This window comes from Silene latifolia, chromosome 9 (genome assembly GCF_048544455.1).
Source record: "Silene latifolia isolate original U9 population chromosome 9, ASM4854445v1, whole genome shotgun sequence".
Lineage (NCBI taxonomy): Eukaryota > Viridiplantae > Streptophyta > Magnoliopsida > Caryophyllales > Caryophyllaceae > Silene > Silene latifolia.
The window spans coordinates 66,127,706-66,199,794 of NC_133534.1; the positions used below are offsets into that span (position 1 = coordinate 66,127,706).

At 41.3% G+C, this 72,089-nt stretch overlaps 1 protein-coding gene across 1 annotated transcript; it reads left to right on the top strand.

Moving 5' to 3' along the window:
• Positions 1-29,600: 29,600 nt before the first annotated feature.
• Positions 29,601-36,961, top strand: LOC141599884 (26S proteasome regulatory subunit 6A homolog). The gene is made up of 10 exons (XM_074420015.1): positions 29,601-29,870; positions 30,002-30,118; positions 31,959-32,066; positions 33,238-33,429; positions 33,510-33,701; positions 34,479-34,597; positions 35,528-35,615; positions 35,858-35,977; positions 36,083-36,223; positions 36,675-36,961. Exons 1-10 carry the CDS (start codon positions 29,766-29,768, stop codon positions 36,750-36,752), a joined length of 1,260 nt encoding a protein of 419 aa, XP_074276116.1. The 5' UTR covers positions 29,601-29,765; the 3' UTR covers positions 36,753-36,961.
• Positions 36,962-72,089: the final 35,128 nt, after the last annotated feature.

The following is a 72,089-nucleotide window of genomic DNA, read 5'->3' on the forward strand; positions in this document are numbered from 1 at the left end:
TCCATTTCTAAATCAATCAAAAAATTCCAGTCTAATCTTTCTGCGAAATAAAATTTTGCAATTTTCCAGCCCTTTTCGTGAAATAAATTTTGTGATCTAGCTTTTTCAAAAATAAATTTTTCAAATCAATTGGTCGGCAGGCCCTGACATGCATTTGAGTTCATAAAATAAAATTTTATGAACTTGACTTTTTGCGAAATAAAATTTTGCAATTTCAAATCCTTTGGTCGCCAGGCCTGACATGCATCTGAGTTCTTAAAATAAAATTTTTTGAACTTGCCTTTTTGCGAAATAAAATTTTGCAATTTTCAAATCAATTGGTCGGCAGGCCCTGACATGCATTTGAGTTCTTAAAATAAAATTTTCTGAACTTACCTTTTTGCGAAATAAAATTTTGCAATTTTCAAATCAATTGGTCGGCAAGCCCTGACATGCATTTAAGTTCTTAAAATAAATTTTTCTGAACTTACCCTTTTTGGGAAATAAAATTTTGCAATTTTCAAATCAATTGGTCGGCAGGCCCTGACATGCATTTGAGTTCTTAAAATAAAATTTTCCGAACTTCCTTTTTGCGAAATAAAATTTTGAAAATCCTAGTTTGTAAAATTAGATTTTACATTCTAATCCCTTTTCAAAATAAAATTTTGAATCCTCGGTCGGCGGGCCCTGACACGCATTCGAGCTTGTGAAATCAGATTTTGCAGGTTCACTCTTAAGCGAAACAAAGTTTTGCTTTACCAGATTCCAGATCAACTAAACAAAGTTTGGCTACACAAGATTCCAGATCAGTTAAACAAAGTTTGGCTATACCAGTTTCCAGACCAGCAGCAAAACAAAGTTTTGCTTTACCAGATTCCAGAATAGCTAAGCTAAGCTTGGCTATACCAGATTCCAGACCGGCGAAACAAAGTTTTGCCATGCCAGTTTCCAGATTGGTGAAACAAAGTTTTACCAGCTTCATTCCAGATTAGTGTTTAGGTGATTTTTACCAAATTGGTTGTTTTGGGTCAATGCGGTCTTACTCGTTGGTTATTTGATTGATCGTTTGTATGATGATACTTAAATAAGGAAATAATTCTCGTAATGTAAATTGACACGTAAGATTTGGTGATGCGTAAAACCCAATGTGGGAACAACCGCGGGAGGGACGGTACCCTGCCAAATATTGCACTAGCTTTGAATAGGAGGATGATTACAATCGAGACGAAATGTAAATCTTTCTAGTACGAGGTGTTTGGACGTGTTGGATCTTGAGTGAATGTATGTATGAATGTCCTTCTTTGATTGCTTCCTTGGCTATTTATAGGGTAAGAACCCTAGACTTATCCTACCTTGATTATGGAAAGGAATATAACTTCCATAATAACTCTTGCCATAACGCGCGATCTCCCTTTATTCTTCCTGATCTCCCTGACTTCTCCATGACTCCTCTTTCCTAAGTTTAGATGCTTCCTTTAATGGGCTTCAGCCTTCTTCTCGCGTGCGTGCCGGCCCATTCTCCCTTTCTTGTGCTTTCTCCAACCACGGGCTCCCCTTCTTTCATGATCCACTATTTATTAAGTGGGCCTTCCTTATTATGTGATTTTTAGCTCAAACAGTTTACCCCAAATTTCTTGTTAAGTACGCTTCGAGGTGTCGAACAAGGAATTTACGTAACAAACTGCTAAAATCCTAAGCCGTCATTTGCACTCCTTTTCATGCAAATTCATCATCACTGCCGCCCTCCTTCTCATTTATCGCGCCCCTCTCTCTCTCTCTCTTCCTTTATAATCTCAACTTCCTTTCTTTACTTCATTAACCACAAAATCATTTCCCATAAAAACTCTCTCTCTCTCTCTCTCTCTCTCTCTCTCTCTCTCTCTCTCTCTCTCTCTCTCTTTCTCAAATCCTTAACCTTCCTCTGTCGGCTTCACTGCTCCACTCCCGTCGCCCCCAGGTATTTTCTTTTCCCTTTCCTTCTTTATTCCCATTTCTCCTTTTTCCATTATGGGAAAAACTCGACACTCATCCTCAACCTCCACACTCCCTGACCGAAACCCAGACCCGGTTTTTCCCTCCCGGGGCCTTTTTACCCATCCCCATGACTGTGACTCTGCCCTGACCCATGATGACATCCCTTTGATCAAGTATTTACTTGGTCTTGGTGACGGGGTCGATGTCGCCATTCCTGAGCCTGGTCAAAAAGCTGATGCCATCCGTCCAGGGTGGGTTTGCTTTTATTTATACCCATTTAGATATGGTCTTCGTTTTCCTTTTCCTAAACTCGTTCAAGACTTCATCTTTACAAATAACTTTGCCATGGCACAAATTTTTGCCACTGTCTGGAGGGTTCTTCTCTACTCCTTAGCCACTTGTCAAAATATTGGCAACTCCATTTCTCTGGGCGATCTGGCCTATATGTATGATATCAGTTCCCTGGGTAGGGGCCAATTCTCTCTTCGGGGCTCTGGAGAGGCTCCTTTCAGGCATGTGTCAAAATCTCGGGATGAGAAATGGTTCGAGGACTTCTTCTTTGTGAGGAAGGCTTCTATCCAACCGCCTGCCGATTACATCTTCGAGAAATGAGTCATAACTTCGAGTAAGTAGCCCCCTATCACCTGATTTGTTTATCTTGATGCTTACTAGCTTACTTCATCGTCCTCGTGCAGGTCCCTGCTACCTGGCCCGTATTGGTGCCCAGATCCCTGCCCGCAACAAGTTATTCTGCATTCCTCAGTTAGAGAGGAAGTTTCCTGACCTGCTTCCTGGATTTTCTCCTGCTTCTTCCTCCAACCCCCTTCAATCGTCTCACAGCATGTCTTTCGGTAAGCTTTCTATAGTCATTTCAGTTTGCATGCAACCTTACTGACAGCTCAATTTTTCTGACGCCTGAAATGATGTTTGTTTGCAGGTTCAAAAGTTGACCCTTTGGAAGCTATCCTCCAGAGCGCAAAAAGAAAGAGATCCGCTGCCAGCCCTTATGGGGCATCTGCCTCCAAGAGGAGTACTCCTGATGCCTCTTTTCAGACTCCTCCTACTCACTCCAGCTCTGCTAGGCCTGAACCCTTGGAGGTCGACCCGCTATCTCGTCATCCCCCTACTCCTTCTACCAGTTCTCGTACTTCAGCTAGCGGAGGCATCATTGCTCACTTCTCAGAGGGTTTTGGGAACGTTGATAAGGTGCCATACTGACCAGAGATCGACCAGCTGCTTTTTCCTCCTCTAAGAGAGGCCTTCTCAGAATTTTCTCCAGAGGAAATGGCTGAGAATGATGTGCACAACGCTTTCATGGTGAGTGATCTTCATCTTCCACCTGTTCTAAATTTTCACCTTTAATTCTCTGCTAACTTTTAATTTTTCTTGCCCCAGACCCTCCAGTCTGCTCTTTATAACAGGAAGATGATCAACATAGTGCAGACCACCAGCCGTGCCACCAGCGCCAAAAACAGGGAGCTGACTGCGTCTAATGCTGATTTAGAGAAGCAGCGCGCTGATTTGAGGGGGAGGGTAGCTGAGCTAAAGGCGGATCTGGCTTGCGCAAAGAGGAAGCTGAAGGAGGGAGCTGATCAGCTGGCTCGTACTCAAGAGGTTTGCGCCACGTTCTCTGACTCCTTGAAGCGTTCTGAGAAAAGGATCAGTGAGTTGATAACCCTGGCCACAAATATTGTTGCTTATGCCACCTGGCGGGGAAAGATTAGCGGGATGTGTGCCGCCCTTGAGGAGGCTCCAACCCAGCAAGCCATAGAAGAGGAGGAGAGGAAGCTGGAGATGCTCTATCCCGCTCAACCTGATCTGAGTGCGCTGATGCCTGAGGTTGGTGAGGTGAATTCTAATGCGCTGGCTGAGCAGGCTGCTGCTGGAGATGCTGGGTTGCCCCAGGATGCTGCTGATGGAGCTCGGGAAGCTATGGCAGCTGAGGGTGTGCAAGCTGGTCCGGTACCTGAAACAGATGGTCAGCAGGCAGAGGAGATGCCAGATGTGGAGGTCATTAATGTGACCGATATTTAAGAAGTTTTTTTTTTTTAATCAATGAACTTTTTGGCAGTCTGACCCTGTGGTGGCAGACTTGTAATATTTTAAACTTTTTCTGGTAGCTCGCCATGGTGGCGATTAAACTCTGGGGCCGTACTTTTGGCCACGTTTTGGAATGCCCCTTGCCGTAGATAGGCAAGTTTTAATTACAACTTGTGTGCTAGATTTCGTTTTTCTTAGTTTAGGAGGTTGTCGTGTCAGTGTGTTGGCTGATTTAGGCGATTCATGTCATCCTGAGGAGGCTGACTCAGACTCAGCTAGCTGCCGTGTCAGTCTGTTGACTGATTTAGGCATGTACCGCATTGTAAGGAGGGGTGGCCGTGTCAACCTTGGAGGCTGATTTAGACCAGTCGAGTCAGCCTGAAGAGGCTGAACTAGACTCAGCTAGCTGCCGTGTCAGTCTGATGACTGATTTAGGCGTATGCCGCAGTTTTTGGACGACTTAATCTTGTTCATGACGCAAGGTGCGTTCATCACGTTTAAAGCAAACAAGGGCGTACTTTAGGCAAGTTTATCGTCGTTCTAGGACCGATGGGACGCTGCAGGATTCTGGTAGCTAAGAGATCCCTACGCTCCATATTTGTGTGCATGCATGCTAGGGCCCTGATTAATTGCGATTAGTGCGAGCTACGTCCAGGGGGTGGTATCAGGGGTAGCTGGGTAAGCGTGTTTAGCTGTCAACCAGGCTCCCTTTCGTATGTTCCACAGTCCGCCTGGTGAGGGCGCTCCTGATGGAGAAAGTAGGTTGGGCATGTTGGAGTGCCATGTGCCTTGTCACCCCGCGTTGGTAGTTGACAGTCCTGCTAGATACACTTTCAACGTACCATATACATTAGGATTCAGGGTGATGTACTTAGAGAAGCCTGAAAATAGAAAAGCCTATTAGAATGATGTGAAGTACCTGACGCCATCTCATGGGGTACCAGAGCAATTGTGGTCCCAGGACGTTGTCAGACCACACCATTCGATAGTAGTTTAAAATTTGAAAGAGTCAGAGACGTCAGAAATGGGAATGAAATTGGTAGTATGCCTACTACCGGACTTTCTTTTATTTTAAAATAATTTGGCTTTTCATAGTACATTACCCTATAAGCTAAAATCTACTTATTATTAAAAGTAAATCTCTTCAGGTGAAGTATGTTCCATGGGCGTTGTATGATTTGACCGTCCATAGTCATCAGTGTGTATGCGCCATGGCCAACAACTCTTTCTACCTGGTATGGTCCTTCCCATTTGTAGGCGAATTTGCCTGCCTTTCGATTTTTAGTGTTCTGAAATACTTCACGAAGAACCAGGTCCCCTACCTCCAAGAGCCTGACTTTCACATTCTTGTTGTAAGTTTTGGCCACTAACTGTTTGCAAGCAGCTTGACGTATTTTGGCACTTGCTCGTGGCTCATCTACTGTGTCCAAGCTTTTGACCATTTCTGCATTGTTCAGTTCCCCTGTCATGCATTCATATATGTGGGTGGGAACTAGAACTTCTGATGGGATGACTGCTTCCGCACCAAACACCAGGCTGAAGGGTGTTTGCCCTGTTTCTATCTTTGGCGTCGTTCTGTCTGACCATAACACCAGTGGCAATTCATCTGCCCACTTTCCTCCTAACTCCTGCAACCTTCTTCTCAAATTATCCATGATAATTTTGTTGCTGGACTCAGTTTGCCCGTTAGACTTTGGAGTCCTGGGTGCTGATTTTTTCAGGGTGATGTTCCACCTGGCACAGTATCTCTCAGCATCGTTGGAGATGAATTGTGAGCCATTGTCACATATGATCTCTGACGGGATACCAAACCTGCAGATGATATTTCGTTTTATGAAAGAAATGACTTATTTGTCCTTCACTTTTGTGAATGCTTCTGCCTCTATCCACTTGGAGAAGTAATCTGTCATTGTCAGCATCCATATTCTGTTCCCTGTGGCTCTTGGTAAGGGGCCTACTATGTCCATACCCCATGTCATGAACGGCCAGGGAGAAATGATAGAGTGCAAGGGCTCTGCTGGCTGATGGATCATTGGTGCTGAACGCTGGCAGGCGTCACACTTACGTGCGTATTCTGCTGCATCTGGCCAAAAGTATCCTTGTCTGAGAGCTTTATTCGACAGACTTCTGCCCCCTGCCTGGTTTCCACATTCACCACTGTAGAGAGTATGTAACACGGTCTGTGATTCTTCCTTGTCCAGGCATCGTAAGTAGGGTCCTGCCAGTGACTTCCTGAAGAGTGTATTATCGATTAGTATAAATCTGGAGGCCTTCACTCTGAAAGCTCTTACTTCCTTTTTGTCCTCTGGTAGCTTGCCATGTCGCAGCTATTCTAGGTAGGGTGTGCGCCAATCCCAGTTATCCGCATGTGTAGATGGTTGATCAGACGGCTGGTCGACTGGCTGAGAGCCTTCCCCGGCCTCCGTAGCTGTCTGAACTCCCACTTCGTCCTGATGATCCTCCAGTTCTTCTTTGTCTATTTCATCTGTCTTCTGGATAGAAGGTTCTAGCATATGTGCGATAGGAATGCTGGATAGTTCTGTTGGCTTGAACGTTGCCCCCAGAGTTACTAAGGTATCTGCTTCCACATTCTGATCTATCCCTGGGAATTTGCTTGAGCTTGCAAGTTTTGAATTTCTGTTTTAGCTCTTTTGCTACTTTTAAGTATGCAATCATCTTTGAATCTCTGGCTATAAACTCATCATTCACGTGGTTGAATATTAGTTGAGAGTCACTGCATATGTGTAGGTGCCTGACTCCTAATTCCAGAGCTAGCTGCATTTATAATATCAAGGCCTCGTATTCTGTTTCATTATTTGTTGCCTTGAATTCACATCTTACTACTTGTGCTATCAGATCTCCCTTTGGTGACCGCAGGATCAACCCTACACCTGCCCCCCTTTGGTTGGAGGCTCCGTCGATATGCATCTTCCAGACCTCTACCTCCCTGTTCCCCTCTAGAGTGAGGATTTCCTCATCTGCCAGATTTTGGATGGCTGGGCTGAAGTCTGAGACAAAGTCTGCTAATGCTTACGATTTGATTGCTGTTCTGGGGTCATACTGGATATCATATCCACTAAGGTGTACAGACCACTTCGACATTCTGCCTGACAGTTCAGGTTTCCTCCTGATAGACTTCAGTGGGTAGTTGGTCACAACGTGTATGGTGTGGGACTCAAAATAGGGGTGCAGCTTATAAGATGCTACTACCAGAGCTAGTACTAGTTTTTCGAGAGATATGTACCTGGTCTCTACTGGCAGCAGAGACTTGCTTACATAGTATACTGGCCTCTGTTCCTTCTCCTGCTCTCTGACTAGAACAGCGCTCATTACCACCTCTGTGACGGCCAGGTAGAGGAACAATGGTTCTCCCCGGTTTTTGACAAAGGTGGTGGGTCACGAGGTAGTGTTTCAGCTCTCTGAATGCTTGCTCGTGATCTGCGGTCCACTCAAACTTTTGGCTTTTCCTCAGTATGTCGTAGAACAACCTGCACTTATATGAGGATCTTGAGATGAACCTGCTCAGGGTTGCTACCTTGCCAGCTAGTCTGTGAACGTCGTTAAGCTTTTCAGGTGACTCCAATTGCAAGACAGCCTTGATCTGCTCGATGCTGGCTTCTATCCCTCTTTGAGTTACAATGTAACCTAAGAATTTCCCAGAGGATACCCCGAAGGTACACTTAGATGGATTTAGCTTCATTTTCTATTCCCTCAAGGTGCTGAATGTTTCTGCCAGGTGCTGCATATGATCTTTGGCTTTCTCTGATTTCACCACCATATCATCGATATATACCTCCATAGTTCTTCCTATCTGCTCTTTAAACATGCGGTTGACCAGCCTTTGATACGTGGAACCTGCATTCTTTAGGCCGAATGGCATGACGTTGTAACAATATATTCCTCTTTCAGACATGAATGTAGTCTTTTCTTGATCTGCAGGGTCCATCTTAATTTTATTGTATCCACTCCATGCGTCCAGGAATGTCAGCATCTCATGTCCAGCTGTCGCATCCACCATTGCATCGATGTGAGGTAGTGGGAAGGGATCTTTAGGGCATGCTTTGTTGAGGTCGGTGAAGTCCACACATACTCTCCACTTTCCATTCTTCTTAGGTACCACCACCACGTTGGACAACCACTCTGAATATTTTACCTCTCTTATCTTCTTTGCTGCTAGAAGGCTATCTACCTCTTGATTAATTACCTTATTTCTTTCTACTGCGAACTTCCTTGTTCTCTGATGGATGGGTTTACACTTTGGGTCAACACTGAGCTTATGCGTTATGATGGACGGATCTATTCCTATCTTGTCGTCGTGTGACCATGCGAAACAGTCCATGTTATCTTGCAGAAATTTGATTAGTTGCTGCCTTAGGTTCCCTGTGCATCCGGCTCCAATTAGCACGGTCCTTTTTGGGTGCAGCTTATCCAGGTTGATCTGATCTAGCTCCTCGGCTGGGGGCTCAATGTATTCATCCTGGACAGGCTGCTTCTGTAATTTATACGCTGGAGGACTGGTGGTGCACTTTAGTGCTTTCTTGTAGCAGCCTCTAGCTTCCTCCTGATCTCCTCGTATTGTTTCTACCCCCCATTGAGTGGGGAATTTTATGCATTGATGATATGTTGAGGGGACTGCTTTCATTTGGTGCAGCCAGGGTCTTCCCAAAATGATGTTGTAGGTGGAGGGTCCGTCTATGACCAGATACCTGATTTCCTTGTTGACCCCTCCTACATAGGTTGGGATGTCTATCTCACCTAGTGAGTTGGATGTCTCCCCGCTAGAGCCTACCAGCGGGATGGTTTTCTTCTGCGAGTCCTTCTCGCTGAATCCCATATTTTCTATAGTTTTCAGCATGATCAGATTCACCGAGCTGCCTGTATCTACCAGGACCTTTCGATCGTGCGAGTTAGCCATTGTGGGTGATAATGAGTGCGTCGTGATGTTCCGTTTGTCATATGTGTCTCCTTCATCAAAGGTGACAGCTGGTAAATCACTGTGAGAAATTCTGCAAAAATTTGCTGGTCTATCTCCTTTAGTACCGGTGGCATGCCTCTTAGCTGCCGAGTACGTTAGCCCACTTATGTCTGAGCCGCCTGTTATCACGTTTATGATCTTGGTACATGTGGGTGGATTTGCAGGCTTCGCGGAGCCTACCTTATCCTGCATCTTGCCCCCACGTGGTAATAGGTGGCTCAGTTCACCTTGTTCGTACAGGCGCTTGATCTCTCTTCGTAGTGTGTAACAGTCTTCAGTGTTATGCCCAATATCACGATGGAACTCACACTTCTTTTTGCTATCTTTTCGCCATGCCTGTTCTTCTACTGGTGGCTTGGGCCACCTTACCCCGTCTCCCATCTCCCTGAGTGCCTCCAAGATTCCTCCGGTGCCCGTAGTGAATCCATACTCTGCCAGAGTAGGGAGTTACTGATTTTCTTCGATTCTGTTGACTCCCCTTCCATATGGCCTATATCTTTCATCCCTCTTACTGGTAGGTTGCTTTCTACCTGATTTCTCTACGACTGAGGTACTGAAAACGCTTGGTGTACTAGGTAGGCTAGCTCTGGCTAGGATGTCTTCCTCTAGTCTGATTGCGGCAGCTGCCTTTTCTTGTACTGCTTCGAAGCTGTGGCAAGGATGCATAGTTAGCTGCTTATACAGGTCAGAATCATGGTCGAGGCCCCTTCTGAAGGCTTCTACTGCTGTCGAAACGTCACATTCCCGTACTGCCACCTTCTCATTGATGAATCTGGTGTTGTATTCTCCGATGGTTTCTCCTGTCCCCCGGATGATTCTGTATATATCCTCTGCATGTTTTTGTGGCTTCCTGCTGTTTGCAAACTGCTGGGTGAACGCGTTTACCAATTCAACAAATGTGGATATCGACCTCTTGGGTAGACTTACAAACCATCGAAGTGCCGGCCCCGTTAAGATGGATCCAAATCCTTTGCACATGCATGCCTCTTTTACCTGCCATACCGCTGTTACTGTCATCATCTTCTGCTTGTACTGGCTTATATGGTCAAAGGGATCTGCTGTGCCATCAAAAAAAGGCATATTTGGACTTGTGAATCCCTTTGGCATTGCTGTGATGGATATGGCGTCCACGAATGGCGAGTCGGCATAACTGTCAGGTGCTGCTTTCTCGAGTGGGGGTGGCAGTCCTAGGACCCTGCTTAGCATCTCTCTTAGCTCCAAGTACTGCTGATTTGTTATGCTACTTGAGTCCGGTGTCCGCTGTCACCGCTTGCGATTCAATATCGCCTCCTGACCCAAACTCTTGAAGGTTCTGATGTGTCCTAGCAGCTAGGGTGTTGAAGTAACGATCGTTCCCTGCTGCCAGTTTACTTGCTGGTTCCACTCGGATCCTGCTCCAGGTGTGTAATACTCCGTATTTATATGTCTTGGGGGTACTCTATCGAGTAGCCCTTACTCTGTCGAGTATGGGCAAGTTGCGGAATAAAATAGTTTCTGACCTGTTGGGTACTCGATCGAGTAGTGGGGCACTCGATCGAGTAGGGGGTACTCGATCGAGTACCTTGGGTACTCGATCAAGTGTCCGGTTTTACGGGGAGTTTTCTCGGGTTTTGTTAATTACGCGATTAAGGTATTTAAACATATTCGTAATTGTTTTAAATCACTTTTTACAAAACCTAAAACTTGTTTAAGAGAGAAAGCAACTAGTTCTTCTTCCTAATCGCGTTCTTGACAATTCCGGAGTTCGAGACGGTCGGTTCGTATCGTAGTTCGTGTCGTTGGATTCCTTGCGTCGAGGGTAAGCTTTTAATATAATTTCTATAATGTTTTGTTAAGATTGATGAAACCCTAATTTTGGGATTGGGGGTTTTTATGATTTGTTAAGATTAGATTGTGATTATGTGATTATGTGATTATGTGATAGGAGAAGGATTTGTAAAGGAGAGGTTTTGAGACAATTTGCTAGATCGTCGATGATTGTGTGGCTTTCGGGTAGGATTTCTACTCGTATTAGTCCCATAATGGGATATTGGTGATGTGCTGTAGTTAGTGGTTTAATATGATGATTGTGATTGTGATTGTGATTGTGATTGTGATTGTGATTGGTTTCTATGGCTCTCGAGATGCGTTCTCGGCTGAGTGGGGTCACTTGCGGGAGTGATCTCACGCCCTAGTTTCGCCCTTCGTGGAACCCGCCACGAAAGGGGATGTGCACATTAATGGGACGGGGTTATCGCTCGTATGATGAGCGGGGCTTAGGTGGGAACGGCTGCGGTCCCCCATCGGTGTGGTCGGGTCCAAAGGTGGACGGTCAAGTATTGAGATGATGGGAATTGGTTGGTGTGTGTGTGTGTGTGTGTGTGACGATTCAATTGTCTGTTTATCTTATTGTTGATGTATATTGAGTTGTGTGATTAGTATTGACCCCGTTTAAATGTTTTAAAAACTGTGGTGATCCATTCGGGGTGGTGAGCAGTTGCTTAGCGGTATATCTTGGATACGCGTGGGATCTAGTCGGGGATGGAGTCATCACATATCGTAGTCTTTAGTCTTCCATTTGTGTTTGTTAGGACAGTTTCTTTCAGTTGGTTTATAGTTTGAGAATAGTTGTATTTTGCTTCAGTTGGTTTTGTAATGTAATTACTTAAACTTATTTAATTAAGTATGTTTCTTCATTGTCTTATGATTATCATGCCTCGGGTAACCGAGATGGTGGCATCCTTATACCTGAGTGGTCCTGGTAAGGCACTTGGAGTATGGGGGTGTTACAAATGGTATCAGAGCGACGATCCTGAAACCTGTAACCAATGAACTTAATGAACATAGGGAGTCAATTAAAATGAACCTGGGGTAAAGGTTGTAGGAGCTAATGCAAAGACTTGGGAGACGTCCTAAAGTCGCGAACTCGCCCTACAATTTTGAACCGGTCACCATGGGATAAGTGTCGGGATCGTTATGTGCATATTGTGTCTTTGTGTGTATCTATGTAGTAGTATGTTGCATGAATTGATGATGATGACGTGAATTATATGTTGGTGGATTGTAAAGCATGAAAGTATAATGATTGATACATGTAATTTGGCATGTTATAGTTATGTAAGGGAAAAGTGTTTTGTCTATATATATATATATAAAGCGATGTGTAAGTCTACATGTTGTTGTTGTCGTGTTGAGTAAAAGTACAGAAGGTTGGGAGTGTGAATTGAACATGTGCTGAGTGAATATGTTGAACGAATATGGTGGATAAATATGTGGTATGATGGATGAACTAGTGGAAAAGATGAATCATCGTGGTAGTAACATGTGAATAGGGGACTTGATGTCATGTATTTGTGATTTTGTTTACGAAAAGTGATAGAATAAAAACATGTGGGTAAGTCATAATTGGCAAGTTAGATAAGTTATGTGCATGATGAATGTTGTTGTTTGGCTTTTGAAAATAGTAACATATGATTATGAATACTGGTTTTATGAGTTTTGACTGGTTTTGTTTGCTTGGTTGTTGTTTAAGTTGTTTGGAAGTAAAATCAAGTAGTTGTGTTTTTCGATTATAAAGAGGTTGTCTTTAAACTGTTATAACTTGAGATTCATAAATGATTTTGATGTGATTCCAATTGGAGGTGATAGCTTGTCCTTTTACGATTCTAACGATAGGTCACACGCCCAAAACGACCAAGAAATGAGTGAGTTATGACTGTTTTACGAAAACTGGACAGTGCTGAGAATTGGGGTACTCGATCGAGTATCCTCGGTACTCGATCGAGTAAGGGGGCACTCGATCGAGTACGTTAGTTACTCGATCGAGTAGCCCTGGTGATTTGTTTTCGTGCTTTCGATCTTGACCTACTCGATCGAGTAAGTCCCTTACTCGATCGAGTGGCCTCTACTCGATCTAGTGACCCCTGTTTTGGGTCATATGCTTATCTTTTGACTTCGTTGCATATTATGTTTAATTCAAAGTTATTATTTTGCTTTTTTATGCATTGTTTTACATGTATGTTGGTCTTGACGCGTAAGTTACCCAATCTTGTGGTGTAGTGAGTGACACCTGTGGTGAGTATGAGTTCGGTGGGAGGACATGAGTTATACGTGGTTGTAATAGATAGTGGAAAAAGAAAAGGAAGATTGTTATGGCTTAATTGAGACGTAGAGCATGTTTTCTGAGATGAAATGAGATGAGTAATATGAGTGTGTGTTGAGTAACGTAAAAGTAAGTTAATGTGGGCAATGGATGATGTGAGTCTGAGGAACGTGAGAACGAAAGGATTGAGAGTAAGGATATGGATAGTGACAACTTGAGATGTGTAAAGAATTATGGAGGGAGGTAGTTAAGAGCCGTGTGGGTTAAGAATATACATAATGAAAGTTCGTTTTAAAGGGGTTGAGAAGAGTGGTATATAGTGAACTTTGTGGTGACATGTCGCGGGGTGGAGATTTGGCTTTTTAAGAGATGAAACTATTGTGGGTTTTTCTTGGGCAATTAGCGGTATGAAAGGAATTTTGATTTCTAGAGATGTAAGAAGGGAGATGTAATTGTTGAACAGTAAACGTTGATTCTATGGATGGATTAGTGGCAAGGGTGATTGATGACATAATAAGAGAATATTTGTGGTAAGAAAGAGGGAGATGATATCGATATAAAATAATGGGATTTGAGTTTTGGAGCGATGAGAAGGTAATTGGTGCACTAAAGGGTTAGATAGAAGTAATAAGGAGTTGAGCTATTAAATTGGTATTATTGAGTGTAAAGAGAAAAGAAGGATAAAAGTAAGCTGAGGAAAATGTTCACCGGAGTTATGTGATATAAAGGTAAGGAATCATCGAAATGTGTGATAGTATCACGAGGATGTTAGCTGAAGGTTATATAGGAGCTTCAGGACAACATGATTGATAATGAGTTTCGAGGGATTAAGGGAGTAGGAAGTTGGTGGAGTATTGGCACGATACGAGATATTTGGTGGAGAGTTGGATGACAATACAAATAAGATAGTATTGGGAATAATGTTGAGGTAATTTTGTGGATGGGTTTGCTGTTCGTTATTTGGAATGTTAACCAAAAATAGGAGAACAAAAAAACCATGTTATTTTGATATGAGTGTAAGAGGTTTGATATACGAGCAGTGGTGGCATTGTGGTGTTATCACTAGTGGTTAAGAGTGATGGTATATTAGAAAGGTAGCAATCCTAAAGAGGCTGATTTGGTAGGGACCTGATTGTTGTGTATGATTGTGAGAGGGTATAAGATGTGGTTAGATGAGGCGGATGCTAATAGTTGAATAGTAAAGGTATGGTTATATTTGGCAGGAAGTGATGGTTGTGCGAATGGGGGAATATGTTATGAGGGGCATATGAGTTAAACTCGGGCGACAGGTAACCTTTATCGAGTGGTAACTTACGTGGTCAGGATTGACTAGTTGGTTGTGATTACGGGTCTATGATATGTGTAAATGTTTGTGTGAGGTTCTGACCTCACAAGAAGTGGTATGGTGTGATAATTATAAAGTTGTTTTATGAATGTTCTGTAATATATGTTGGACACGGTAATTTAATTGAATGATATCCAAAAGGGTAATAATGTGATTAATTGACATGGCTAGTTATAATTTTATGTGTATTAATAACACATGTGTATTCCATGAAATGGTAGAGATGATGTTCATGAGATGCTTATCTGTGTATCCATATAATATGTTGCGTGGTGACGTAATAAAGTGGATTTGAGTAAGTTTTTCTTGTATGCGAGAAGTTATCTTTGAGTCGGTGTTTATGGGAATTGTATGCGGTTTGTGATGTCTATCGGTGTGGTTGTGGTGCTTCGGGTGGTGATCCGGACACGGTACATATCTTTGTGATACGGGTATTTTCGCACTACGGTGTGGCTGTTGGTGGCGGTGTTGTGATGCCGTCACCGGTTGTGGTGGAGTAGGCGGGATGATTATGATTCGAGTTTCGTAAATACATACCAGTCATACATAGATTGTTGTTTTATTTGTTGTTGTTTCTGTGAGTTTCAGTTTGGACAAATAGACTATTGTTTTGTTTGCTAATGTTTCTTACAAGTTTTAGTTTGAGAAGGAGGGTAGAGTTTAATATAAAGAGAGTTGTATATGTTTTCGTTGTTGTCATGGTATAGTGACATTCTGTTAATGGGACACGGTTGTGAGAGGTTGTTACAATAATTATGATCTTGTTCTAGTTAAGGTTTCAGTAGACATGGTAATGGCAAGTGAGTCGTAGGACATGTGTGGTAATGACCCGAAAGATGCAGGTGGTTCATAATCTTTTGTTGAGACAGTGAGTGTAGGGTATTGGGAATTAGTGTCATGTTAAGTTGTGTATGAGTTTTGCGGTAATGAAGGAAAGAACTTGAGGATCTAGTGTGAGTATACGTAACGAGTGTGGATCGGGAGTTATGCTTCTGGAAGATAAGTGCTTTACATAGCGAGGTATGTTGGTTTGGCAGTAATAATGAAGAGTGGGTATGGCGACTTGCTACGAGTTTATGGTATAGGTTAGGTGCTATGCCGAATGAGTTGAGGAATGAGAAATGTTTATGTACGGGAGCCTTGGATATAAGAATAGTGAGTGTTTGGTTTATAAACGGTTACCTTTGACATATAGTGGTAAAGAGGGTAATGAAATATAGCTAAGGATTTAGTATTAGTGAGTTACGAGGACGTAACATTTTTTTTTCATGGTGGTGCATGCGGTAATATAATTGGAAGTAGAGTGTTAGCGTAGCGTAAAGGAGGGATTTGTTTTGTGGATAATACTTATAAAAGGCCATGGCCGTGCTTGTAGTAGGGTGATGCTTCGGAGTATGAGAATATTTTATATAGTGTTGACAGTTGGAGGATGATGTTATGAGTCTGAGTAAACTTCGAGGACGAAGTTCCTTTTAAGGGTGGTAGAATGTAACATTCCGTTTGATGTCTATGAGTGTCTTAGTATTGGGTTTGATAGTTGATGATATTATGGAGCTAGCAGCATTAGAGGATGGTAGTTGATTATGTATGGAGTTGGTGTCGTGAGAGATATATATGTGGTAGATACGATATAGTGAGTCATGTTGTGGAAGTAAACATAGTTGGTAGAATGGGGGTTAAGAGTTCATGTTCTATGTTCGGTCGAGTTCTTGAGTCCTTAGCTAAGTTGTTGTGTCTTGGTCGAGTCAGTATGGTTGTTTTTATGTATGGGTTGAACTTCGGGGACGAAGTTCTTTTAAGGAGGGAAGACTGTAATACTCCGTATTTATATGTCTTGGGGGTACTCTATCGAGTAGCCCTTACTCTGTCGAGTATGGGCAAGTTGCGGAATAAAATAGTTTCTGACCTGTTGGGTACTCGATCGAGTAGCTGGGGCACTCGATCGAGTAGGGGGGTACTCGATCGAGTACCTTGGGTACTCGATCAAGTGTCCGGTTTTACGGGGGAGTTTTCTCGGGTTTTGTTAATTACGCGATTAAGGTATTTAAACATATTCGTAATTGTTTTAAATCACTTTTTACAAAACCTAAAACCTGTTTAAGAGAGAAAGCAACTAGTTCTTCTCCCTAATCGCGTTCTTGACAATTCCCGGAGTTCAGACGGTCGGTTCGTATCGTAGTTCGTGTCGTTGGATTCCTTGCGTCGAGGGTAAGCTTTTAATATAATTTCTATAATGTTTTGTTAAGATTGATGAAACCCTAATTTTGGGATTGGGGGTTTTTATGATTTGTTAAGATTAGATTGTGATTATGTGATTATGTGATTATGTGATAGGAGAAGGATTTGTAAAGGAGAGGTTTTGAGACAGCTGCTAGATCGTCTGATGATTGTGTGGCTTTCCAGGTAGGATTTCCTACTCAGTATTAGTCCCATAATGGGATATTGGTGATGTGCTGTAGTTAGTGGTTTAATATGATGATTGTGATTGTGATTGTGATTGTGATTGTGATTGTGATTGTGATTGGTTTCTATGGCTCTCGAGATGCGTTCTCGACTGAGTGGGGTCACTTGCGGGAGTGATCTCACGCCCTAGTTTCGCCCTTCGTGGAACCCGCCACGAAAGGGGATGTGCACATTAATGGGACAGGGTTATCGCTCGTACGATGAGCGGGGCTTAGGTGGGAACGGCTGCGGTCCCCCATCGGGCTGGTCCAGTGGACGTCGTATTGAGATGATGGGAATTGGTTGGTGTGTGTGTGTGTGTGTGTGTGGTTCAAATTTGTCTGTTTATCTTATTGTTGATGTATATTGAGTTGTGTGATTAGTAATGCGACCCCGTTTAAATGTTTTAAAACTGTGGTGATCCATTCGGGGTGGTGAGCGGTTGCTTAGCGGTATATCTTGGATACGCGTGGGATCTAGCTGGGGATGGAGTCATCACATATCGGAGTCTTTAGTCTTCCATTTGTGTTTGTTAGGACAGTTTCTTTCAGTTGGTTTATAGTTTGAGAACAGTTGTATTTTGCTTCAGTTGGTTTTGTAATGTAATCACTTAAACTTATTTAATTAAGTATGTTTCTTCATTGTCTTATGATTATCATGCCTCGGGTAACCGAGATGGTGGCATCCTTATACCTGAGTGGTCCTGGTAAGGCACTTGGAGTATGGGGGTGTTACAAGGTGTCTGGTCAATTGTTGCGGAATTGCTGACAGGGGTGCCACCTGTTCGTGTTTCCACACGGCAGGCTGACGGTCAGTTATCCGATGTGAGGTATCCCAGCCCTTGTGGGGTTATTCTTCCATCTGATGGTACTGTAGCTAGATCAAACCTTGTTACCAGTTCAGCTGGTATCTGCCGAAGTGAATTCCTGATGCCTGATGCCCCCTGTGTCAGATCTACTAGCGGAGATCTTCCTTCACCTGCCCTGCTTGCTGGGGTGACAGACTCCTGTTTTAGGATATCTATCTGCGCCCAGAGCTCTCTGTCTCTCTTCCTTGCTCCAGCTTCAGCTTTCTTCTGGTCTTCTCTCATGTTTTCCATGGCCTTCTGAAGGTTCTCTACGCCAGCGAGCAAGATTTGTGTTGCACTGGGTGGCGGGGTGAGGCCTGAGCTTGCTGTTCCCTTATATGATCTGGCTTGGGTTGTGACAGCATGGGTTTTAGGAGGCAAAGAGGTTTTTGCTGTTGGTGTGATTCTTGAGGTATGTCCGGGAGCCTGCGTTGCCACTGCTGATGCTGGGTTTTGAGTAGAGTTTGGTGGTAGCAATGGTTGACTGCTCCCTGACATAGCTTCCGATACTTGCTTATTCATTGTGTACTTAGATTATCAATGATTGACGACCACAATGCCCCACGGTGGGCGCCAAACTGTTTAGGTGATTTTTACCAAATTGGTTGTTTTGGGTCAATGCGGTCTTACTCGTTGGTTATTTGATTGATCGTTTGTATGATGATACTTAAATAAGGAAATAATGCTCGTAATGTAAATTGACACGTAAGATTTGGTGACGCGGAAAACCCAATGTGGGAACAATCGCGGGAGGGACGGTACCCTGCCAAATATTGCACTAGCTTTGAATAGGAGGATGATTACAATCGAGACGGAATGTAAATCTTGCTAGTACGAGGTGTTTGGACGTGTTGGATCTTGAGTGAATGTATGTATGAATGTCCTTCTTTGATTGCTTCCTTGGCTATTTATAGGGTAAGAACCCTAGACTTATCCTACCTTGATTATGGAAAGGAATATAACTTCCATATAACTCTTGCCATAACGCGCGATCTCCCTTTATTCTTCCTGATCTCCCTGACTTCTCCCTGACTCCTCTTTCCTAAGTTCAGATGCTTCCTTTAATGGGCTTCAGCCTTCTACTCGCGTGCGTGCCGGCCCATTCTCCCTTTCTTGTGCTTTCTCCAACCACGGGCTCCCCTTCTTTCATGATCCACTATTATTAAGTGGGCCTTTCTTATTATGTGATTTTTAGCCCAAACAATTAGTGAAACAAAGTTTTGTTAAGCCAACTCCTGTTTCCAGCTGCTCCAGACAGGAAATATAAGAGGCACAGGTACGATTCTTAACCTTTATCTGTCCCGAGCGGACTATTTTGATATTCGTCTTACTCAAACTCGGTCAAAGTGGGGGCTTCTGTAGAAACCTCAAAATGTCTACCTAGCCTTACGGGTACCTGATGATGAGGCTAAAGTTTAAATGACTAAATCAAAATTGACAATGTTATAATTACGGCTCTTTACGCTTATTTCCCGAAATTCCTTAAAATGGCATAAAGCCGCCAAAAGGCCCTTTGTACCTACTTAGCCCACTTTATATCATTAATCATTCGGTAAAATCCGAGAGTGTTATTCGTGAAATTTAATCTAGTGGCGTATTAGCTGTCAATGGCAATTGAGTATTAGTGGGTCGTTTGGCAAGTATAAGTTATGGCCCATTTGATAAAAGAAATTGGACAAAGATCATCTCACTCTTAAGTGTACCATTGGTTTATGAGCCCATGACAATATGGGAAGTATAACAAGTGATTAAGAAGGCTTTGGGTTTCCGTATTGGGTAAGTGATAGGATTCATGTAGAGCCAAAATGCATTGAAGATAAGGAAACCAAATACAACATGTAAATCCATGACATCAGGCGGTGGAGATAAAAAAGAATAGGAAATTGACATAAGGTGTAAACAGATAAAATTTTATATGGGAGGATGTGTTTCTACTTGTTGATGACAACGTAGGAGCAAAGTTAAATTCTACCAGTGTTCAAATCTACGAGAAGTCTTAACCAGTCACTATAAATACCCGCCTACAACTACACGAAAAGGGGAGAGGACGAAAGATGATAATATTTCGCACACAAATAAACCACGAAACCAGACTCGGAAATTATACTCTCATAAGTCATACACCGTCACAAATATGTCATCCCAGTTTCAAATCAAACCCCACACATTCACATTAAATCATCTCAGTTCCATATAAGCGCATAAGAACCGTTAATTTACGACAAACGTGAAATTCATTAATAGTCAACATTCATTTAGGCCTGAGGGTACCAAAATTGAATAAGTTTTCTTTACTCTCTCTCTTTATTTCATTCTTTTATTTATTTTCTTTATTTATCGTATAATTTGTATATAATCTAACTAGTTTAACTTGCCTTGTATATAATTTATATCGTCTTGTATAAAATTGTATAACTAACCTTTTTTATCGTCAATTTTCGTCAAATATATAATATTACAAATAAATAGTAGAGCCCGTCAGTTTGATGGACGGTCCGGGTGCCTAACATCATCCTTGACCGTGCCTTTACCCCCGAATCCGCAATCTTTGGATCAGACCGGAGTGACGGATCAGTCCCCATACCAGAGATAAAAAGGGGCCTTTTCCGTTAAACTTGTTTTTGTATGGTTTTTTTATAAAACCTACTGGCGACTCCTCCATATTTATTTAATTTCAAAAAAGGCAATTTTTTCAGGGATCTCACACCAACGTATACACATACCCACTCGATCGAGCCTAGCATACTTGATCGAGTCCACCCTACTCGATCGAGTTCCCCCCCACTCGGCCGAGTCATGCTCACGATTACACTACCCGCATGCCTTTATTGTATAACTTTACGCAAACAAAATCATGTATAATCATATCACATCCCCTAATTACATGTTACTAACATAGCCACATCATAAATTCCACCTTTCATCACATAACATGCTCCTAATCATAAATCATATTCTTATGCAACAATTACTTCATCTTTTCCACCACATCATCCATTCAACCACATACTCATCCAACATATGCATATGAACAACATTAAACAAGTAACAATCCCATGACACCCCATAGTGATCGGTTCAAAGTTATAGGGCGAGTTCGAGACTTTAGGACGTCTCCCAAGCCTTTTCATTAGCTCCTAACAACTCCTACCCGGGTTCATTTTAATTTGACTCTCTACATTCATTGGTTTCATTAGTTACAGGTTCCAAAATCGTCGCTCTGATACCACTTTGTAACACCCCCATACACCAAAATGCCTTATCAAGACCACCTAGCGTATGAGAATGCTACCATCTCGGTTACCTGAGGCATAGTAATCAAAGTAGACCATCCAGAAATTTACTTTAAGTAAATAAGTTTAATGTGATTACATCAAAACCAAAACTGAAAAGTAAAATACAATTGTTCCAAAACCAAAATCCAACTAAAGTAAAAGTGTTATGACAAAACAGCGGAAGACTACGACTCTGACACGTGGTGACTCCATACCCAGCTAGATCCCGCACGTATCCAAGATATACCTACTAAACAACTACTCACCATCCCCGAATGGATCACCACAGTTTTCAAAACATTTAAACGGGGTCAGTCACTGCATAAACAATATAAGACAATACAACAGACAGTTACACAATCACAATCCTCCAACTCCATCATATCACCAAACATCTGACTACACAGTGTGTAGCCCTGCCAGAATATCCATCGCAACAGATATTTCACACCGCCAATGGGGGACGGCAGCCTTTCCCACCTAAGCTCCGCTCATGTTAATGTAGGAGGGATACGGGTATATATTCAAAACGCAAGTTCAAGTCATTCTTCACATTTCAGATTCGTTCACTTGATTAAGAAGCTAAATATCTCCAAAAAAAAAGTTACTAATTATGGTGTTATTCTTGATCTAAATAAAAGTACATGATGTTAGATTTCCAACAAATGGTCAAACGCTTTATTTGGTTAACTAACGAAGGAGATATGACTGTTTTAAGTAGAGTTGCCCAGATTTTACGCGGGTGACGCTATTTTGGCGAACTAAGATGGAAGCTTGGTTGGAATTGTTCTCAAGTTTACTTCTGATGTGACTATTATTTGTGCACATTTAGTCCCCTAATTGAGCCTATTTTGCATACTATTATAGCATTTCATGCCATTTTATCCGTCAAAACCTTCCTATTTGCTTTTCTATCGCATTTCATATGTTTTGTAGAAAAGAAGATAATAAGGCGCAAATTCCCGTCTTTCGTGCATATTTGAAAGCTTATTGATGATATTAGATGGACTAGTATGAAGAGAAGGCAAGAATGATGACCAAAGATGTAGGAATAAAGTGTATATAGAAGGATTAAAGGTACGTTAAAAGTAAGAATGACGAGAGGGAAGGCATTACAAGAATAAATCACTCGAAAACCAAACCAAGGGTTGCTCCTTTGGCTCTGAAAATATTCTAGATGGAACGGCGTCGAAAAATCAAGTGATCTAGGCTTTTGAATCACTCCAATAGGAGTCCGGATGAGGAAATGACGTCCGTTTTACAATCCGAGCTCAAGATACAGCTCAACCCGCTCGGGTCAAATTCAACCCGCTCGGGTTGAAGCCCAGGACGCCCATATTTCGCTCGGGACGGGCGTATTCCTGGACAGGAAACTTTTCCTTTCTACGTGAACTACAATCCGTGCGTCTTCTCCCAAATCCGCCCGGATTGCATCTTCAGAATCCGCTCGTCTTCTCCCAAATCCGCCCGGATTGCATTTTTGAAATCCGCCGGATTCAATCGAATCCGCCCGTTTTCCCGGCCGAGAATCCGCCCGTCCGACTCAATACGCACGGATTCCAAAGACATAAATTTCGTCTTCTCCAAGCTACAAAGAAAGAAGCCCTTCCTTCAAGAAATACCGGCTCCTCCTTGCTCAATATAAAAAGTGTAATTACTAGTTTAGCCCTTAGTTAACCCTAATGCATCCACCTAATTTCCACTCTAAATACCCCATTTGTAATAAATCCTTTTACACAAATCTTTTTAGCTAGAAAATTTATCCTTAGATTAGATTAGGAGTAGATTAGAATAAATTACTCTTTAATCTTTCTACAAATTACAAATTAATCTCTCCTTAATTATTGTTCAAGTTTATTATTAAGTAATTCAAGTTTATTATTGGGTAATTAGAAGATTATTGGGTTTATTGGGAGATTGACAACCTTCCATCAATCATCAAGTTCTTCTATTATTCTTTGCATTATTATTATGGAATCCCCATAGGTATAATCCTCTTAATCCTTGTTTTAATTATTGTTAATCTTTCTTACTTGTTCATCATGTTTTACCTTGTTAATATGATTGACAACCTTGTTAGCATGTTAAACTTGATAATGAATGAGTAGTCTCTTAGCTAGGATTAGTGGGTAATTAAGGGAAACCAACATGGGATTGATTCATGCTTAATCTAATATGTTCACATGATTAAATTGCTTGCTTGTTGTGATGTCAACTTTATGCACATGTTATGTTTGATGAAATGCTAAGCCTATGAATCCTTGCATTTTTACCATCTCTTATCTACTCAACTTGACTTGTAAGATATAAACCAACTCGAGTCTTGTTAGACCATGCATAGAAGTTGAATAGGAGGAAAGTAAGTCGACTTGTAGGTGTTGTACAATCTAATCGATTCGGCTCCGGGACCCAACCTTTCCTATGAACCGTAAGACATAAACCAACTCGGTTCCTCCACAAAATTAATTGCTTGCAACTTTGTAAACATGTTTGTATGATCAACACCATGAATCCCCTATGACCCCATGATATCCTAGCACTTTTAGCCATTTGTTTACATCTTTCCTTTTATTGCTTGATTTATCTTATTGTTTGCATTAGTCTAGACACAACTACAAACCCAAATCAATCGTGACACTAGCATAAATTGAGATAGATAGACTTAGAACCCAAAGCACACCGTCCCATGGATCGACCTTGACTTACCGCTAACTAGTAGTTTGTTGAGTATTATAAATGTGTTTGATTGGATGAGTGACGACCTCGACCGGATCAACTTCCCTAAATCGAGTCTTATAATTAGCTTCCTAATTTCCGTCAGTTTGTTATTATTTTCCTAATAAGTATAGGAGAGTTTCCTAATAAATTTAGGAAAGTCTGTTACTTTACTAATCCTAGTTAAGGTAGTTGTTATATTATTTCCTAGTTAGTTTAAGGTAATATTAGTAGTATAAATAGAGAACTTGTATGTCAATTTTAAATTGAAGTTTGAGAGTTAATTCAAGTTTTATACTTGTATGTTCTAATTGCTTGCAAGTTATTAGATTTATTATTTCGTTCTTGCGAGGGTGAGATAATACACATTCATCCTTGCGAGGTTGAGTGTCATTCGTGTTCAGTTTCGAGTTCCTTGCGAGGGAGGAGAGTTGTTCACGTCATATCCTAGTTTTAGTTGAGGGGTCTTGCGAGATTGTCACAACTAATTCATATCCCTTTTATTTTTCGTGCATCTATCATACAAAAAACACCAAAAACACGTTAATTCCGCTATAATTTTATTAATCAAAAACTATCATAAAAATTGCGTGGTTATTTTATATCACATCTCCATCGAGTGAATATCCCATGTCCATTAATGTGCACATCCCCCTTGTGACGGGAACCACAAGGGGCGAATCAAGGGCATGTGAAGCCATTCCCGCAAGTGAATCCACTCAGCAGAGGGCGCACCTCACGAACCACAGACAAACAACAACCAACCACAATATCAATGTAAACAATGCCAATACCAATTAATGATACAATCAACATGCAAATCAATCAAACAAACCGTCTTATAACATTTACACAATAACTGAGTAGGGAAACCTTACCTAAAATGAAATCACCAACAATCAACCACAAGCAGCGGATCAAAAACCTTCTTCTACGAAATCACCTCCTATAAACAATTAATCACATAATTACAATCTATAACATCAACAATCCTAATAATCCCCAAATCACCCAATTAGGGTTTTAAACAACATTAACCAAATGACATAAAAACAGTACAAAGATCTTACCCACAATACGATGATCACAAAGGTATAAAGAACTCCGAAATCCGACAACCCTAACCCTTGGTTTGATAGCAATGAGTGAAGAGAAGAACATTGTCGTTTTGTTTTCTTTTGTAAAAAGTTTAGAATTAAGGTAAAAGTGGAAAGGAACTGACGAAAACTCTTTATATACTCTTCACGCGTTACTATCAAAGCCCGGCCGAAAACTCGTAAAACCCATCATACTCGATCGAGTAACTAAGGTACTCGATCGAGTTGCCCTCACTCGATCGAGTACCTATCAGGTAGAACGTACTCCAGAATGCAAAACTAACTTACTCGATAGATTAAACTCTCCTCGATAGAGTACCCAACAGCTCATAAATCTGAGGTATTACAACAATAAACCCAGTAAAACGACAACAGAACGAACAGAAGAAATCCGACAAAAAACATCTTGATCCAACAAAAGACCTAGCAACAACAAAGACACATACAAAAGCCGCCATTAGGACACCCCATTACGATCCGCGACGGATCGAAAACCACCGGGAACACACATGCAAGCACCAAGCCGGAAAGACGGATCAACACCAAAACCTTAGTGAACAAAGAGACAACAATCCAATAGGCAGGGCAAGGGGCGAGGGAGAGGAGAACGCCTTATCAGACTGTCTGACCCATAAACTTAAGCAGCAACAACGGACTACAACAAGTCCGACTGCGAAGCCTAGGGAAGTGGGGGGAAGAGGGGAGGGGTGGGGGAAACACCTCCATAGTTGAATGCACGGAGAAAAGTTGTAATACTACGGTTTTATGAGCCGTTGGGTACTCTATCGAGTAAGTTATTTTTGCGTACTGGACAGTGTTTTGCCTGATGGTACTCGATCGAGTAGGAGCAATTCGATCGAGTAGGGGCAACTCGATCGAGTACGTTGGTTTTTGGTCGGGTTTTGATGGCAACGCGAGAATGATATATAAAGTATTTTTCATCAGTTTCTTTTAATTTTTACTTTATTCTAAACATTTTATAAAAGAGAACAAGACTATGTTGCATCCTTCTCTCACATTGCTATCAAATTCAAAGGCTTGAGTCGTCGGATTTCAGAGTTCTTTACACCGTTAAAACCGTAATAATGTGGGTAAGATCCTAGTACAGTTTTTACGTTAATTCGTTAGTTTTGGTTAAACCCTAATTGTGTAATTTGGGGGTATTTAGAAGTATTGTTGGTGATGGTTGGTAATTGTATGATTATATGTTGATACAAGGTGATTTCGTAGAGGAGCACTTTTGATCGGCTACTTGTGTCGATTTGTGGTGATTGTATTCCAGGTAGGGTTTCCCTACTCAGTTATTGTATACATGATATTAAGATTGTTGTTAGTTGTGGCATATGATTATATCGTAATTGATCTTGATATTATTGATAATGTAATTGGTTGTTGTTGATGGTCTGTGGTTCGCGAGGTGCGCCCTCGGCTGAGTGGAGTCACTTTTGGGAGTGGCTTCACGCCCTTGATTCGCCTCTTGTGGTTCCCGTCACAAGGGGGATGTGCACATTAAGGAACGCTCAATGGAGATGAGCGGGGCTTAAGTAGGAACGGCTACGGTCCCCCACTGGCGGAGTGGATTACTGGTTGCGACTGGTAATCTGGCAGGGCTAGACCTTCAGGCTAGCCAGATGATTGGTGATGTGACGGTGTCGGAGGATTATGATTGTGTACTTGTTGTTGTATTATCTTATATTGTGAATGCAGTAACTGACCCCGTTTAATTGTTTTAAAAACTGTGGTGATCCATTCGGGGATGGTGAGCAGTTATTGAGCAGATATGACTTGGATGCGCGAGGGTTAGCTGAGGATGAGTCACCACGAGTCAGCTAGTACTCTTCCGCTGTTGTGTCGAGATACTTTTATTTATTCAGTTGGTTTTTAGTTTGGAACACTTGTACTGTATTTTATCAGTTTGGTTTTGCATGTAATCACTTTAAACTTATTTATTTAAAGTACGTTCTTTGATGGTCTAGTTGATATATTTTGCCTCGGGCAACCGAGATGGTAGCATTCTCATACATTAGGTGGTCTAGATAAGGCACCTTGGTGTATGAGGGTGTTACAAAAGTGATCCTGGAGACGATCCCCCTTCCAAGCCGACGCATGCACGGAGAATGGCGATCTAGTAAGACGGGGACAAAGGGGACTGATAGGAAGGCAAGCTCGCAACTCAAACAAACCTTAAAAGAGAATCGATCATTAAAAACAAGATGAATGTCGGAAATTCCCAAATTTAGAGTATAATTAAAAACACAAAACTGGGTAGAATTGATTAAATTGAGATTTGAGAGAGTGGTCACCGGAGATAGGCCAAAAGACGGCCCAATCTTCGACGGCCGAGTAGGTATAATCAGAGAGTAGTGGGAGGAAGGGGGAAGGTGGTGGTGACAAGTTTATTATTTGGGGGTTTTTTAACAGAGAAGTGAGAGAGATTATTTTTAGGGAGAGGTATTTTCATATCATATTTTATTAATAATTAATCATGTGATAAACCTATGTTTTTAAAAATATACTCCCTCCTATTCTATATTTTCTTTCCTATTTCCTAAAACGGATTATTCAGGTTTTCTTCCCCTTTCTTATTTTGGAATCTTTTACTCTTATTTTATTCATTTCTCTCTCCTATCACCAAACTCTACCCAACTCTTTTACTCATATTTTATTATTTTCCTTAATGTTTTGGTCCCACCATTCCTTATTTAACTCATAATTATTCATCCCTCTCTCCAACCACTAAACCCCACCCAACTTTTTACTCTTATTTTATTCATCTCCTTAATTCCCGTGCCCACAAACAAGGGGAAGAAAATATAGAATTGGAGGGAGTAAGTAATTTGCCCATTTACGGGTCATGTTACGGGCTGGACGGGTCTTGACCTTAAATCTACCGGTCATTACGCGGTCGGATCGTTGCGGGTTTAAGTTGTTTTCGTGTGAGTTTTTCCAGGTTATTTCTAGGCAAGTTTCAGCCGATTTTTCAAAATGGGTCATCTTTTAACGGGTCTAAGGCCCTTTTTTTCGCTTATTTTCACCTACTTGATTCGATTCGGCTCGATTCGGCTCGATTCGATTGATTCGACTCCATTGATTCGATTCGATTCGATTCGGCTCCATTCGATTCGATTCGGCTCATTCAGCTCAGCTCCATTCGATTGATTGATTGATTCAGCTCCATTAAGTTCAGCTCATTTCAGCCTTACTCATCTTAAATTTAATAGTTATTATTAATTTTGTTATCAATAATACTATTTTTTAATATTATTCTTTATTATTATTATTATTATTATTATTATTATTATTATTATTATTATTATTATTATATTTAATAATAATGTTATTAATAATTTATTTATTATTATTATGAATATTATGAATATTATTATTAAAATGAATAATAATGTTGTTGTTGTTGTTGTTGTTGTTGTTGTTGTTGTTGTTGTTGTTGTTGTTGTTGTTGTTAAAATGAATAATAATGTTATTAATGTTAATAATAATATTATTTATTATTATTATTGTTATTATTATTATTATTAGTATTGTTGTTGTTGTGGTTGTTATAATTATTGGTATTATTATTAACTAACATTTATTATTAATATTATTGATGGGGCACGCCCAACCGACTTGACCCAATAGCCAATACGGGGTCATACAAGTCAACACGCTTGCCAACATGGTTACGGATTCGCTTGATACTCTACGAATCACGGATTGTTAAAAGCGAATTCTATTAACTGATTACTGAAAATACATATAACACATTTTCTATAAGCGAATCGCGAATCGATAAGGCGTATTCATAGCGAATATGGTAACCATGCTTGCCAGCCATCATTTGAGGTACACATAGAAATCTATAAATACCTCATTATTCACCCATCAATGGTAAAATACTTCTCACCAACAACTTCCTCTCTCTAGAAGTAAAACTACTCGAGCTACTATGAGAAGGCACAGAAACCTTAGCTTCAAGCAAGGTCCCAACTATCCACCAAGTCTGTAAGGCATCGGAGAAGGACCTGTGCGAACCCTCCGAGGCCCTATTTGTTACGCGTGAAAGATCCATCCGGAGAGAGCAAGCATAGGTTCGAGGTGCCATCGTCTCGAAAGGAGCGCGTTGACCCGACCCGGATTCGAGCAACGCTTACTTGAGTGTTTTTATTCGAAACAATTATTTTTACTAATATCATTATTAATATTGACATTATTATTTATTATTGTTATTAAGAATATTATTAGTAAAAAATTACTATTTTTTCATTATTATAATTTATGATTATTCATATACTCCTCCCTCTATCCCGGTCAATTGTTGTCCTTTGGTTTTTGGCACAAAAACCAAGGAAAGAAGGAGAGGACCAATTATAAATGACAAGCGGACCAAATTGAGTGTGAATGATCAAATTGCTCATCAAGTTCATTCTTAAAATAAAAAGGACAATAATTGAATGAGACACCCCAAAATGAAATAGGACAACAAATTAGGATGAGAGAGAGTATAATATTATAATTTTTTTCTTAAAAATATTAATTTTAGTATAAATAGTATTATACTATGAATATTATTATTAGTATGATTGATAATAACAATAATATTAAATATTATTATTATTATTAATATTAATATGATTATTCGATTGATCACTCAATTGACTTTTTATTTGATTCGATTGATTCAAATTTATTCATTCTATTCGATTGATTGATCCATTCAGCTCCATCGATTGATTGATTGATTTCAGCTCCATTGATTGATTCAGCTCGATTGATTCGATTATTCTATTGATTGATTGATTAAGTTAATTTCTAAAAAGCGAGAAAAAAAAGGCTAACCCCAACTCTAGATTGAATAATACGGGTAAATTGACAGCTTTGCCCTTCTCGTCAAGTAAATCTATTTATGCTAAACTCCCGAATACTCTTTCTTAAAACACGAGTTTAAAATAAATAAACTCTTTGCTCTCTCCTCTACAATATCCCTCCCGATTAACAATGGCGACGCCGATGGTTGAAGACGAAGATCAGTTAGCTCACTTGTCTACTGAAGATATTGTTCGCGCTTCTCGGATCCTCGATAACGAGATTCGTATACTTAAGGTCTTATCCTTTTCATGATTTCTCCCCCAATTTCAGGAATTTGCTTTTCTAGGGTTTCCAATTTCTCGATTTGATTTTGTGCCTTATTTGTTTTGCGAAGTTTTTTTTATTGATTTTGGTTTGAAATATAGGAGGAAGTCCATAGGTCGACTTTGGAATTAGATTCATTCAAGGAGAAGATTAAGGAGAATCAAGAGAAGATTAAGCTTAATAAACAACTTCCTTACCTTGTCGGAAATATCGTTGAGGTATAAACTTCTGTTGATTCTTCGATTGTTTGCGTTTTGTTGAGTTGTAAAAGTAGCTTATTTCATGTTGTTATGCTTGTTAGATTTCATTGTTGCTCAAAGATTTCTGCTTTGCTTATAATTTGAGGTGTTCACTCTTACCCTTTGTTTGCATATGGAAAGGGAGGAAAGGGGGAACGGAGGGAGCGAGATCTTCCTCCTCATCTGTCGGTTGTTAGAGGGTTTTTAATTTGTGATTTAAGAGCCAATGAATCCGGTTCCTTCCCCTCCAGTTTGGTAACCCCGCAAGAGATTACCAGCTAAATATCTCAATCAAAAGAAACGGTTAAGACGTCCAAGGCAGGCTTAGTATTTGGAGGGAGATGGAGGGAAGGTTGGGGGAGGGATACAAGTTCTTTTGCTCGGTAGCAAGTAGACTAGTAGGTATGAGCTAAATTGAGGGTAGACAAAGAGGGGATTCATTTTCTCTATTCTAAACTAATCAAAATCCCTTCCACCCCGCCTTCCTCCATCCTATTTCTGTATCCAAGCACAATCTGTGTCTATTTTGCTTATATGTTGTGTAAAAATAAGCGGATGTTTAACAATGATATGTGTTTAGCAGTTAGATTTTATTTTATAACTGAAAATTGGAATTCCACAATATCTTTTTTGAGGTATGAATGTTTATTATTAGTTTCTTTTGTCGACCTCGTTTTTGGTTGTTGCACTTTGAGGGCTTCATTATCTGCTAAACGGTTGCAGCGTAGGCCTTTATTGAATTCTTCTTTGCACTGCATTTCATTTTGCGGCGGAGCTTGAACCTAAACAAGAATACATATCATTTTTGCAACACGTCGTCTGATTAAGCTTCGTCAATGCAGTTGAATTAAATCTTTGTTGATATAAGCTCATAATTAGAATAGCAGGTTATGTTGAAAATAAACATGTAAAAAAGGATCCAAATGTCAAAGTCTCTTAGCAAAAAGAATCCAGAAAAAGAGGGTTATGGGTTATCAACACAGAACAACAATGGGAGTTTAAATTTGTAAACACAAATCACCTCAGGTTTTGTGTTTTTGACACTGAACGCCCTAGGCTGTTTCTTTCTATGCCTAAAAGATGGACCAATTTAGGAGTTTGTTAGTCAACCCGAAGTTACATAGGTTACATGTTTTTGTCTTTTCAGTATAAAGACTCCCTTGACAAGATTTTTTTTAGTACATTTGATTGCATTTCAATTTTGTTATGGTTGAGATGGATGGTTTGACATTGTGTTTTAACACTAAATTTAACCAGTTATTATTATGTTCGTAATTTTCACTGCATCATTTTTGAGAATTCTTTTATGAGAAGGGAGAAAGACAGAAAGTGGAGTGAGTTAGTGGTGAAGTTATGAACTTTATGCCCAAAACTACGGGTCATATTGTAAATTTGGGCGAAGTTTAGTAGAGCACATATATAATGGACAGGGAAAGAAAGTTGAAAGACCGGGCTAGATATATGATTTATGGTTTCAGTATATAATGTGTGCTTGAAAGTGGAACTTTTCTGGGTTACTGTATATACAGTTAGCTTGGTACTACTAGGATTTCATTGAACATTAGCTTAAGTGCTCCATCATCCATCGATGTCATGATGGTTATACAAGTTTATATTACACTATGCAATAGATCTTACATGATGTAAGCCATGTTGTATTTTTAAACGTCCTTAAGGACAAAGTATGAAATATCCACTGTTCATTTGCTCAATTGTCATGGACAATGTATCTAATATCCAGTAACCAATCTGAGAAGTTTGGGGGAAAAAGATGTTGGTACTAAACTTGTTTCTCGTTGTCTTATCTTTGTTGCTGAAGATACTGGAGATGAATCCTGAAGATGAAGCTGAAGAAGATGGTGCTAATATTGATCTAGACTCTCAACGGCAGGGAAAGTGCGTTGTGCTCAAAACATCAACCAGACAGGTGCGCAATCACACCTTTCATCTGTATAAACTTAATAATGTAAAATGTTTATTAATCGGAAAGTTTTGAAAATTAAGTGTGGAATATTGCTTTGTTGTTTTTGTGTGATGGGTAGTTTTTACTTTCTGTAATACATTTTCTTTCGGCCTTTTTTTTCCTTTTATTTTCATTGTTTACCCGTTTCTGTTCTTGGGGGAATCGGAATGGCAAGGTGGACACGCTACTTTCGAACCACTGTACACATAACCTGATAGTATTACTTTTTTGTTTGCTTCTTTTGGAGCAAACAGGGCCGTCTCTGAGATTTCAGGCCTGTGCAAAATCTTAAATCGGGGCCCTATATATAGTATTTTTCAACTTAAAGTATAAGTTTAATCTCGACTACTAAGGTATTGGAGCCCTATCAAATTAAGATGGCATAAAGATGAGACCATCTTTATAAGTTTTAGATTAAATTTGTATTAAATAAATTAAAGTGACATAAAATTATATTAAAGTATAAAGACGATCAGGATAAGTTATACGGTGTATTAACTTAGCTCAAACCCTTAAGGTTCAAGACGTAAGTTTGTCCAAAAAAAATGACAGCCATAGAGGCACATAGTAGTGGAACTCGGGACCTTATGCTGCATCAAAAACTTGACACAACAATTAGAACCATTAGACTACATTAAACTATGTGATAACATTTATTGTCAGAAAATACTTATATCTGATTTCTGTTTTTGTCACACTCCACAGACCAGTTTTGGGCCAAAATTTTTGGGGCCCTGTGCGCCCGCACGGGCCACACACCCTCAAAGAAGGGCCTGGGAGCAAATATTCACTTTTCTATCAAAACAAAAAAACGGAGACATAAAAGAAAAAAATCAATTCCACTAAAATCCAAAATTTAATCCAAAAGAATTATTTTTTTTTCCTACATTGTCTTACAAATAAGAGGGTTTCATAAGAAATGAGGGAGCTAAATTCGATTGCATTTACTCTATATCTCTTTTGAAGTACCAGTAGTTAGTAGTTACTAGTTTAATCACGAATCTGTCATCAATAGACTTAGCAGAAACATCTTCGGGCGTCTCTGGTGTACTGTCACCATTGATGTCTATTGTATTTTTGTACCACTTTCATGGTATCCTTGGTAATTTCATATTGGTGTTCTAACTGATTGCAGACTATATTTTTGCCTGTGGTTGGACTTGTTGATCCTGATAAGCTAAAGCCTGGTGATTTGGTTGGGGTCAACAAAGATAGTTATCTGATTCTTGATACATTGCCATCTGAATATGATTCCCGGGTAAAGGCAATGGAAGTTGATGAGAAGCCTACCGAAGATTACAGTGATATTGGAGGATTGGAGAAAGAGGCAAGTTTAACTTTTGCTTTTCTAGTAAGGCTGATATCTGTGCCTAGTACATTATATAACTACCTTTTTGTCTTCATCAGATTCAAGAGTTAGTTGAGGCTATAGTTTTGCCAATGACTCACCAAGAGAGGTTTCAGACTATAGGCATTCGCCCCCCAAAGGGAGTGCTTCTTTATGGACCTCCGGGGACAGGAAAAACTCTCATGGCACGAGCATGTGCGGCACAGACAAATGCCACTTTTTTGAAGTTAGCAGGTCCACAGCTTGTCCAGGTCTGTTCTTTTCTATGGAACTCAGTTTTGTAAATTGTATACTGATAATGTAGAGTCAATAGGCAAGTTTAACCGATTGATCATTGTTTATCCCCTTTTGGATAACTAATCACTACCTACTAGTCAGTGTTGTCTTAATGAGAAAATCTTCACATCAAATTGGATGATTTATATCTCACATGAAATTGTTATATGAGTTGTACTCCGCTCAGCTTTTGAGTTCATATTATCTGCAACCTTGCGGCGGGTTTAAAGATTTGCCCTTTCGAAAACGAGGATGTTCCCTTCACATTAAGCAGCTAGTCTTAGCAAGTGTTATTGACCTCAACCCTTTCATTAATTTAGGGCTATTTTGGAATTAATTCCAGATGAAAGCAGGGCTCTAGAGAGTAGAAAATAATCCCAGATCCCTCTGTGATCAACTCTTTGATTAACTCAATTTTTAGTTGGGCAAGTGAAAGCAATTTTTCCCTCTGTTGATTTGAAGTCATTGCCTTATGAAACCTATATTTCATGTTGATTAACTTAGGCATGGCTTTATGAGGTGTAGTGGTGCCTCTATTCTTCCTTCTTTTAATCTGTTAACTTGTGATATTCTTTCTTCTCACCTGTTATACTGTGATTTTGTTTAACTGTGCCCTTCTAATTGCTCTAGCATGGTAATCTTGTAAATCCTCGTTAATTAATTTGCCTTTAGTAGGTTTTGTTATCTTAATGAGGGCATTTGCTGGTTCACTAAATATAGTGATTTTCTGATGCTATGTTTGCATGACTTAGATGTTTATTGGAGATGGCGCAAAACTTGTGCGTGACGCTTTTCAACTTGCCAAAGAGAAGGCTCCTTGCATCATATTTATTGATGAGATTGATGCTATTGGTACGAAGCGTTTTGACAGGCAAGTGTTTGCTTTAGTAGAATCAATTATCTTCTTTTTGGTTTGTTTGTTAATTATTTCCATTTGATTTACGAGTTTTTAACTTCACAAATTCTCATGAGATGACCTTCTGATCTTAACATTAAAAGAACCATGTTAATATAAGGGGTAGTCACTCCGTTATTATCGGGCTAATGGGCATATGGTAGAGTTTTTAGTTAAATGGAGGCATGTCACATACACACGTTATGTTACCATGAGACTAAAGGAGACTGATGCATTGGTGATACAAACGTCGGAAAGAAGGGGTGAGGAATGGAGAAGAGGGTTGCTGGAAAGGAAGGAGGGAAGTGGAATGGAGCCTTTGTGCTTCCCTTCCATCATTTCTCATGTTGGATAGATTTTTATTTGTCTTGTATGAGTGAATTTCCTTGTAATCCAATGAGAAATTGTTCCCTTCCATGTCCCTTTAGATCCTTCCGTCCAGACAAATCTAATTGTTTGACCTTTGAATTTAGTAACAAATTTTGTCACCTTCACACTAACCCTTTGTTTGGATGCAAAAAAAGAGGGCGGGAAGGAGAAGGTAAATGTCCCTTTAAATCCTTCCAAGTTCCATCCAGACGAAGGGTAATTGTTTGATCTTTGGAATTAGTAACGTCGTTTGTCACCTAATCACCTTAGACACTAACCCTTTCTTTGGATACATAAAAGGGAAAGGAAGGAAAGGGGAAATTTACCAAAGTTATTTTCCTTCCAAATCGTTCCTTTATTGAAGGGATTTTGATCTGCATTCTAGGAGGAACATGGAGGAATCCATTTCCTGCTCCCTATTTCCTTCCAATTTAATTTTGCTAACAAAAAAAAGGAAATAATTCCCCTCGATTTTCCGTGTATTGTTGTCTGGGCGTAGTTTAGATTTTGAATAACTTTGTTATTCATGTGATGCAGTGAAGTAAGTGGCGATAGGGAGGTGCAGCGTACTATGCTGGAACTGCTCAATCAGCTTGATGGCTTTAGTAGCGATGAGAGAATCAAGGTAAGCTGCGTATATTTGTTCATACTTTCCTCGCATCCCTCCAAATATAAGATTTGGGCATTAAATTGCTTGCTTGATCTCCATGTTGCTCATTTCAACAGGCTTGTGTGTTAATATTTCATCTTAATCAATTACTTGAACAATTAGCCTTTGTGTGGAACACTCACATATAAAGACCAACCTTAAATCACAAATATTCTAGATATCCTGGTTCTGAACTTCTAATATATGTTATCTGCCAGGTCATTGCAGCTACCAATAGGCCAGATATTCTGGATCCTGCCCTTATGCGATCTGGTCGTCTGGACCGTAAAATTGAGTTCCCTCACCCCAATGAGGAGGCCAGAGCCCGAATTATGCAGGTATTTTTCTGGAAACTTACTTAGTTTTCATGTATTATACATTAATTATTATGTTCATTTCCCTTTGTGGAAGACTAATATCCACCTATTTTGCTCTTACTGCAGATTCACTCTAGAAAGATGAATGTTCACCCAGATGTGAACTTTGAAGAATTAGCTCGCTCCACAGATGACTTCAATGGTGCGCAGTTGAAGGCTGTTTGTGTTGAGGCTGGAATGTTAGCTCTCCGTCGAGATGCTACCGAGGTATCCCTCTCTCTCTCCTGTTTGTCTCTATTATGCACTGTAGTCATGGAAGGTCAATTATGTAGTACTAGTACTCCCTGGCTTCTTATTAAAAGAAGCAAAAAAATAGTGCAAGATTTACGAAATAAAAAAAAAACAGGTTTGTGGGAGTACAACAATGTCATTTGACCTTTCCTCTCTCATTCCCATTAGAAGAAGTACTCCGTAGTTGCTCAAGGAGTCAAAAGAAACAGTTGACAATGTCAAAAGAGTTTTTTTGCATACAAAAAAACGAAGTACTTCGTAACTAATTACACTAATTTTGTGTAAGACCGTTGTACATTAACAATGGTTCTTAGTCCTTGAAAGCACTTAAAACCTCTCTTTTGTGGATTTGTGTATTTTTGAGGTTAGTCATGGTAATTGTTCATTTGGCATTTCACACGGATTCTAATTGGTTTGACGTTAATAGGTAAACCATGAAGACTTTAATGAAGGAATTATACAGGTGCAGGCAAAAAAGAAGGCTAGCTTGAACTACTATGCATAGAAGATTTTTCACCTTGCTTTTGATGGTTTTTAATTTTCTGTGTTTGTTGTACTCCATGCATCAAGTTTTTTGCTATAATTTGTTTATTAAAAACTGAAATATCGATTGCAATACAAATTGTAGCGTTAGCCGTTAGGGGCCCAAAGTTCTAAGGTTGTGTTGTGGCATCTGATGTTTTTTTTCCGAATTATAAGAATAATTTTACTCTAGTATTGTCATACTCATACCCCTTTCTGACCGAACAATAAGGGACAGCATTCTGAATATGTCCACTCCGCTCTGTTACTTGTGCTATTGATTCTCTGTTTTTGGGGTGCAAAGACCCTTGCCTTCAACCCCAACTAGTGTAGTAGGTGGCTGAACGAGGTCAGTGGTGATCGAGCAAAATGGGGTATGATGGTTCAAATTGATTATAGGTGGTGATACCACATGATGTTTGTAAAGGGAGGAATCCGCATATTAGGAGCCTTCCATGGCGGCTACTTTTATCCCTGATTCTCTTCCATAGGTTTATTAATGATCGAAAAACTCGCGTGGTATCCTAGCTTGTGATCACGAGTTCAGAAAAACGCCTTTTTGGCCAAACGGTGGTCTTGTAAAACAATTGATATGGTGAAAAGATCACCGGTTATGTAATTTCTGATCAAGAGATATCATCAATTAAAGTCTATTCGATTAAAAATATTTGATAGGCAAATACTCCCCTAATCAAGAGTTCAAAATGCGATCGATTAGAAAAAAATTTATTAATCTGTTTGTTAGCCAAACTAACAATAAAAAATGTGGAAGGTAATTGCCAAATAGGTAACAGAAGTGAAGGACAGTCAGAAGATTACAAAAAGAAAAGAAAAAGTTCAATTTTCTTTATTTTTTTTTTTCGACAAAGCTTTAATTTACTTAAATAGTCTAGCCCATAATTTTCTTAACTTTTTGGTCAATACATATGTTCTTTTTTTTGTTTTTGTTTTTTTGGCAGCATGAAATAAAGGGAAGGGATCCTACATTTCCATGGCTGACGTGCAAGACCGTGAGCAATCCTATTTAAACCTCTAGGCAAGAAACTAAAACATAAACAATGAAAGCATGAAGTAGAATAAGAAATATCTTCCAGGATTCCTTTGATAATGTGATGTTTGCGCTCAATTCCTGCAATTTGATAAACCAGGTGGAGGCAATCCGTGGCCACCTCCAAATGTAGAATTCCACGATCACGTGCCCAATCCAGAACCCTCCTGATGCCCATCACCTCTGCTTGTAGTGCTGATTCCGCTCTCATCTTGACTCCCCCTTCAAAAAAGATATTCCCTCCCATATCATACGCCACCCATCTAATCGCCGCATCATACATTCTATACCAACTCGCATCCACCTTCACCCTTATAGTTTGACAAGTCCCAGATTTACCAATAACATAGAAAAGATGGCAGTTACGAATCCTAGTATGGCAATCCTCGGCATTCCCCCAAGATTAAGTTGTTACCATTATCCTTCACCTCCCCACCTACCTGATTAGCGCGAATAGCCATACTAACCAAATGCGAGCAGCTTTCAAAGAACAATTGAGGGTAGCATTTTGCACCTCTAAAAATAATATTATTGCGCAAAACCCATATATTCCATAGTGTAGCAAGAAACTGCAGAATCCGCTGCTCACTTTCCTCTAGCTTATCAAAATATAAAATCCAATTAATTATCCACTCTCCAATACTCAGATGTGAGACCCGGCTTGTATTGAGCCCTAACTGAGAACCTGCCCAAATTCGCGAAACAATACAACAATCCCTAAACAAATGTTTCAAGGATTAGATCTCCTGTCTATTCATGCAACAAATATGACACGAGTGATCTGTTAGCACGTTCCTTTTGAGAAATTCCTTCCCTACAGGAAGCGAGCCTGTTAAAATTTTCCATACTAAGACTTTCCACATCTGAGGACCGGGAAGCTACCATAACCTAGACTTGCAGAAATTCCTACCAAAATCACCTATTCTCGTTCGATCTTTGCTCGACCCTTTCTGTTACATAAATCGACTAAACAGAATCCCGTAACCACTCTTAACTGTGTATGAACCACAACTAGTATGGATCCAATGGACCTCATCCCTTCTTCTAGATCTACAGGAAGGAATAGCAAGGATTCGTTCTACACACTCATCCTTAAAAAGTAGCTCAACCATATCCTCCTTCCATTCCTCCTCATTTAGTCTTAGGTCTTTAACCTTCAAATCCTTGGGCTTTTTGATAACTGCTACCACATACAATCCCATTTTTACCAACTGCTACCAAATAAATATTTCTTTAAAAACTACTACCTATATATTAGGTTCGGATAGTAAATCACTACCACTTAACCACGAACCTCCAAATGGCGCGTGATTAGACCAGAACGCCCCTACTTTACACACTCATCATTCATTCCTTCACTTACCCACACACTTCCCTCTCCAACCTAACTTTATTTTACCCATCAATTGTTCTAAAAATCTAAACCTAATTACTTAGAATTAAATTGGTCAATCATAAATTCCTCTCAATGAAACTTATTCCCTCCTTAAATCTCCGAAGTATGTCTTGGTACAGTATTTATCTTGTTTTTTTATTGTATTAAATCCTCTCAATAACAACCAAACACCTATCATTAAAAATTCATTACGACATTTGGGTTTTGTGTGATATTGATAAAGATTCAACATTTTCTTCAATTTTGCTATTAGAGTACATTTGGAGTCCGGGCCTAAAATCGTCTTCATTTTCTGATAGCCATTAAAATGCCGAGTCGGAATGTTCTGGAATGTTCCGGATATTTCTATTCCATATTTTATAAATCTTTTAGTCTTTGGTAAACAATTTCCCGTAATATTCACACAAAATATTAAGGAAAACCAAATTATTCCGTTATTCCATAATTAAAACACGGAAATCTTTCTTCCGCAGGAGGAAACCACTTGGGAATAGACGCAGCAGATGCCGCGCCTCTTCCAAGAGACGCAGTGCCTGCTGCACCTCTTCCCAAGTCCTTTCTTGCGTATTTTTCGTATCTTTTCATATCTTTTCGAGATTCACTTCCAAAGTCTCTCCGAAAACCCTACTTCCTCCACATGATAAGTATAAATAGAGACCTTCGGTCTCACATATTTCTCACGCGAGTGTCCGCCCTTCTCTTCTCCCTTTGCATTCTAGACCACGTTCTTACTTTTTGGCGTCTACGTGCTTGAACATTCGACCACGTAAGCTCGGATCCTTCTGAGTACCAGCCTCGTTTTGCATGACCGACCAATTTGACCAACTCCACCATAATCAACTTTAATCAACTTTAATCGTTTTCCTCTTACGAGGGCACTTTCGTTACATTCGAGTCGAGCATCACTAATCGTAAACTTAGTTCATCTCGTTTCGTCAAACATGTAAGTCTGAGGGTGTAAATCCTTCTTTTATTTATTGTTATTTATCTTTTGTAATCATATTGTAAGATTTGTGTCGAAAATACAATTAAAACCGATTTATAAAACCATGCTTTAAAACCCTTTTTACGGATTATCAGAGGACAACCGTCGAGAAAGGACGCAGCAACTGCTGCGCCTCTTCGAAGGAGCGCAGTACCTGCTGCGCCTCTTCGTGAGGCTGCCGCAGTTCCTGCTTCCTTTATTCTTCCTTCGTCTTTTGTTAACTCGTTCGTTCTTTTTCTTTTGCTTTCGTTCCTTCCTTGTTTTAACGTAACAATCTAAACATAACAATTTGACACCTATTGTTCATCACCATTAGTAATTAATTCATCTCATTAATTCCCGACTTAAATCCCTTATAACCAATATTTGCGGGTTTTCGTCATTAAAGTCAATCCGGGTTGTAGAAATTCGATTCATTCATATTGGGTTTCTGGAATTCGATCTTTGATATATTTCTCACCTGTTTACTATCGTATATATCATTAATCCGTCATTAGTTCATCGTATTTAACCTAATTAATTAGTTTAGTTCATTAATTTGTTAATTAACCTTGTAAATCTTGTAATAATTCGTCCTAATTCCGTTTTCATCCATGTTTATTGTTTTATGACCATTAATCATATGTAAATAACCTGCTAATCACTTCCGTCCGAGTAAATATACTAATCAATCATTAAAATCACCCAACGAACATTAACAATCCGCAATTTCGGCTTCACAGCCAAAACTGAGCCAAGGAACAGACGCAGCGACTGCTGCGCCTCTTCCAGAGGGCGCAGCTCTGCTGCGCCTGTTCCTGGCTGATTTCTGTCCCTGAACTCCCGTTTTGCCTTGACTTAGTTTATTTAATTACGTATTTAATTAACTATTATTCGTATTATCGCCTTAATTCCTGTTCGTTTATTTCATTCCATTATTCTTTCTTTTCTTAAATTATCCGTTTTAGATGTATTTTCGATATAAATCAATTAAACCCGATGTAATTATTGTAATTTTCTTTATTGTAATTTTCCTTTATTGTATTTATCGTTGTATTTCTTTATTATTGCTTGTATGTCTCTCACATGTAATTAACATTAAATCCCTACTTCGACCCAATGTATGTTAAATACGTGATAACCGACTTAGTATTAATCTTCACATGCTAGGATTAACTCTATGGATGTTGCATTGCATGCATATAATCGACAATACATCGAGTATAAATCATTTCCCTAATCATTAGTAGAGGCCACTATCGAGGCGGGCGGGATTAGGTGTTCGATCAAAAGAGCTTCCTAATACGTACCCTCACCCCTTATTCCAGATCTCTGTGAACATCCGTGTTCATTGGCATCCACGAGAGTCATTCTAGACATAGAATGCTAAGGGTAACGAGTTCTTGGTGTTCATGTCACTACTTTGTGTCTTGACATGACACGAGGTATTCGAACGGTTTCCAATTCTCCACAATAAATTGGTGGCGACTCCACAAATGCAAACGCTTGTTCTCCCTCCCAAGCGCCCCCGTGGGCCCATTGTCCACAGTTTGGCGACTCCGCTGGGGATAATACACTTACGTGTAGCCAAGGGTGAAACTTGAACAAGGTTAGGGAATAGTTTGTACAAGAAAATTGTTGGTTTTCATAACTCGGTCTTCCTAGATCGTTTATTCGGCCTTCCTAGGCCCAACCCAACCCATTAGACCAATCGTCCCGTCTAAACGGTCCTAATTACTATTTGGGCCTAAGGATGGATAGCGATTGATGTCATCCATACCATGGTGCTTACTCTTGTTTGTATCTGTAATACTCCGTATTTATGAGTCTTTGGGTACTCTATCGAGTAGGCCTTACTCTGTCGAGTAAGGGTGAGTTGCGTTTTAAAATAGTTTCTGACCTGTTGGGTACTCGATCGAGTAACTAGGATACTCGATCGAGTAAGGGGGAACTCGATCGAGTACCTTAGCTACTCGATCGAGTAGTAGGTTCTGAGGAGTTATTTCTCGGGTTTTGTTAATTATGCGATTAAGATATATAACCTTTTCCGTCATCATTCTAAACACTTATGCAAAACCTAATTTTCTTGTCAAAGAGAGAAAGCAATCACGTTCATCCCTTTAATCGCATTGTTAGCAAATCCGGAGTTTGGAAGGCGGTTTTCATCGTTTGATATACCGTTGAGATCCTTGCGTCGAGGGTAAGATCTATGTACCCTTTTTATTGTCTTTCCTTTAAGTTGGTTAAACCCTAATATGGGGATTTGGGGGGTTTTGTGTAGATTGTGATTTGGTAGTGTTTATGTGTTTGTATGATAGGAGGAGGTTTTGTAGAAGAAGCTTTTTGATACTTTGTAGAGAGACCGTCTCGATAGTTGTGCTTTCGGGTAGGATTTCTACTCGTATTAGTCCCATAATGGGATGATTGTGATGTGTTGAGATTGATTGTTTGCTATAGTAATCGTATTGTGTGGTTTGTGATTGTGATTGTGATTAGTTGTCTATGTTTCTCGGCGTGCCCTCGGTGAGTGGGGTCACTTGCGGGAGTGGCTTCACGCCCTAGTTTCTCCTTCAGTGGAACCCGCCACAGAAGGGATGTGCACATTAATGGACGGGGTTATCGCTCATTATGAGGAGCGGGGATTTGGTGGGTACGGCTGCGGTCCCCATCTGGCGGGATCTGGTCCAGTGGACGATCGGTGATTGAGATTGTTGGGATTGGTGTGATTGTGTGTGTGTGTGACGGTTAAGTTGTCTGTTTATCTTATTGTTGATATATAAACGTGTGATTAGTACGACCCGTTTAAATGTTTTAAAAACGTGGTGATCCATTCGGGGTGGTGAGCGATTATTGAGCGGTATGATATGACGCGTATGTGATAGCTGGAATGAGTCATCACGTGGCGATTAGAAGTCTTCATTTGTGTCGAGATGATGTTTTATAGCTTTGATAGTTTTAGCGTGAGACCGTCCGAGAATCTTGTATTTCTTTTTATCAGTTTGGAATTGCTATGTAATCACTTTAAACTTTATTTACTTTTAAAGTTGTTTCGTTATTGTCTTATGAATATCATGCCTCGGGTAACCGAGATGGTGGCATCCTTATACCTGAGTGGTCCTGGTAAGGCACTTGGAGTATGGGGGTGTTAGTGACCCCTGTTTTGGGTCATATGCTTATCTTTTGACATTCGTTGCATATTATGTTTAATTCAAAGTGGTTATTTTGCTTCTTTATGCATTGTTTTACATGTATGTTGGTCTTGATACGTAAGTTACCCAATCTTATGGGGTGGTGAGTGGCACCTTTTGGTGAGTATGAGTTTGGTGGGAGGAGATGAGCTATATGTGGTTGCGATAGATAGTGGAAAACGAAAAGATTGAAAGTAAGGATATCGTATGGCTTAATTGAGAGATCGTTATGGCTTAATTGAGACATAGAGCATGTTTTCTGAGTTGAGAAGAGTGATATGATTGTGTGATGAGTAACGTAAAAGCAAGTGAATATGGGCAAGGGATGATGCGAGTCTAAGGAACGTGAGAATAAAAAGATTGAAAGTAAGGATGTGGATAGTGGCAGCTTAAGATGTGTAAAAAAATTATGGAGGGAGATGGTCAGGAGTCGTGTGGGTTATGGATATATGTAGTGAAAGTTCGTTTTAAAGGGGGTTGAGAAGAGTGGTAAACAGTGAACTTTGTGGAGACATGTCGCGAGGTAGATTTGTACACAGTGAGTGAGTTTAGGAGATTTGGTTTATTAAGAGATGAAACTACTGTGGGATTTCCTTGGGCATTTAACGGTATGAAATGAATTCTGATTTCTAAAGAGGTACAAAGGAGATACAATTGTTTAAACAGTGAATGTTGATTTTATGGATAGATTAGTGGCAAATGTGAGTGATAGCATAATAAGAGAAGATCCATGGTAAGAAAGAGTGAGATGATATCGATATAAAATAATGGGATTTGAGTTTTGGAGCGATGAGAAGGTAATTGGTGCACTAAAGGGTTAGATAGAAGTAATAAGGAGTTGAGCTATTAAATGGTATTGTTGAGTATAAAGAGAAAAGAAGGATAAAAGGAAGCTGAGAAAAATGTTCACCGGAGTTATGCAACATAAAAGTAAGGAATCGTCGAGACGTATGATACTATCAAGAGTAAGTAAGTTAATGGTTATACAGAAGTTTCAGGACAACATGATTAATCATGAGTTTCGAGGAATTAAGGGAGTAAGAAGTTGGTAGAATATCTGCATGATATGAGATTTTGGTGGAGAGTTAGATGATGACATAATTAAGAATAGTATTGGGAAGAATGTTGAGGTAATTTTGTTGATGGATTCGATGTTCGTTATTTGGGATGTTAACCAGAGATAGGAAAGAAATCGTGATGTTTAGAGATGAGTGTAAGAGGTTTGATGTCCGGACAGTGGTAGTGTTATGGTTTGTGACTAGTGGTTAAGGGTGATGGTATATTAGAAAGGTAACAATTCTAAAGAGGCTGATTTTGCAGAGACCAGATTGCTATGTATGGTTGTGAGAGAGTATAAGGTGTGGTTATATGAGGCGGTTGTTAGTAGTTGAGTATTACTAGTATGGTTATATTTAGCATGAGTTGATGGTTATGCGAATGGGAGAACCTGTTATGAGGGGCATACGAGTTAAGCTCGGGTGAGAGGTAACTTTTATAAGGTGGTAACTTACGTGATCAGGATTGACTGGTTGGGATGTGATTACGAGTCGGTGATATATAAATGTTTGTGTGAGGTTCGACCTCACGAGAAGCGGTATGGTGTGATAGTTATAAAGATGTTATATGAATGTTTGTGATATATGTAGGGTACGACAATCTGATGGAATGAGGCTAAAAAGGCAATAATTTGATTGATTTGGCATGGCTAGTTATAATTTTATGTGCATTGATAACACATGCGTATTTCGTGAAATGGTAGAGATGATGTTCATGAGGTGCTTATCTGTTTATCCATATACTATGTTGCGTTGTGATTTAATAAAGTGGATTTGAGTAAGTTTTTCTTGTCTGAGAAGTTATGCTGAGTCAGTGTTTATGGGTTTGAGTAAGTTGTGATGTCTATCGGTGCGGTTGTGGTGCCTCGGGTGGTGATCCGAGCACGGTACTTCGTGTTGTGATGCGGGTATTTTCGCACTGCGGTGCGGTTGTTGGTGACGATGTTGTGATGCCGTCACCGGTTGTGGTGGAGTAGGCGGGATGATTATGATTCGAGTTTTCGAAAGTGCATACCAGTTATGCATAGATTGTTGTTTTGTTTGTTGTTGTTCTTTGTGAGTTTTGGTTGAACATGTAGACTGTTGTTTTGTTTGTTGACGTTTCTTACCAGTTTCAACTTGGGTGTGAGGGTAGAGTATGATATGGGAGAACGTTGTGTATGTTTTGTTGTTGTGATGGTATAGTGATTTTCTGTTGATAGGGCACAGTTGTAAGAGGTTGTACAGAACTTTTGACCTTGTTGTAGATGAGACATCGGTGCACATAGTCATGGCAAGTGATTCGTAGAACATGTGTGGTAATGATCTGAAAGCTGCAGGTGATTTTAATCTTTCGTTGGGCCAGTGAGGGAAGGGTGTTTGGATTTAGTGTCTTGTTAAGTCATGTATGAGTTTTGCGGTAATGAAGGAAAGAACTTGAGGATCTAGTGTGAGTGTACGTAACGAGTGTGGATCGTGAGTTATGCTTTTGGGAGTTAGGTGCTTTACATAGAGAGGTATGTTGTTTTGCAGCAATAATGGAGAGTTAGTATGGTGTTTTTGCTACGAGTTTTATGGTATAGGTTAGGTGGTGTGCCGAATGAGCTGAGGTATGAGGAATGTTTAAGTAAGAGAGCCTTGGATATATGCTTGGCGAGTGTTTAGATTAGGTGGTTATATTTGACATGCGGTGGTGATGAGGATAATGAGACGATATAGCAAGGATTTAGTATTAGTGAGTTACGAGGACGTAACATTTATCTTAAGAGGAGTAGGATGCGATAAAAGAAAGTTTCATGGTGGTGCATGTTGTAATATAATTGGAAGTAGAGTGTTAGCGTAGTGTAAAGGAGGGATTTGTTTTGTGGATGATACTTATAAAAGGCCATGGCCGTGCTTGTAGTAGTGTGATGTTTAGGAGTTCGAGAGTTTTGATAGTGGCATGATGATGTTTATGAGTGTAAGTAAACTTCGAGGACGAAGTTCCTTATAAGGGTGGTAGAATGTAACATTCCGTTTGATGTTTGGGTATTTTGATATTGGATTGGCTCTGGATGATATATTACGGAGCTAGTTGGTAGTGTATGGAGTTAGTGTTGAGAGAGATATAATGGAGTTGATACGATATCGTGAGCCATGTTGTGGAGGTAGGAATAGTTAGTGGAGTTGGTGTTACGAGTTCATGTTTGGGTTGGAGTTTTGGTTAGAGTTCTTAGTCACGTTGTTGTGTCTTGATCGAGTTTGTATGTTTGTTTTTGAGTATGGGTTGAACTTCGGGGACGAAGTTCTTTTTAAGGAGGGAAGACTGTAATACTCCGTATTTATGAGTCTTTGGGTACTCTATCGAGTAGGCCTTACTGTGGACAGCGGGCCGCCCACGGGGGCGCTTGGGACGAGGGGAGCTCGGGAACAACAAGCGTTTGCATTTTGTAAGGAGTCGCCACCAATTTTTATGGGAAATTTTTATGGGAAATTGGAACCGTTCGAATACCTCGTGTCATGTCAAGACACAAAGTAGTGACATGAACACTAAGCAATCGTTACCCTTAGCATTCTATGTCTAGAATGACTCTCGTGGATGCCAATGAACACGGGTGCTCACGGAGATCTGGAGTAAGGGGTGAGGGTACGTATTAGGAAGCTCTTTTGATCGAACACCTAATCCCGCCCGCCTCGATAGCGGCCTCTACTAATGATTAGGGAGTTTATTCGTACTTGATATATCGTCGGCTATATGCATGCAATGCAACATCCATTGAATTAATCCTAGCATGTGAATTAGACTAAGTCGGTGAACAATTAGTTAGCAAACAATTACGTCGAAGTTGGATTTAATATTGATTACATGTGAAAGCATTCAAGTGATAAAAGAAATACAATGAATATAAACTATAACAATGGAAACTACATTAATTACATTGGATTAGGCGATTTATGTCGAAAATACCTTTAAAACGGATGATTTGATAAAAAAAGAACAAAAGAATAAAACAAAGAAATACGAACAAGTCAGAAGGTGATAATACGAGTATTAGTTGATTAATACGTAGCTAAATAACTAAGGTCAAAGCAGAAAAGGAGTTCAGAGGCAGAATTCACCCTGGAACAGGCGCAGCAGACACTGCGCCCTTTGGAAGAGGCGCAGCAGCTGCTGCGTCTGTTCCAAAGGTGAGTTCTGGCTGTGAAGCCGGAACTGCAAACCGTTAATGTTGATTGTTAACTTTAAGGATTGATTGATAATAATTACTCGGATGAAAGTGATTAATGGATTATTTACATATGATTAAAGTCATAAAAACAGTAAAACATGGATGAGACGGAAATAAGACGGATTAATTATGTGGAGGGTCGATGTTAATGAATGAGATTAATAAAACTAACTAAACAATTAATTAGACTAAACATGATGGATTAATGGCGAATTAACAACGAATATGGACGCAAATATATCAATGACGAATCTCAGAAACTCAACATGAACAAATTGAATCTCTAAAATCCGGGTTTGAATTTAATGACGAAAACCCGTAAATATTGATTATTTAGGATTTAAGTCGGAACAATTAAACATGTGAATGAATTATATACGATATACATATGAATTATATGCTAATATGATGGATTAATAACAAACAAACGAAACAAACAAAAATAATTGACGAATAACAGAAGACGAAGGAAGAAGAAAAAAGCGAGAAGCTGCGGCGGCCTCACGAAGAGGCGCGGCGAGTGCCGCGCTCCTTCAAGAGGCGCAGCGATTCTGCGTCCTTTCTCTTCGTCTGTCTACCGGAAATCCGTAAAAGGGGTTTTAAAGACGGTTTTAGAAATCGGTTTTAATGGTGTATTCGACATAGATCTTACAATGGTGATACGATAAAGTAAAATACAATAAATAAAAGGAGAGATTTACACCCTCAGACTTACATGTTGACGGAACGAGAAGAACTAAGAAAATCGATTAGTGATGCTCGACGCGAATGCAAGGAAAGAGTGCCCTCGAAAGAGGAAAACGATTTAACAAATTGATTAATTAGATTGATTATTGTGTAGTGGGTCAAATTGGTCGGTCATGCAACGGAGAGGCTGGTACCCGGAAAGATCCGAGCTTACGTGGTCGAAGGTTCAAGCACGTAGGCGCCAATTAGTAAGAACAAAGTCTAGAATGCAAAGGGAGAAGAGAAGGGCGGACACTCGCGTGAGAAATATGAGGAACGAAAGCTCCTATTTATACTAATCACGCGGAGGAATAGGGTTTCGGAGACTCTTTGGAAGTGAATCTCGGAAAGATATAAAAAAGATACGTAAATCATGCAAAGAAGGGCCTGGGAAGAGGCGCAGCAGCCACTGCGTCTCTTGGAAGAGGCGCGAGAACCCTCTTGCGTCTATTCCCGGGAGGTTTCCTCTGTTTAAGAAAGATTTCCGTGTTTAAGTTATGGTAGGACGGATTTAATTCGATTATCTTTTGAATATTACGGGATATTATTTGCCAAAAGATAAAATTTGAGAAATATGGAATAGAAATATCCGGAACATTCCGAACATTCGACTCGGGATTTAACGGTTATCGAGAAAATGGAGACGGTTTTTGACCGGACTCCGAATGTACTCTAATTACCGCCAAAACGACCGTATCGGCACGTAGATGACAACTAAGAGGTTGACATTAATTTTTGAGCAATCACTTGACGATAATCTTACGAACTGTCACTAATCGTTCCGCGAATCAAACATGCGGCCCAATCATCACCGGGTGGTTTGCGAGGGGTGCGGAAACGAGGTGTCTCTGAGCCCCCACTTTGACCGAGGCTTGGACAAGGCGAAAGTCAAAGTATAGCCATCAGGTCAATCGAAGATTACAACCCGACGACTATGGCGACGCGAGGCGGCTCAAGGGGTCGAACCAAGGACTGTCGTCGGGAACATTTTAGAGTACGTCGACTATCGGGGAGGGTCGTTTAAAGTCAATTAGACTACGTAAGGAAGCTCGCCTTGACCATAAGAAGAGATCATACCTGAGACACCCCTGGGTGAAGCGGGACTGAAGACGCTTCGGCAAAACTCTTTGGTCTGAAGATAACTTGGTGTCTGAAGGCACTAGGAGGTCATAGGGAACTTTGGTCGAACTCTGCGGGGAACAAGAGATATATAAAAAAACAACAGCAGGACGTCGGTAGAAACCGCTTTGGGAAGTCTGCTGCGTCGGTCTCAAGCGAACTTTGGCGAAATTTAGAGGTGAATTTGCTTGCGTTGGTCTCAAACAAACTCTTGTTGGGGAATATATCGATGATTTTGGCGGGAATCGCTTGTCTCTGTCCTCAAGCAAACTCTCGTTGGGTGATTATTTTGACGATTAGGGGCATCTTGATCGTCATAGGAGAAACTTCAAGTGAGCAGTACTGCAAAATACCACTGCGCTGAATAAAATAAATTGAGCAATACTGCAAAATACTGCTGCGAGGGATAAAATGAATTTGGACGATCTCGCAAAATATTGTCGCTATTTGGATAAAATGTGGGCGGAACGAAGAAATCGTCGAAACGGACCAAAATGATACAAATGTCATCGAGGAAGAGGCGCACCAAAGATGGGCCCACAGATAACGAACTCATAACGAATTTTCGAAAATTCGTAAGGAGGGAACAAAAGGAAGAGGCGCAAAGAAGAGCTGCGTCTCTTGGAAAGAGCGCGGCTCTGCTGCGTCCTTTCCCAATTTGATGGTCTGCGTAAAAACGCGAAATCGGGAGGGTTTTAATTCATTATTTGAAACACAAATCCTTCAATTTCTCTCTCAAATCTTCACCATTTCCGTCAAGGTTGGATTCAAAAGCTTGCTTGAAATATGACTAATCGAGGTATGTGTTTTAATCTTGCATTAATCATCCGTATTTGTCGAATTTTGAGCCGCAAACATTAGGGTTTTCGACCCATTTGCTCGAAAATTTGGGGCTTTTCCCCCAAATGGATTTGTCTTGCCAAATTGATGCTAGAAATGGATAGTAGGCAATGTTAGGAACATAACCATGTATTCACTTTGAATTTTCATCGAGTTTTGAGCCCTTGAGCGAATTTTGAGACGGTTTCACAGCTAGATCGAAAATAGCTTCGAAAATGGCCTTAGGATTGCCCATTCGTGATGAAACTTGATATTTGGGACCCTTGGGTGATGGGTAAACTTCCTGTCATCTTGGAATTTTGGTTTGTGACAACTTTTGCAGGGCACCTTTCTAGGGCATAACCGCCATTATAGCGAAATGCTGCCGAATTTTCGACTCGAACCCGGAACTAGGCTTTGATTTGGACTTGACCCAATTTGTCACATGAGTGATCGAGTTGGTGAGAATATGGCCAAGGATGGCCAGAAAGGATAGCTTCCAGGGCTCCGGAGGCTCGAAAACTTCTTAATCAAAGGCTTGCCGTCACGTGTGGACGCCTAAACTTGCTTTAATGTTGCGGTGATGATGCTTCCACTTCCGGGAGGACCATGGACATAGACGCCGGTGCGGTTGAGGAGGCTTTGGAGCGAGGCTTTCACCGACGCGGTGATGGCTGCCATGACGAGGTTCCGAGGAGGAGGTTGCGATGAGGAGGAGATTCCGCGACGGGCCCACCTCGGACGAGGGGTCGTCACCGAGAGGAGCTCCCACGTGGCCGAGACACGGGAGAGTAGGCACCTTGTGTGGGCTGCAGAGGGTCACTTGTCCTACCGGACGGTGAAGAGCTTGGTAAATAGGAATTCCCTAACTCATTACTTATCCTCTTTCTGTTTTTTTTTCAATTTCCTTCAAATTTACTTCAAAATTAAAGATAGCTTTATTTCGAATCATAATAGGAGGCCGGGAATATCCGGTCGTTCTCGGGGTACACGACGGCGATGGAGCACTACGAGCGGCTGTCGGAGGAGGAGAGGGCCTATCCTGTGGTGAGGGATTGGGTCATGTGCCGGACGAAGAGCAAGCGTTCTTCTCACAATGTCTACCGGCGGGATGTGAACGCCCTTCAGCTGAGTAGCGTGAGTATCCCGTTTGTATGCATTTATACTTCTTTCCCTTCATCTGATCACAGGAATGATCTCTGTCTTTATCTTGTCGCAGTGGGTGCCCAGACCTTGGGCGGAGTATGCCGAGGCACCTCCTTTTGTTGCTGAGGTCCTTCGACCTAGGAGCCCGAGTCGGCTGTTGTTGTGGACGTCGATGGGTCCGGTGTGGTACTTAGGCGAGCGTTTGGCTCGTCAGTGCTCTCGGGCGCGTTGACGGTTTGATCCTCCTAGGACGATGTTCGGGGAGCCTTCCGAGGCCGAGAGGAGGCGGACTTGGCGGTGCCGGTGGTGACGACCTCCTTACGCTCGGTGAGGACTACTCGGCATTCCTTTACGGGAGGTTGGCGTGCGGCGTGAGTGGTGAGTATCCTTTTATTTCTCTTTGATTGACTTTGGGAATTTCGATGAAAGATCACCGATTAATGAGAGTCGTTTGTCTTTGCAGGAGGTTGAGGCGGCGGGCATCGAGCCCCAGTGTATCCCGAGACTCCGAGTACACCGACGCGACCGGGAGGACGACGATCTCGAGTTGCGTGATTTTGACGTGATTTGTGACGGATCGGCCTCGACGATCGGCAAAAGATCTCGATTCGGAGGGTGAGCCTCGGCTTATTCATCTTTGCGTAAGAACACATTGGATTAAACTTGTTCAATTTCTTTGAGAATTTCTTTTGAAAACGCAGTTGCGCCATCTCGGTTCGTGGCACTATGGAGGGTGGCCAACCGGTTGCGAGCTACCGCCATCGAGGCACTCGTCGGTGGTCGAGGTCGTCAGGTATGAACCTTATTTGATCTCTTTTGATTGATTTTTTTATTTTGTTCTCTTTTTTTATTTTGTTTGAATCGATTGACATGAGCCAATTTCTTTCTTGTTCTCGGGCCGATCGTGAGTGGAGCGAGAGTTAGCCCTTGATCCGGGAGGAGACGGCTCGTTTGTCGAGGAGCTCGAGTTTCGGGATGCCGAGATCGCTGCTCTTATGGCGAGGGTTGCCGAGTTGGAGGGTGCTCAGTGATGAGTCTGCGTGGTTTTTGTAGTCTTGATTTTGAACATTTTTGGATTTTGTTTGGGCGAAGCCCCGGTTATTTAGACTTGGATTTGTTTGGGCGAAGCCCCGATTGCACATATCTGGACTTGTTTGGGGCGAAGCCCCGATTGCTTGTACATTTGCTTTTTTGTTGTATATACGACGGCTTGAGTGCCTTTTTTTCTTTGGGTTGTGTTGTTTGTACTGCGGGTTAGCTTTTGGACAAGTTTGGTAGACAACGGTTTGTACCGTCATGCTGCCGAAATTTACATAGAAAAAACACATTCATTTACATTTTTATATACACATAAGGCCTTTAATTAGTGCAAAAAAAAATGAGACTCGAAAAGAACGCGAAAATGCAAAAATTTTGTCGGAAATGACCGGACGGTAGGGAGGGTTACCCCCGCAAAAAAAAAAAGAAAAAAAAGAAATATATAAGTTAGAAAATGAAGAAAATAGAAATGAAATGACTAAACAAAAGTGAAAATGAAAAAGAAAGAATTAAAAAAAGAAAAAAAAAAAAAAAAAAAAAAATTAAAATGAGAACTAAACATAAAAATGGCCGAAAATGTTGACGTCGCCTCGAAATGCGCGTTCCTGGATCAAGGAAACCTGAAGCATGGTAAATTTCGCGGATTTACCAAAATAAAATCCCGTAGGAATAGGAAAGTATTCGTTTATAGAATTAGGAAAGATCCAAACACGGAAATCACAGAAGTGATGCTAGGGAAGAGGCGCAAAGAAGAGTCTGCGTCCCTTTGAAGAGAGCGCGCAGCAGTGCGCGCTTTGTTCCTAAGCAGGTCGGTTTTGACAGATTTTTGGAAACAGCAATTAGTATAAATAGAAGCGTCGATGAAGCTTTCAATCATACAATTCTTCCGTCTCTTCTTCGTTGATTCACATATAAAACTCCCCGTAAATTTTCAAGAGAAAATTATCATCATGAATACCCTAGAAATTCGCTTGAAGGAATGGACTAACGAGTTTTCGAATATTGAGAAACATGACATGGGTGCTTACAACCTTGGGTCTCTGTTCAGTCTGAAGCTCATTAAGGTAGTAAAGCCGTTCTTGGATGCTTGTCTTGATTATTGGGATCCAAATTATCATGTTTTCGCGTTCCCGGGCGGTGATATTTGTCCTTTTAGGAGGAAATTCTTTGCTATTGGCGGGTGGGACCCGAACATTTACCCGCCATCCCCTCCACTTCACAAGGGTATAAGAGCAAGTTTAGAGACTTGCTTGGACTTACTAGGCTTGAGGTAGATCGTCTTGTTACTTCGAAAGGCGTGCGGATGTTGGATTTTATGGATCGATTCATCAACGGGGCCGACCCTCGTCTCTTATGTTGCTAGGAGGAGAGCATTCGGTTTTGTTTGCTTCACGTTTACGTCTTTCGGGGACATGTTGATGAAGATTTGAGAGGTGATCCCCGCCTATTGGGTCTCGTTGAGCAAATGGAGCTGCGCAGAGTCCACTTGCTTGTGTTTAGGGAGATTATCTTGGGTTTGGATAACAGGAAATCCAACCGCGATCTTCCATTCTTGGGGAGTCCCGTCATCTTACAGGTAAAAGACACCTTTTTTTTTTTCTTTTTTTTCGTTTTTTTTGTTTTTTTTTGTTTTTTCTTTCTTTTTTCTTTTTCATTATTTTTTTTTTTTTTTTTTTTTTCGTTTCTTTTTCTTTTTTTTCGGGTGTCTAATACTGTTTTGGTAGGTTTGGCTTATGGAACGGCTCCGATTGCTCGAGCCCCCGGTTCATGCACTTTCCTATCATGCCCGTATGATTTCGATGAGGACACGGCTGTACATGGTGGACTTCACCCGGGTCCGCGACTATTGGAAGAACAAGTGAAGAATGACGATGGCCCTTTGATCGGGTGGATTGTACCGTGGTGGCATCTCAAGTCATCCTTTGGAGTGTCTTCTTTGGATCCTACTAGGTCCGTGCGCCTCCCTGGATTGGAGTTTATGGTATGCATCTTTCCTGAGAGGTTGATGAGGCAAGTCGGGTTGAAGCAGATGATTCCTAGGCTTGACACCGTCCCATGATCGCCATGGCATTGACTACCGAGAGCCGAAGAGAGTGGGCTATGAAGTGGGCCCAAAGAAACATGTGGTTCTTGAGTTTCTCCTCCAATGCCTTGTGGGTGTCGGATTCTTATACGAGATGGAGGAAGGCCGCAACTTCGGAAGAGCGCGAAAAGGCGAGGAAGCGTGAGCCCGTTGACTACAAGGTGCGCGAAGGAGAGAAAGAGAAGGAGAAGCATCTGACCGAAGGAGAAGAAGAAGCCGGCTTTCAAGTCATTCATCCTTCGAAGAAATCGAAGACTACTCTGTCGCAGAGAGACGGTGGTTGGCAAGAACGGAAGAGTCGGGCCTCGAGAAAGACCGTTGGTGATTAGGTCTGAAGTGGTGCAAGAGCGCCGGCTCGAGGTCGTGACCGGAAATATGACAAGAACGACAAGGGCAAGGGAAAGATGGAGGAATAGCCCAAGTCTTATTTATTATTTGATTATTATTATTATTGTTGTAATAAAAGGAGGGATTTTTAGAATCCTAGCCTAGTCTACTTTTATTATTTGCCGTATTATTATTATTAGAAATTGAATGAAATAAAAAGGTTAAGTGGTTATGAAACCGTTGTTATTTTCTTTAAATTATTCTTGTCGAATTTCAAATGCAATGCAAATGTCCTTCTATTTACATTTTAAATAAAATGGTGGGTTGAATCCCGTGAAGGATTGCCTACGTATTCACTTAAAAAAGCGAAATCAAACCCTTGTGCGTAGTTCGAGTAAATGTAAAAGAATAATTGTTCGAAGCAAGAGCTTGTAATGAACATAGAAAATAAGCATGAGCTTTTGCTTACTCGGGAGGTGCGAATTTAGTTTGTTTGATGATATGAGGATGACGAGTTTGCCAAGATACAAGAGCACAGTGACATTCAGATGGGCCAGGGGCCGTTTATTTAGTGCCGCAAGAGCGACACGTAGGTTTACGCGAGGCGCGTTTCTGTTCTATCCTAGGCATAGTACCGTTTCAGTTGGTCGAGATTTGTGGGGTTTGAAAACTCATTCCCATCTAGGTCTGTGATTCTAACCGCACCCCCTGGGACTAGATATGGTCCGGCCCAGTTAGGTTTGAATTTTCCCCTTGGGTCGACAGGTAAAAGAGCTCTGACCGATTTGAGAACTAAATCTCCTTCTTTGATGTTTCTTGGCCTAACCCTTTTGTTGAAAGCTCGTTTGATACGTGCTTGATATGTTTGGACATTATGTAAGGCACGAAGCCTACGTTCATCCAGGAGGATGAGTTCTTCATACCTATCCGTCTTCCAATCGGCTTCGGGGATTTGACTTTCGAGTAGAATACGCAAGGATGGTATTTCTAGCTCGACTGGTTGTACGGCTTCCATGCCGTAGGTCAAATAGAAAGGAGTGGCCCCAGTGGGCGTCCTGACGGATGTTCGATACCCCCACAAAGCGAAGGGTATTTTGCTCGGCCAATCTCTGTAATTGTCAGTCATTTTCTTGAGGATTGTGACGACATTCTTGTTAGCCGCTTCTACCGCGCCGTTAGTTTGTGGTCTATAGGGCGATGAGTGATGATGCTTGATCTTGTACTTGGCTAGCAATTGTTCGGTTTCGGTTTGGAAGTGGGACCCATTATCGCTGATTATCTCATGTGGGCAACCATATCGGCAGATGATGTTATTTTGTATGAATTTGGCTACATTTTTGGCCGTAAGAGCGGTGTAGGAAGCCGCTTCTACCCATTTGGTGAAGTAGTCAATTGCTACCAGGATGAAACAGTGACCTCCTGTTCCTGCTGGGGTTATTTTCCCAATTATGTCGATTCCCCACGCGGAGAATGGCCAAGGAGATGTCATCGTATAGAGCAACGAAGGAGGGACATGCTGTACATTCCCGAAGATTTGGCAATTGTGGCAGTGCCTCACATATTTGATGCAATCGGATTCCATTGTGGTCCAATAGTACCCTAGACGTGTGATTTTCTTTGCCATCATAGGTCCACTCATATGAGGACCGCACTCTCCATCGTGGACTTCTTCCATCACCTTTCGTGCCTGTGAATGATCAAGGCAACGCAGGACTACACCAAGAGGTGTTCTTTTGTATAATTCTCCTTGCATGAGGACGTATTGTGAAGCTAGTAGGCGTATAGCTCGTTGTCCCCTCTTATCCATATCCGGTGGATAGGTACCATTGAGCTTGAAGTTCAGGATTGCTTGGAACCGGGGTTCTGTGCGATTTCTTCTTCGTCGGTAATTTGATGGACATAAGCGGCTCGACCGTCGTTCGATACACAAAGGCATTTCCATCATGTAATCGGTATACTTATCAAAGATGCAAGTTTCGCAAGAGCGTCGCAAATTGATTTTCCTCTCGAGGTAGGTGCAAGTAGGTTACGTGATCAAAGAATTGAGCGACTTGGTCAATCCTAGCTTGATAGGGTGCTAGGCTTTCGCTTCGGATTTTCCAAGATCCCGTAACTTGGTTGATGATTAGTGACGAATCTCCATGCACTCGGAGGTTTTTGATGCCTAAGCTTATGCCGCTTGTAGTCCAATTAAACAAGCCTCATACTCTGCGGCGTTGTTTGTCACCTCGAAGTCGAGTTTGTGGCGATCGGTGTATGCTCACCTTCGGGAGAAATGAGCAACACTCCTATCCCAAATCCTCTTAGGTTTGATGCTCCATCAAAGTATAGGTCCCAGGAGTCTACATCTGTTTGAAGTATATCCTCGTCGGGAAATGACCAAGTATCTATGGCTTGTGCGTCGTTGATGGGATTTTCTGCGAAGAATTCGGCGACGGCGCGACCCTTTATTACTTTTAGTGGCACGTATTTGAGGTCAAATTCGGAGAGCATCATGGTCCATCTTGCTAGGCGTCCATTGAGGACGGGTTTCTCGAAGAGGTATTTGATTGGATCCATCTTGGAGAATATTTTGACGGAGTAGCTAAGCATGTAGTGGCGTAGCTTCTTTGTTGCCCACACAAGAGCGAGGCATGTCTTTTCGAGTTGTGAGTATTTGCACTCGTATTCCAAGAACTTCTTACTTAGGTAGTAAATAGCTCTTTCTTCACTTCCTACGGTTTGAGCTAGCATAGCACCCATGGCGATTTCGATTCTCGTGAGATACAAACCAAGAGGTTGATCGGGTTGCGGTGGCATGAGCACCGGTGGTTTAGCTAATATCTCCTTGATTCGGTCGAACGCCTTTTGTGAGTCATCGTCCCACATGGTGTGGTCTGTCTTCTTAAGTTTCTTGAAGATAGGCTCGCAAATCATCGTAAGTTTCGATATGAATCGACTTATGTATTGAACTTTTCCCAGGAATCCTCTGACTTCTTTCTCTGTTTGAGGTTGTGGCATTTCAATCAGAGCTTTGATTTTCGAGGGATCTATTTCTATACCTCGTTGGCTAACGACGTATCCTAGGAGTTTGCCAGACGTTACCCCAAATGTGCATTTCTGAGGATTGAGTCTCATGTTGTACTTTCGTAGCCTTGCGAAGAACTTGCGAAGGTTCGCAATATGTCCCCTCTCTCTTTGGATTTGACGATCATGTCATCTACGTATACCTCAACTTCTTTGTGCATCATGTCATGTAAGAGTGTAGTTGCGGTGCGTTGGTATGTAGCTCCAGCGTTGATCAATCCGAACGGCATTACTGTATAGCAATAGGTTCCCCATTGGGTGACGAACGCGGTCTTGTGCATGTCTTCTATGGCCATTTTGATTTGGTTATAACCCGCATACCCATCCATGAAGGATAGCAAAGCGTGGTCTGCAGTGTTGTCCACCAATATGTCGATGTGGGGTAGAGGAAAGTCGTCTTTCGGACTTGCTTTGTTCAAATCTCTAAAGTCAACGCAAACTCGGATTCTCCCATCCTTTTTGGGTACGGGTACTATGTTAGCCACCCAGTCAGAATACTCGGAAACTTTGATGAACCCGGCTTTGAATTGCTTATCAACTTCTTCCTTGATCTTTAGGGCCCATTCTGTTCTCATCCGTCGAAGCTTCTGTTTTACAGGCTTGAAACCTGGCTTAATCGGAATTCTATGTTCGGCAATGTCCCTGTCGATCCCTGGCATGTCTTTGTAGGACCAAGCGAAAACGTCTTTGAATTCATTTAGGAGGTCTATGAAGTCGGCCCGTTCGGCAGAGCTCAAGGTAGTCCCTATCCTAAGTTCTTTGGGTTCTAGTTCAGTTCCTACATTGATGGGTTCGGTGTTCTCATTCTTGGTCCCCCTTCCCTTTTCGTAGTATTTTCTACGGCTACGTAGGGAGGTATTTCGGTCAAGTCGGGTTTTGGTCATCCTCAGTATCATCATAAACAGAATTGCACTCAAGATAACGCAAAGAGTAAGCAGAACCTGATTTATTCATATTAAGATTTGAGTAAAGTTGAAACAAAGAAGCCAACTGATCCATGGTCAGTGGCGGCAAAGGAACAGTAGTTGGGGCATTTCCCGAACTCTTTGTGACTACTTGAAAGTAAGCTAGGAGAAACGAAAGGAGTGGGGATGACGACAGGAGTAGACTCTCTAATGACTTCTCTAGACTCTGACTCTGACTCCGACTCCGACTCTGATTCGAATTCGTCGTCTTCTGGCTCTTCTTTGAACATCTCTCCTTCTCCAGTGGTGAGCTTGAAGAGTCTTCCTTGATTGTTGGTCCATTTGATTGATTTTCTCCATCCTTTCTGCTGCTTTGTATCGATTTCTGTGATTAATGCGGTGGGGTTGAAGCGATCGTCTCGAAGTATTGTAGTAATGATCTCATCCTGCGCGGCCCTAACAAATCGGTCCTCTCCAAATAGGAGGCTAACAGCTTGTTCGTCTAAGCAAGGTGCTTGACGGGTTTTGACGGCAGGAACCGTTTCTGGAGGGATAAAGTAGCAATCGTGAAAGATCTCGATTCCGGCTAACTTTCTCTCAAGGTAATGCCAAGGTTCGGGAAATCCGTGATAGAGTTCCGAACTTCCTTCTTGAACGAAGTATCCATTTAAGGTGGGGAGATATGGCTTCATTTGGACTCCTACATACTTGCGATTTTGGACTTGAGCAAGCATTTCGAGAACTTCTTCTGCTGTGGGTTTGTACCCTAGTCCAAGTGGTATTTTTGATGAGTTGCCTTTCTTGTATGGCGCGAAGGTGTTCTTCCGAATTGGGTTCAAAGGCATTCCAGGGAAGTATCCCTGATTCTTGAGTATGTGATTGACCACTAAGTTAGAGTAGGGATTGTAGTACAAAGGTGCCAACTCGCTTTCTATGACACTTACACTTTGGAAGCCCCCAAGTTCGTATATGGGATCCGCAAGGACTTGATTGCTTGATTGTTTCTCAATTATTGCCTTGATAGGCGACGAAGTGATTGTCACAACTTTGCCATTGAGTGGGATCTTGATCTTTTGGTGAAGGGTGGATGTTACTGCTTTGGAAGCATGAATCCAAGGCCTTCCCAGAAGTATGTTGAATGAAGCCTCGATGTCCACTATTTGGAAGTTGACCTTTCGCTCGATTGGTCCCGTAGCTATGGTTAGGCTAGCAAGTCCAACCACTTTTCGTCGTGTACCGTCATATGCGCGTACACCTTGACTTGTAGGGGTCCAATCCGACTCTTTCATGCCTAGTTTATATGCCGTTTTGAGGGGTATGACGTTGACCATGAGCCATCATCTACCAAGGTCATTGGCACATTCTTCTTTAGACAGATGATGTGATGATGTATAGAGCGAGGTTGTGACTAGCGCCAAAAGGTGGCAAGTCTTCGTCTGAGAAAGTAATAGGATTACTTAACTTCGGTGATTCTTGGAAGACCAAGTTGACTACATCTTCGGGAGTAGAGTTATGTGCCACATTCAATTTGGCCAAAGCTTGCAGTAAAGCTTGGCGGTGTGGAAATGAGCTTGCCACTAGTTGCCAGACTGAAAGATCAGCCTTGGTTCTTTGTAATTGCTTGAGCAAATGATCAGTGGGATCGTCTTCGTTGTCATTTGGTGTGATGACATTGGTTGGACTGTTTTGAGTAGTACCTTGGTATGGACGGCCCGAGCGAGTTAGGTGATCCACATCTTGGTCTTCGCCATTTTGGACTATCTCTTTGACTAAGGAGTTTTCGATGAGATACTCGTCTTCGTCGTCATCGGCCCAAACCCCATTAATTGCAGCTAGTTCCTTCATCCTCATGATGTCACTTTCTAGTTGTATGATTTGATCGACTAGCTTATCGACCACGGCGACTACTTCTTGCATAGTGGCATTTTGAGAAAAGGTCAATGGTATGCGTTCTTTAGGCGTTGCCTTGGGATCGCGTAAGATCATTACCATGTTTTCTAGTTCCCACACTTGTCTATCTACACTCCTTGCCCATGCGATGAAGTCGGAAATGGTAGGGGAGATGGTAGAGTAGAGTCTTTCTTTCTCAATTGCATGAATTTCATTTTCGGTGGGAGAAATGAGATGTGAGCAATCTAAGGTAGATTCGTCACTTGTAATCACTAGAACTCCAAGAGGATTCTGAGTGTTGTTGGGCTTACCTCCTGGTGGAATTGGAAGCCGACCATCTTCAATCATATCTTGAAGCACATGTTTCAATTTGTAGCATTTTTCTGTGTCGTGCCCCTTGCCCCTATGGTATTCACAGTAGGAATTTTCATCCCAGAATTTGGACTTCCTTTCGGGTTCGGGAGTAGGTCCAATGGGTTGGAGTTTGCCTTGCTTCATTAGCCTTTTCGAGCATTGAGTACGTGTCCCCAAGGTTTGTGAACTTCCTTGGTGGGCTAGTTTTCTTGGATGGCTCGAGAAGGTTAACTTCGTCGGTCTTGCTAGTAGAGCCGTATGAACGACTTGTGGACCCTTGATATCCTCGACCTACCGTTTTGGACAAGAGCCCTTTGCGGATGTCATCTTCAATTCGTGTCCCCAACACGGTTAAATCTTTGAAAGTCTTGATGTTTTGATATCTCAAATGGTTGGCATATATGGGCTTGAGATTGTCCACGAACTTCTCCACAAGAGTGGCCTCATCCGGGCGTTCTACTAGTTGAGTACTAGTCTTCCTCCACCTACTTAGGAAGTCGGTGAATCCTTCTTTGTCATTTTGGGTAAGAACCTCTAGAGTGCGCATGTTGACTTGGATCTCGGCATTATCCGCGTATTGTTTCGAGAACTCAATGGCGGCGTCCTCCCAAGTAGCGACCTTTTTGTGATCTAAAGTGTAGAACCATTGCTTTGGGATGGTGTCAAGAGATGAAGGAAAGATCCTTAAGAACATCTCGGGTTTGATGCCTTTGATAGACATGTAGTCCTTGAAGGCGCGGATGTGGTTCAAAGGGTTCTCATGTCCTTTAAACTTAGGGATATCCGTCATGCTAAAGTTAGTGGGCAATTTGGAATTGACGGCTTCATACTTACGATTGTTCTCCCTGTAAATGTCATCCCCCTTAAGGTACATCAATTGCTCCTCTAGGTATTGGAGTCTTTTCTCATTTGCGATTGTCCCCATGAGAGGATTCTCATCTTTGGACTCGTCATCGGAAAAACCTAGTACTTCACTTTTAATGGGAGGTAGCTTTCCCTCTACATCAAAGATGCGGCCTTCGATAAGCTCAAGGCGGTCATAGGTTTGTTCTTGAGTGATTTGCATTTGGGTTATCGCGGCCAGGATTCGATCATTACTCTCTTGAATTTGCTGGAGGTTCGTATCATCACTTGACCCAGGCATCTTGGAAACTGGATAAGAGACCGGCGACGAATCAAAACACGATCGACCATTCTATCACATTTGCTAAAAGAGGAAAAGTTTTGACTCGTGAAGTGGGTGTGTGCCACTTGTGTTGAGTGAGTTTTGAAGAAAGACAAGGTCTTTGAAAATGTGTGTCCTAGCCAACTGTAGTGTAGTTGTAGGAGTGGACTCGAAGTGAGGTTTTGAAATGGGCTTGTGGCCCGAATTTTGACTTGACAAACGGACAGAGTTTTGACCGGACTTTGTACTAATTAAAGGCCCTATTTTCGAAATTCTTGATTGAAAACGGGTTTTGATTTTTTGAAAATTCGTCATGATTTGTTTTGAAATGGTGATCACATAAGGTTTTGCATATTTATACAAGCATTATAACGGGATGCTGAGTGCGTTTAGAAGGGTTTTGGTTTAAAGGGTGGGTTGCCATACCGAACCATCAAACCCGAAGTCTGTGGAGAGGCTCGTGCCAAACAAGAGTAAGGCCGATTCCTAGTCCATTTCCTCAAGTAGTGAAAGTCCTTGATACAAACAAGAGTAAGCATCATGGTATGGATGACGTCAATCGCTATCCATCCTTAGGCCCAAATAAGAATTAGGACCGTTTAGACGGGACGATTGGTCGAATGGGTTGGGTTGGGCCTAGGAAGGCCGCTTAAAACGGTCTAGGAAGACCGAGTTATGAAAACCGACAATTGTCTTGTACAAACTTATTCCCTAACCTTGTTCAAGTTTCACCCTAGCTACACGTAAGTGCATTATCCCCAGTGGAGTCGCCAAACTGTGGACAGCGGGCCGCCCACGGGGGCGCTTGGGACGAGGGGAGCTCGGGAACAACAAGCGTTTGCATTTTGTAAGGAGTCGCCACCAATTTTTATGGGAAATTTTTATGGGAAATTGGAACCGTTCGAATACCTCGTGTCATGTCAAGACACAAAGTAGTGACATGAACACTAAGCAATCGTTACCCTTAGCATTCTATGTCTAGAATGACTCTCGTGGATGCCAATGAACACGGGTGCTCACGGAGATCTGGAGTAAGGGGTGAGGGTACGTATTAGGAAGCTCTTTTGATCGAACACCTAATCCCGTCCGCCTCGATAGCGGCCTCTACTAATGATTAGGGAGTTTATTCGTACTTGATATATCGTCGGCTATATGCATGCAATGCAACATCCATTGAATTAATCCTAGCATGTGAATTAGACTAAGTCGGTGAACAATTAGTTAGCAAACAATTACGTCGAAGTTGGATTTAATATTGATTACATGTGAAAGCATTCAAGTGATAAAAGAAATACAATGAATATAAACTATAACAATGGAAACTACATTAATTACATTGGATTAGGCGATTTATGTCGAAAATACCTTTAAAACGGATGATTTGATAAAAAAAGAACAAAAGAATAAAACAAAGAAATACGAACAAGTCAGAAGGTGATAATACGAGTATTAGTTGATTAATACGTAGCTAAATAACTAAGGTCAAAGCAGAAAAGGAGTTCAGAGGCAGAATTCACCCTGGAACAGGCGCAGCAGACACTGCGCCCTTTGGAAGAGGCGCAGCAGCTGCTGCGTCTGTTCCAAAGGTGAGTTCTGGCTGTGAAGCCGGAACTGCAAACCGTTAATGTTGATTGTTAACTTTAAGGATTGATTGATAATAATTACTCGGATGAAAGTGATTAATGGATTATTTACATATGATTAAAGTCATAAAAACAGTAAAACATGGATGAGACGGAAATAAGACGGATTAATTATGTGGAGGGTCGATGTTAATGAATGAGATTAATAAAACTAACTAAACAATTAATTAGACTAAACATGATGGATTAATGGCGAATTAACAACGAATATGGACGCAAATATATCAATGACGAATCTCAGAAACTCAACATGAACAAATTGAATCTCTAAAATCCGGGTTTGAATTTAATGACGAAAACCCGTAAATATTGATTATTTAGGATTTAAGTCGGAACAATTAAACATGTGAATGAATTATATACGATATACATATGAATTATATGCTAATATGATGGATTAATAACAAACAAACGAAACAAACAAAAATAATTGACGAATAACAGAAGACGAAGGAAGAAGAAAAGAAGCAGGAACTGCGGCAGCCTCACGAAGAGGCGCAGCAGGTGCCGCGCTCCTTCGAAGAGGCGCAGCAGTTGCTGCGTCCTTTCTCTTCGTCTGTCTACTGGAAATCCGTAAAAAGGGGTTTTAAAGACGGTTTTAGAAATCGGTTTTAATGGTGTATTCGACATAGATCTTACAATGGTGATACGATAAAGTAAAATACAATAAATAAAAGGAGAGATTTACACCCTCAGACTTACATGTTGACGGAACGAGAAGAACTAAGAAAATCGATTAGTGATGCTCGACGCGAATGCAAGGAAAGAGTGCCCTCGAAAGAGGAAAACGATTTAACAAATTGATTAATTAGATTGATTATTGTGTAGTGGGTCAAATTGGTCGGTCATGCAACGGAGAGGCTGGTACCCGGAAAGATCCGAGCTTACGTGGTCGAAGGTTCAAGCACGTAGGCGCCAATTAGTAAGAACAAAGTCTAGAATGCAAAGGGAGAAGAGAAGGGCGGACACTCGCGTGAGAAATATGAGGAACGAAAGCTCCTATTTATACTAATCACGCGGAGGAATAGGGTTTCGGAGACTCTTTGGAAGTGAATCTCGGAAAGATATAAAAAAGATACGTAAATCATGCAAAGAAGGGCCTGGGAAGAGCGCGCGCAGCCACTGCGTCTCTTGGAAGAGGCGCAGACTGGCCGTTGCGTCTATTCCCGAGGAGGTTTCCTCTGTTTAAGAAAGATTTCCGTGTTTAAGTTATGGTAGGACGGATTTAATTCGATTATCTTTTGAATATTACGGGATATTATTTGCCAAAAGATAAAATTTGAGAAATATGGAATAGAAATATCCGGAACATTCCGAACATTCGACTCGGGATTTAACGATTATCGAGAAAATGGAGACGGTTTTTGACCCGGACTCGAATGTACTCTAATTATCGCCAAAACGACCGTATCGGCACGTAGATGACAACTAAGAGGTTGACATTAATTTTTGAGCAATCACTTGACGATAATCTTACGAACTGTCACTAATCGTTCCGCGAATCAAACATGCGGCCCAATCATCACCGGGTGGTTTGCGAGGGGTGCAGAAACGAGGTGTCTACACTTACTCTGTCGAGTAAGGGTGAGTTGCGTTTTAAAATAGTTTCTGACCTGTTGGGTACTCGATCGAGTAACTAGGATACTCGATCGAGTAAGGGGGCACTCGATCGAGTACCTTAGCTACTCGATCGAGTAAGCATTCTGGGAGTTATTTCTCGGGTTTTGTTAATTATGCGATTAAGATATATAACCTTTTCCGTCATCATTCTAAACACTTTTGCAAAACCTAATTTACTGTCAAAGAGAGAAAGCAAGTACGTTCATCCCTTTAATCGCATTGTTAGCAAATCCCGGAGTTTGGAAGGCCGGTTTTCATCGTTTGATATACCGTTGAGATCCTTGCGTCGAGGGTAAGATCTATGTACCCTTTTTATTGTCTTTCCTTTAAGTTGGTTAAACCCTAATATGGGGATTTGGGGGTTTTGTGTAGATTGTGATTTGGTAGTGTTTATGTGTTTGTATGATAGGAGGAGGTTTTGTAGAAGAAGCTTTTTGATCTGTTTGTAGAGACCGTCTGATAGTTGTGCTTTCCAGGTAGGATTTCCTACTCAGTATTAGTCCCATAATAGGATGATTGTTGATGTGTTGAGATTGATTGTTTGCTATAGTAATCGTATTGTGACGGCTGTGATTGTGATTGTGATTAGTTGTCTATGTTTCTCGAGGCGTGCCCTCGGCTGAGTGGGGTCACTTGCGGGAGTGGCTTCACGCCCTAGTTTCTCCTTCTGTGGAACCCGCCACAGAAGGGATGTGCACATTAATGGACAGGGTTATCGCTCATTATGAGGAGCGGGGATTTGGTGGGTACGGCTGCGGTCCCCCACTGGCAGGACTGGTCCAGTGGACAGTCGGTGATTGAGATTGTTGGGATTGGTGTGATTGTGTGTGTGTGACGGTTAAGCTGTCTGTTTATCTTATTGTTGATATATAAATTGTGTGATTAGTACTGACCCCGTTTAAATGTTTTAAAAAAATCGTGGTGATCCATTCGGGGGTGGTGAGCGATTATTGAGCAGGTATGATATGATGCGTATGGGATAGCTGGAATGAGTCATCACGTGGCAGTTAGAAGTCTTCATTTGTGTCGATGATGTTTTATAGCTTTGATAGTTTTAGCAGAGACCGTCCCGAGAATCTTGTATTTCTTTTTATCAGTTTGGAATTGCTATGTAATCACTTTAAACTTTATTTACTTTTAAAGTTGTTTCGTTATTGTCTTATGAATATCGTGCCTCGGGTAACCGAGATGGTGGCATCCTTATACCTGAGTGGTCCTGGTAAGGCACTTGGAGTATGGGGGTGTTACAGTATCAAGGACTTTCACTACTTGAGGAAATGGACTAGGAATCGGCCTTACTCTTGTTTGGTACGAGCCTCTCCACAGACTTCGGGGTTGATAGTTCGGTATGGCAACCCACCCTTTAAACCAAAACCCATTTTAAATGCACTCATCATCCCGTTATAATGCTTGTATATTATTTGTACCATACATGATCACCCTTTTCTAAACAAAACCTTGACGATTTTTGTAAAGTTCAAAATCCTTCTTTAACATGTAAAATTTCAAACTTGGGCCTAATATTAGCGCAAAACAAGCCGAAACTCTGTCCAATTATCGAGTCAAAATTCGGGCCTCAAAACCCATTTCAAAACCTCACTTCGAGTCCACTCCTACAACTACACTAAAGTTGACTAGGACCAACATTTTTCAAATTTTGTCATTTCCTCAAAGCTCACTGACACAAGTGGCACACTCCCACTTCACGAGTCAAAACGTTTTCTTTTCAAGTAAGTGTGCTAGAGTGGTCGATCGTGTTTTGATTCATCGTCGATCTGTTATCCAGTTTCGAAGATGCCTGGAACAAGCGACGTGAACTTCAATCAACTCCAAGATAGTAATGATCAAATCCTAACCGCGCTTGCTCATCTCCAAGTTACTCAAGACCAAGTGTATGATCGCCTTGACACCATTGAGGGCCGAATATATGCCGTAGAAACGAGGATGCCTCCTCGAGAAAGTGAAATCGTTGATGACTTAGTGAATGACTTCGGGGACGAAAATCCTCCCATGGGTATAACTGCAGCTGAGAAACGACTCCAATACTTAGAGGAGCAATTGATGTATCTTAAAGGGGTTGACATTTATAGGGAGAATAATCGCAAGTATGAGGCCGTGAGTTCCAAGTTGCCAACCAACTTCAACATGACGGATATCCCTAAATTCAAGGGGCATGAGAACCCTTTGAACCATATCCGTGCCTTCAAGGATTACATGTCTATCAAAGGCATTAAACCCAAGATGTTCTTAAGGATCTTTCCTTCATCTCTGGACACCATCCCAAAACAATGGTTCTATTCGCTAGACCACAAGAAAATCGATACTTGGGACGATGCCGCAATCGAGTTTGCTAAACAATATGCGGATAATGCTGAGATCCAAGTCAACATGCGCACTTTAGAGGTTCTTACCCAAAATGACAAAGAAGGTTTCACCGATTTCCTAAGTCGGTGGAGGAAGACTAGTACTCAACTTGTTGAACGTCCGGATGAGACTACCCTTGTGGAGAAATTCGTGGAAAATCTAAAGCCCATCTATGCAAATCATTTGAGGTATCAAAACATCAAGACTTTCAAAGATTTGACCGTACTAGGGACAAGGATCGAAGATGACATTCGTAAAGGGCTCTTGTCCAAAACGATAGGTCGTGGATACCAAGGCTCAACAAGTCGTTCTTACGGCTCTACTAGCAAGACTGATGAAGTTAACCTCCTTGAGCCATCTAAGAAGAGTACCCCTCCAAGGAAATTCCCAAATCTAGGGGACACATATTCCAATGCTCTGAAAAGATTGATAAAGCTCGGGAAACTTCAACCCATAAGCCCTACGCCTGAACCAGAAAAGAAATCCAAGTTCTGGGATGAGAATTCGTACTGCGAATACCATAGAGGTAAGGGACATGATACAGAGAAATGCTACAAATTGAAAAATGTACTTCAAGACATGATTGAAGACGGTCGCCTACCAATACCACCTGGAGGTAAGCCTAACAACACTAAGAATCCTCTTGGAGTTCTAGTGATTACAAATGAAGAATCTACCATAGATTGTTCACATCTCATTTCCCCAGTCGAAGATGAAGTTCATGGAATAGAAAATGAAGAGAACTACTCCACCATTTCCCCAACCATCACTGATTTCATCGCATGGGCGAAAAGTGTGGATAGACAAGTCTTGGAACTAGAGAGTGCAGCGGCAACCTTACGTGGCCCCAACGCCACATCTAGAAAACGTGCACCACTATTTTTCTCTCGAAACACTACAATGCAAGAAGTAGTAGCCATGGTTGATCAACTAGTCGACCAGATTATCCAATTAGAAGCTGAAATCATAAGAATGAGGGAACTTGTTACTATCAATGGAATATGGGCTGACGATGACGAAGATCTGTATCTCACCGAACACTACTTAGTCAAAGTCAGTGAGGAAATAGTCCAGAATTGTGAAGATCAAGATGTAGATCACCTCACTCGTTTGGGACGCCCATACCAAAATACTTCTCAAAATGGTCCCATAGCAAACGGTCCAACCAATGTAGTCGCACCAAATGACAATGAAGAAGGCTCTATCGACCATCTACTAATGCAACTACAAAAGACAAAGGCTAATCTTTCAGTCTGGCAACTAGTGTCAAGCTCATTCCCACATCGCCAAGCTTTGCTGCAAGCTTTGGCCAAACTAAATGTGGCACATAACTCCACACCCGACGACGTGGTCAACTTGGTCTTCCAAGAATCACCAAAGCTAAGTAATCCTATTACTTTCTCGGATAAGGATTTGCCACCCTTCGGTGCTAGTCATAACTTGGCTCTTTATATCTCCGTCATTTGCTTAAAGAATAATGTGCCAATGACCTTAGTGGACGATGGCTCCGCGGTCAACGTCATACCCTTGAAAACGGCATATAAATTGGGCATGAAAGAATCAGATTGGACTCCTATCAATCAAGGTGTTCGCGCATATGATGGAACACGACGAAAGGTGGTGGGACTTGTTGACCTAACCATAGCCACAGGGCCAATTGAACGAAAGGTAAATTTTCAAATAGTGGACATTGAGGCATCCTTCAACATACTTTTGGGAAGACCCTGGATTCACGCTTCCAAAGTGATAACATCCACACTCCACCAGAAAATCAAAATCCCACTAAATGGTAAGGTGGTGACGATCACTTCGTCGCCCATCAAGACAATCATCGGAAAGAAGTCAAGCAATCAAGTCCTTGCAGATCTAGTACATGAACTTGGGGGCTTTCACATCATAAACGTCATAGAGAGTGAATTGGCACCACTATACTTCAATCCCTACTCTAACCTAGAGGTCAACCACATACTCAAAACCCAGGGATACTTCCTGGGAATGCCTTTAAATCCTATCCGAAGGAGCACCATTGCCCCCTACAAGGAGGGTAATTTACAAAGAATACCCCTTGGATTAGGATACAAACCCACCATGGAGGAAGTTCTCGTGATGCTCGCTAAAATTCAAAACCGTAAGCATGTGGGAATTCAAATGCGACCCTATCTCCCTACCCTAAATGGATACTTCGTTGGAGAAGGAAGTCAAGAATTCTTTCATGGATTTCCCGAACCTTGGCATTACCTCGAAAGGAAGCTAGCCGGAATCGAGATCTTTCACGATTGCTACTTCATTCCTCCAGAAACAGTTCCTACCGTCAAGACTCGTCAAGCACCTTGCCTAGACGAACAAGCTGTGAGTCTACTATCTGGAGAAGATCGATTTGTTAGAGCCGCGCAGGACGAGATCATTACTATGATACTTCAAGATGATCACTTCAAACCTATCGCTTTAATCACAGAAATCAACACCAATTAGCAGAAAGGATGGAGAAAATCGATCAAATGGACAAACAACGAAGGAAGACTCTTCAAGCTCACTACTGGAGAAGGAGAGATGTTCAAAAGAGAACCAAAAGACGATGAATTCGAGTTAGAGTCAGATTCGGTGTCTAGAGAAGTTCTTAGAGAGTCTCCTCCTGTCGTCATTCCCACTCCCCTCGTTTCTCCTAGCCTAGTATCAAATAGCAACAGCAGTTCAGGAAATGTCCCAACCGCTGTCCCTTTACCGCCACTGACCACAAATCAGATGGCTTCTTTGTTTCAACTTTTCTCAATTCTTAATATGAATAAATCAGGTACTGCTTACTCTTCGTGTTATCTTGAATGCAATTCTGTTTACGATGATGATGAGAAAGAACCAGACCCTGACTCAATCGAGATACCTTCCTACATAGCCAAAGAAATACTACAAGAGGGGGAAGGGGGACCCGTGATAGAAGATACTGAACCCATCAACGTAGGAACTGAACTAGAACCCCAAGAACTTAGGATAGGGACAACCCTGAGCCCCACCGAAAGGGCCAATTTCATAGACCTCCTACACGAGTTCAAAGACGTTTTTGCCTGGTCCTACAAAGATATGCCAGGGATCGACAGGGAGATTGCAGAGCATAGAATCCCAATCAAACCAGGGTTCAAACCCGTGAAACAGAAGCTTCGAAGAATGAGGACAGAATGGGCTCTCAAAATCAAAGAAGAAATCGATAAATAATTCAAAGCCGGGTTCATCAAAGTTTCCGAGTACTCAGACTGGGTGGCTAACATAGTACCCGTACCCAAAAAGGATGGGAGAATCCGTGTTTGTGTTGACTTTAGAGACTTAAACAAAGCAAGCCCTAAGGATGACTTTCCTCTACCACATATCGACATATTAGTGGATAATACATCGGATCTTGCATTGCTATCCTTCATGGATGGATACGCGGGATATAACCAGATCAAGATGGCCTTAGAGGACATGCATAAGACCGCCTTCGTCACTCAATGGGGAACCTACTGTTACACGGTCATGCCGTTTGGGTTAATCAACGCCGGAGCTACATACCAACGCACCGCAACTACGCTCTTACATGACATGATGCATAAAGAAGTTGAGGTATACGTGGATGACATTATTGTCAAATCCAAGGAAAGAGAGGGACATATTGCGAACCTTCGCAAATTCTTCTCGAGGCTACGGAAGTACAATATGAGACTCAATCCTCAGAAATGCGCATTCGGAGTGACATCTGGCAAACTCCTGGGATACGTGGTTAGCCAACGAGGTATAGAAATAGACCCTTCAAAGATCAAAGCTTTAATCGAAATGCCGCAACCTCAAACAGAGAAAGAAGTTAGGGGATTCCTAGGCAAGGTTCAATACATAAGTCGATTCATATCGAAACTCACCATGATCTGCGAACCCATATTCAAGAAGTTAAAGAAAACAGATCACACCATATGGGATGATGACTGTCAGAAGGCTTTCGACCGAATCAAGGAAATACTAGCCAAACCGCCAGTGCTCATGCCACCTCAACGGGATCAACCTCTTGGTTTATATCTCACGGTAACTGAAACGGCCATGGGCGCCATGCTAGCTCAAACCGTAGGAAAAGAAGAAAGAGCCATTTACTACCTTAGTAAGAAGTTCTTGGAGTACGAGTGCAAATATACACCACTCGAGAAGACATGCCTCGCTCTTGTGTGGGCAACGAAGAAGCTAGGCCACTACATGCTTA

Excerpts from the sequence above, each read along its gene's own strand:
- LOC141599884 (XM_074420015.1), top strand. The coding sequence starts at position 29,766 with ATGGCGACGCCGATGGTTGAAGACGAAGATCAGTTAGCTCACTTGTCT. Across the intron at positions 30,119-31,958 it reads TTGTCGGAAATATCGTTGAG|ATACTGGAGATGAATCCTGA; the intron begins GTATAAACTTCT and ends TTGTTGCTGAAG. Across the intron at positions 33,430-33,509 it reads TTGGAGGATTGGAGAAAGAG|ATTCAAGAGTTAGTTGAGGC; the intron begins GCAAGTTTAACT and ends TGTCTTCATCAG.